The sequence below is a fragment of the Hemiscyllium ocellatum genome, chromosome 36, assembly GCF_020745735.1.
Source record: "Hemiscyllium ocellatum isolate sHemOce1 chromosome 36, sHemOce1.pat.X.cur, whole genome shotgun sequence".
In the NCBI taxonomy this organism is placed as follows: domain Eukaryota; kingdom Metazoa; phylum Chordata; class Chondrichthyes; order Orectolobiformes; family Hemiscylliidae; genus Hemiscyllium; species Hemiscyllium ocellatum.
In genome coordinates this window covers 20,088,671-20,160,759 of record NC_083436.1, presented here as the reverse complement: position 1 = coordinate 20,160,759, position 72,089 = coordinate 20,088,671, and the positions used below count along the sequence as shown (strand labels likewise).

Sequence of the window (72,089 nt, the reverse complement as noted above, 5' to 3'; positions counted from 1 at the left end):
TTGCATGTTATGTTACAACTGGGTGAGAAGGGGTGAACCTCTTCAATTAGTCACAACTCAGGTTTCAGTTCTTTGTGCATGAGACTACACCTCTTTCCAATTTAAACTGTAGTTAACTAGAGGAACCCCAAGGAAAATAAATTTAAAATGTAACATCAAGTCTACTCCCTGAGTTCACTCACTTGGGCACACACACAACCACACAAAAATTATAGAAAATTTATATAAAAAGAATGTGTACATTGGTTGTCCTTGATGTATAAGGTTTTCACCTGATGCTAATGTTGGTTCGCTTATTTCTTCTTATTTCTTATTTCTTGCCATTATTCATCGTAAAAGTTGCAGTTGTTGAAACTCTATTGTTCTTTCCTTGGGCACCAGGTGCCAACTTCATCAGAAAATGAGCACTTGACCTTCTCCTCAATTACTGTCAACAAGCTCTCAGAGCTTCCTGTGAAAGACCAGATCAAGTATGCATTTCCAAGAGGTTTTTTTCAATAGCAGGCACAGACATGGTCAAATGTCTAGTACTTAACAAGTATGAATGTCTTCTTGTGGATGTGATACGTTTTCATGGTGAAATTCTGGCTATAGGACTACAATGGGGACAATCAATTTCTACAAAGAGTTTGGATAGTCTAATTTGTCCAATTATCCTTTATCTTTCTCTTTCCACAGTGTGTTTTGTGTTTATGTTTTTCTCAACAAAAACTGTGTCTAGGAAATGTCATGCTCACACAGTTGAATGTCCCATTGTTGGCTATGCATGCTAGATGATGGATTTTAATGTCCTGGCAACTACGCCTTAGGTAGACTTTTCTGGTGTAGTGGTCAGTCCCAGCCAATAAACATTCTTTTGTATCTTCCAGTACGTTTGGCTACTTTCAGGTCAGGGAGAAAGTGAGGACTGCAGATAATGGAGAATCAGAGTCAAAAAGTATGGTGTTGAAAAAGCACAGCAGGGTCAGGCAGCATCCTGGAGAGCAGAAGAGTCAGCATTTCGGGCATTAGCCCTTCTTCAGGAATGTGGGGATGAAGGGGACTGAAAGATAAATAGGAGGATGGGTGTGGGGCTGGGAATGCAATAGGTGGATTCAAGTAGTGAGTGATGGTGATAGGTCAGAGGGGCAGATGGAGCGGGTAGATGGGAAGGAAGATGGACAGTGGGACAGATGGAATCTGGGATGGTGTAGGTGGAGGGGAGATTTGGAAATTAGTGAAGTCAATGTTGATGCTGTGTGGTTGAAGGGTGCCAAAGTGGAGTGCAAGTCCAGGGCTGCCTCCCACCACCAAATCCAAGCCACCTGACGACTGGAGGAAGAATGCCTCATCTTCCACCTTGGGACCCTTCAACCACAGAGCATCAACATCGACTTCATTAGTTTCCAAATCTCCCCTCCCTCCATCTCATCCCAGATTCAACTCTCCAACTTGGCACCACCCTCATGATCTGTCCATCTTCTTTCCCATCTATCTGCTCCACCATCCCCACCAAGCTATCACAATCACACCCCACCTGCATCCACCTATCGCCTTCCCAGCTACCTCACCCCCCACCCAGCCCCACGCCCACCTCCCTTTTTCTTTCCAGCCCCCTTCTCCTTCCACATTCTTGATCAAGGGCTTATGCCCAAAACATTGACTCTCCTGCTCCTTGAATGCTGCCTGATCTGCTGTGTTTTTCCAGTGCCACACTTTTTGACTTTACTTGTCTGTCAGGTGACTTTGGCTGACATTTTAAAGTCACACAATTATGTTTTAACTGTACTTCTCTCAACCACCAAGTCCAAAGTTGTTAAATTAGTGGGTGAGAATTTAAAGTTTGGTACTTCATGTGTCATCATTACAACAGCTAATTTTGACATGTAAGATTAAATCTTGTCGATTTCACTCTAAGAAATTGCTAATGGCATAATAAAGATCAGCAAGGCGGCCTTTGTGTGGAGCCGCAGAAAATGGGGGAGATACTAAATGCATATTTTGCATCAGTATTTACTGTGGAAAAGGATATGGAAGATATAGACTGTAGGGAAATAATTGGTGACATCTTGCAAAATGTCCAGATTACAGAGGAGGAAGTGCTGGATGTCTTGAAATGCATAAAAGTGGATAAATCCCCAGGACCTGATCAGGTGTACCTGAGAACTCTGTGGGAAGCAAGAGAAGTGATTGCTGGGTCTCTTGCTGAGATATTTGTATCATCGATGGTCACAGGTGAGGTGACGGAAGACTGGAGGTTGGCAAACGTGGTGCCACTGTTTATGAAGGGCGTTAAAGACAAGCCAGGGAACTATAGACCAGTGAGCCTGACCTCAGTGGTGGGCAAGTTGTTGGAGGGGATCCTGAGGGACAGGATGTACATGTATTTGGAAAGGCAAAGACTGATTTGGGATAGTCAACATGGCTTTGTGCGTGGGAAATCATGTCCCACAAACTTGATTGAGGTTTTTGAAGAAGTAACAAAGAGGATTGATGAGGGCAGAACAGTAGATGTGATCTATATGGACTTCAGTTAGGCGTTCGACAAGGTTCCCCATGGGAGACTGATTAGCAAGATTAGATCTCATGGAACACAGGGAGAACTAGCCATTTGGATACAGAACTGGCTCAAAGGTAGAAGACAGAGGGTGGTGGTGGAGGGTTGTTTTTCAGACTGGACGCCTGTGATCAGTGGAGTGCCACAAGGATCGGTGCTGGGCCCTCTACATTTTGTCATTTACATAAATGATTTGGATGCGAGTATAAGAGGTACAGTTAGTAAGTTTGCAGATGACACCAAAATTGGAGATGTAGTGGACAGCGAAGAGGATTACCTCAGATTACAACAGGATCTGGACCAGATGGGCCTATGGGCTGAGAAGTGGCAGATGGAGTTTAATTTAGATAAATGCGAGGCACTGCATTTTGGGAAAGCAAATCTTAGCAGGACTTATACACTTAATGGTAGGGAGTGTTGCTGAACAAAGAGACCTTGGAGTGCAGGTTCATAGCTCCTTGAAAGTGGAGTCGCAGATAGATAGGATAGTGAAGAAGGCATTTGGTATGCTTTCCTTTATCGATGAGAGTATTGAGTACGGGAGTTGGGAGGTCATGTTGCGGCTGTACGGGACATTGGTCAGGCCACTGTTGGAATATTGCATGCAATTCTGGTCACCTTCCTATCAGAAAGATGTTGTGAAACTTGAAAGGGTTCAGAAAAGATTTACAAGGATGTTGCCAGGGTTGGAGGATCTGAGCTACAGGGAGAGGCTGAACAGGCTGGGGCTGTTTTCCATGGAGCATCAGAGACTGAGGTGTGACCTTATAGAGGTTTACAAAATTATGAGGGGCATGGATAAGATGAATAGACAAAGTCTTTTCCCTGGGGTCGGGGAATCCAGAAGTAGAGGGCATAGGTTTAGGGTGAGAGGGGAAAGATATAAAAGAGACCTAAAGGACAACGTTTTCACACAGAGGGTGGTACGTATATGGAATGAGCTGCCAGAGGATGTGGTGGAGGCTGGTACAATTGCAACATTTAAGAGGCATTTGGATGGGTATATGAATAGGAAGGGCTTGGAGGGATATGGGCCAGGTGCTGGCAGGTGGGACTAGATTGGGTTGGGATATCTGGTCGGCATGGACGGGTTGGACTGAAGGGTCTGTTTCCATGCTGCACATCTCTATGACTCTATACTCTAAATGCCATTTACTGCCCATCAAGCTCTCTGGCACTGAACATTACCTGGTATTGATGTGCATGTCATCCATTCAGGTTTCAGTCATTGTTAGAGATTTTTAAAATGAAAAATCTAAAAAAAATTCCTTTGTTTTGTTTTGTCGACCACAATACAATCTTTTTCTCACCTTTTATATTTCTTTCTTTACTTCACATGACATCAGATTGACCAACTTTAATGTATTCTCACTTCTCAATCCAAGAATTGTTAATTTCACAATCCTATAACTTGATTTGTTATAGAGATTTTAAAAAGCTGCTTTACCTGTTAACTCTAGATGTGTCACCTACCCATTGCAATTTCATAAACCTGCCACACAATTGAAAAAGCTGAAATTTAACACAGTGACCATAATTATCAATGTTACATTTATGGCAAATGGTTTGTGTATGGGTTGGCTGAGAAAGGTTATCATCAAGAAAACAGGAAGAGGAGTTGATTCTTCTCTGAAGAGTATCACATGATCCTTTGCTGAAATAATTAGTTAAGGGTAGGGTCCTGAGGCGTGTTGTTGAACAGAGGGACTTAAGGGTGCAGGTTCACAGTTGAAAGTGGGGTGGCAGGTAGACAGGGTGGCAAAAGAGGTATTTGGGTTGCTTACCTTCATTGGTCAGAGCACTGAATATAGGAGTTGGGACCTAGTATTGTGTCTTTGCAAAACATTGGTGAGGCCACTTTTAGAATATTGCGTACAGTTTGGTCACCCTGCCACAGGAAGAATATTGTTAAACTAGAAAGCGTATAGAATTAAATTTACAAGGATGTTGCTGGGACTGGATGATTTCAGTTATAGGGAGATGCCAGATAGGCTGGGACTTCTTTTCTGAAGTTTTGGAGGCTGAGGGGTGACTTTATAGATGTTTTATAAAACAATAAGGGGCATGGACAGGGTGACTAGCCAAAGCTATGGGAGCCCAAAACTAGAGAGCATCATTTTAAGGTGAGGGAGAAAAGATTGAAAAGGCACTTGAGAGGAAGCTTTTACACACAGAGGGTGGTGTGTGTAAAGAATGAGTTGCCAGAGGAAGTGGTAAGGACGAGTACAATTACAACATTTAAAAGACATTTGGACAGGTACATGAATAGGAAAAGTTTGCAGGAATACAGGCCAAGCACATGCAAATTGGACTCGTTCAGTTTGGCCAGCATTGGTGAGTTAGACCGAAGGGTCTGTTTCCATGCTGCATGACTCTATGACTCTATCTGGTACTTTATGTTTACAATAGCATCCGAACACTGTATTTAGCCTTTCAAAACAGTGGCCCAAATTTTCTGACTCAATTTACATTGCTGATGCATTTTGCAACACTGAGGAAGTCCTGATTTACACATATTATATTCTCGCTCCCTCTGACACAAGCGTGCGACACACACACACACACACACACACACACACACACACGTTGGAGTTGAAATGTCAACTCTATTTCTCTTTCCCCAAATGCTGACAGACCCACAATTTCTGTTTTTATTTCTCCTCTATGGCTGCTGTCTTGCCAATTTCAGAGGGGTCTTCATTGTTGGGAGCAGAGTGGGGTTGGGGGCAGTTGAGCATTTCTGTGTTTTTGAAGGATGAGGAGTGTGAGACAAAGTGAATGTTGTCTTGGTGCGAGAGAGGGTGAACACTATTAGAGTGTACAGGAGAAATGAAAACACTCTGGAGGTGAGAGAAGGGGTAGAATTATCACGTGTAAGAGAGACGATGAACACTGTTTAGGTGAAGGAGGATATGAACACTATTAGAAATAATTCAGCGAGAAGATGACTGTTGGGAAATTCTTATGAGGCAAGGAAATGAATATTTTCATGGGTGGGTGAGGGAGGGAACAAACATTATCAGCTGGTGGGGTAACAATAGGTCAGAAAGGTGAAGGAGAGTCAGTGTTGCCAGGGAATGTAAATTAGCAGCTCCACTGAAATGATGCAAGTCAACGAACTGAAGACAAACATTAAGAGCGTCTTTTCTTCTCATGACTAGGAAAGGGGTTGAGGCTGCACTGGAAGTTACATACAACTATTTTCCTCCTGACTGTGTTTGTCCCTGAACTCCAGCAGGAGCTGACATCAGATGGCACAAAGTCTCCAGTGTAAAATGGTGAATGGGCAGATTCAATCACATTCCCTATCAGATGCGTCCTCTCCAGCATTAACTGGAAGATCCAAACCAATGTCAACAGCTTTTATTGTATTTGTGTCAAGTGTAAATTGTCTAGTTGAATTAGAAAACCAAGTTGAGAGTTCTAACTCCCTGTCAGGAAATTGCCTAAGCTGCCCAGGAGTGGCAATTTTAACGATTGGGACTTACTAATATTACAAAACAGGAAATCAACAACATAGATCAAGATATCAAGCAGCCTGAGAACCATGTATTGCTGCCAAGATACATGCAGTGCCAAGAATTTGCAGCAGTCATTGCTGCTTCTCTTTGTCCCACTAGAATTACACAAAGCTGGAAAGATATCTTTGGCTTTCAGACATGATTTACATGGCTGGGATTGATGCTGCAGTATGTGGCAAATTAGGATTGCATGGGGATCTTGTTAGACCCCACCTGACTTAGTTGTCCACTTTGCTTCCCTTCAAAATTAGGCATTAAGTCAGAATGCAACTCAGTATTGAGTATTTTATCCACACCGACCAATTTGTATGCAGTCAGATAAAATTCCCCACTGCCCCTCTGCCATACTCAGAAGCTGAGGCAACTGCATTTTAGCATTTGTATCTGTTAATGATGAAAGAGATAGTAGCCAACTCATCTGTTTTAAGAGACACCCTGAACTTAAATACATTGAAATTCCAGGCCATGGTACCAAACTGACAGCAGTCCCACTGGAATATTTATAATGCCAGATTGTATGATTCCACTCACTCCTGGAGAGAAGAGATTAAAATGTAATCACTTCCAGCACCTGTGTCCTGGATCTCAGGAGACAAACTGAAGAAAGATGTCCTATAATGCAGCTGTACATCTGTCTTTGTCCCATGGTGCTTATTGCTCACAACAGATCCCATCAAATTGCCATTAGAAATGTTAAAAAAAGGTTGTTGTTTCATCAGAGGTAAACATTCCTACAAAGCAGGGCGGCTCCTGACCTAGCTCCAGAAATCGAAGAAAGTGGGCTGATTGATTCACTATGTTTAAATCCAGTCCTGCAATATAAGCATTGTTGTCAATGCCCGCATTTATTACCCACCTCGAGGTGCTCTTGAGTACGGGTGGGTAATTGCATTGGCTGAAGTGGAACTGCATCATTTCAATTCGTTCTCACTGATTTGTGTTGGCTTTGCCCATCTCAGTTGGACAGCAATGAGGGGGCATTATTATTACCATTAACATCCCAAAGTAGAGAGATGCGTCCTCTCCAGCATTAACTGGAAGATCCAAACCAATGTCAACAGCTTGTATTATATTTGTGTCAAGTGTAAATTATCTAGTTGAATTAGAAAACCAAGTTGACAATTTTAATTCCCTGTCAGGAAATTGCCTGAGCTGCCCAGGAGTGGCAATTTTAACAATTAGAAATCAGCCAGGCTTTCTATTCTTGGAAGTTATCTACTGACCTTCTAGAAAAATACATACCCATGGATGGAAAAGGACAGCTGGCCTTAGTTATTATGGCAACAATGCTGTGTCTCCTCTGCCCACTTGGTCAAAGGTAACCAACACTTGCTGTGATAGATCTGAGTATCTCTGTCGTATTTTTGGTCATTTTTAATACATCCCCAGAAAAAAAACTTGGAAATAGTTACATTTAAATGCTAGATTTAAAAACACAATGTTAACCTGAAGAAATAAAGGAAGAAGGATGAAGGTGCTTGGAGTTATGAAACCAGCTAGAAAGCCTTCCCTGCTGATTCTTTGCAGAAAGATCTATTACACGTTATGCCACTCAGCACTTGTCAGGCCAGCAGCGAGTCTTTCCACAGACTCAAAGACCTCAAATTCCTGCCTGCTGAGAGATGCCAGCCAATCTGAGGAAGGCAGCTCTTTTGTATTCACTAGCACCACCTGGGAGATGGTGACTCCTGTCAGTACTACATTCAGTATGACTACTACCCTTCAACTAAGTGAATGAACTAGAGCCTGGCAGATGGAATATATTGTGAATAAGCATCAAATTCTTCACTTCAGGAGAGGAAAAAACAGAAAGGCATAATATTTCTTAAGTGGTAAGAGGTGGGACTTGTAAAGTTACCTAAATGTCTTCGCCCATAAATCACTAAAATTTAGCATTTTCGCAAGGAATTTCAGTAAACAATTAAGAAGACAAAATGGTCCATCGGCTTTCACCACAACACATTTGGAGAACAGGAATGAAGATACATCTTGCTGTAGTTTTAAGTAGAACCTTGGTGAGATTTCACCCTGGAGGATTGTTATTTTCATTTTGTTTTTAACTAAGGAATGATATACTTGCCATAATGGAAGTGCAGTGTAAATTCACCAGATTAATTCCTGGGATACTTTGATTGCCTTATTATGAGAGATTGAGGAGACTAGGACTATATTTTGTAGAGGTGTGAAGAAAGTAAGATAATCTTATCAGAGTATTGAGGAATTAAGCAGAAGGGAAGGCAGAAGGTAATCAGTGGATATAAATTATTCAGATTTGCAGAAGGTGTATGAGGGTGGCATGGTGGCTCAGTGGTTAGCACTGCTGCCTCTCAGTGCCAGAGACCTGGGTTTGATTCCAGCCTCAGATGACTGTCTGTGTGGAGTTTGCGCGTGTTTCCTTCAGTTTCCTCCCACTGTCCAAAGATGTGCAGGTTAGGTGAGTTAGCCATGCTAAATTGCCCATTGTGTTCAGGGATGTGTAGGTTAGGTGCATTAGTCAGGGAAGTGTAGAGTAATAGGGTGGGGGAATGGGTCTGGGTGGGTTACTTTTCTGAGAGTCGATATGGACTTGTTGGGCTGAACGGTCTGTTTCCACACTATAGGGATTTTATGACAAGGTACCACACATTAAGCTACTTAATAAAATAAGACTTCATGGTGTTGAGATTAATAAGGATGGAGGATTAGCTAACTAATAGGAGACAGCGAGATTTTCAGAATCATAACCTGTAACCAGTGGAGTGCCACAGGGGTCAGCGCTGTGACCATAATTACAATGTATATTAATTACTTAGGAAGGGAATGTACTAACATCAAGTTTGTAGTTAACACAAAAATAAGTGGAAAGACTGAGGATGACACAAAAATTCTGTCGAGGGATATAGACCAGTTAAATGTATAGGCAAAAACTTGGCAAATTTAACATAATGTGGGAAAATATGAAGTTATGTACTTTGTCGAGAAGAATAGAGGAGCTGAATATTATTTAAGTGAAGAAGACTGCAGAAAATTACAGTACAGAGGGATTGGAGGGTGAATAAATTACAGAAAACTAGCAAGTAATATTGAAAACAAATGGGCCATTGGCTTCTTTTCAAAGGGAATGGTGTATACATATCGGAAAGTCATGCTAAGCCAATCTAAGACACTAGTTAGATCAAATTCTACATCAAACAAAAGCTCTGGCTAGGTGGATTTGAGATCTGCCTCCTGCCCTCCCTGGAAGGTTGGGCATACCAGCTTGGATTTGTCTTTGGACAAAGTTAAAAATCACACAACACCAGGTTATAGTACAATAGGTTTAATTGGAAGCACACTAGCTTTCGGAGAGATGCTCCTACATCTGGCGATGGAGGAGGCCAAGGACCTGCATAACCTTGGCGGAGTGGGAGGGGGAGTTAAAGTGTTCAGCCACGGGGCGGTTGGGTTGGTTGGTGCGGGTGTCCCAGAGGTGTTCTCTGAAATGTTCCGCAAGTAGGCGGCCTGTCTCCCCAATGTACAGGAGGCCACATCAGGTGCAGCGGATGCAGTAAATAATGTGTGTGGAGGTGCAGGTGAATTTGTGGTGGATATGGAAGGATCCCTTGGGGCCTTGGAGGGAAGGGAGGGGGAGGTGTGGGCGCAAGTTTTGCATTTCATGCGGTTGCAGAGGAAGGTGCCGGGAGTGGAGGTTGGGTTGGTGGGGGGTGTCGACCTGACGAGGGAGTCGTGGAGGGAGTGGTCTTTCTGGAACACTGATTGGGGAGGGGAGGGAAATATATCCTTGGTGGTGGGGTCTGTTTGGAGGTGGCGGAAATGACGAAGGATGATACAATGTATCTAAAGGTTGGTGGGGTGAGGACCAGTGGGGTTTTGTCCTGCTTGCGATTGGAGGGACGGGATTCAAGGGCGGAGGAGCGGGAAGTGGAGGAGATGTGGTGGAGAGCATCGTCAACCACTTCTGAGGGGAAATTGTGGTCTTTGAAGAAGGAGGCATTCTGAGTTGTTTGGTATTGGAATTGGTCCTCCTGAGAGCAGATGCGGCGGAGGCGAAGGAATTGGGAATATGGGATGGCATTTTTACAGGGGGTAGGGTGGGAAGAGGTGTAATCTAGGTAGCTGTGGGAGTCAGTTGGTTTATTGTAAATATCCGTGTTGAGTCGGTCGCCTGAGATAGAAATGGAGAGTTCTAGGAAGGGGATGGAGGAGTCTGAGACAGTTCAGGTAAATTTGAGGTCGGGGTGGAAGGTGTTAGTAAAATGGATGAACTATTCAACCTCCTCGTGGGAGCACGAGGTAACGCCGATTCAGTCATCGATGTAGTGGAGGAAAAGGTGGGTGTGGTGCCAGTGTAACTGAGGAAGATGGACTGTTCCATATATCCGATGAAGAAGCAGGCATAGCTGGGACCCATGCGGGTGCCCATGGCTACTCATTTGGTTTGGAGGAGGTGGGAGGATTGGGAAGAGACATTGTTCAGGGTGAGGACTAGTTCAGTCAGTCGCAGGAGGGTGTCAGTGGAAGGATACTGGTTGGGTCGGTGGGAAAGGAAGAAGCGGAGGGCTTTGAGGCCTTCGTGATGGGGGATGGAGGTGTACAGGGACTGGATGTTGGGGGCCGGGGAAGCAAAATTCATGGAGGAAGTGGAGGGCGTGGGTGGTGTCCCGAACGTAGGTGGGGATTCTCAGACTAAGGGGGACAGGACCGTGTCGAGGTATGCAGAGATGAGTTCGGTGGGGCAGGAGCAGGCTGAGATGATGGGTCGGCCGGGGCAGTCGGGTTTGTGGATTTAGGAGGTAGAAACGGGCGGGTGCGGGGTTGTGGGTTGATGAGGTTGGAGCGATGGATGGGACATCCCCTGAGGTGATGAGGTTATGGATGGTCTGGGAGATATTCATATACCAATCCAATTGCCTCTTAAATGTTGCAATTGTACCAGTCTCCACCACCTCCACTGGCAGCTCATTCAATACACGTACCACCCTCTCCGTGAAAATGTTGCCCCTTAGGTCTCTTTTATATCTTTCCCCTCTCATCCTAAACCTATGCCCTCTAGTTCTGGACCCCCCGACCCCAGGGAAAAGACTTTGTCTACTTATCCTATCCATGCCCCTCATAATTGTATAAACCTCTATAAGCCACCCCTCAGCCTCTGACACTCCAGGGAAAACAGCCCCAGTCTGTTCAGCCTCTCCCGAAAGCTCAAATCCTTAAACCCTGGCAACATCCTTGTAAATCTTTTCTGAACCCTTTCAAGTTTCACAACATCTTTTTGATGGGAAGGAGACCAGAATTGCACGCAATATTCCAACAGTGGCCTGACCAATGTCCTGTACAGCAGTAACATGACCTCCCAACTCCTGTACTCAATACTCTGACCAATAAAGGAAAGCATACCAAACGCCTTCTTCACTATCCTATCTACCTGCGACTCCACTTTCAAGGAACTATGAACTTGCACTCCAAGGTCTCTTTGTTCAGCAACACTCCCTGGGACCTTACCGTTAAGTGTATAAGTTCTGCTAAGATTTGCTTTCCCAAAATGCAGCATCTCGCATTTATCTGAATTAAACTCCATCTGCCACTTCTCAGCACATTGGCCCATCTGGTCAAGGTCCTGTTGTAATCTGAGGTAACCCTCTTCGCTGTCCACTACACCTCCAATTTTGGTGTCATCTGCAAACTTACTAATTATACCTCTTACATTTACATCCAAATCATTTATATAAATGACAAAAAGTAGAGGACCCAGCACCAATCCTTGTGGCACTCCACTGGTCACAGGCCTCCAGTCTGAAAAACAACCCTCACCATCACCCTCTGTCTTCTACCTTTGAGCCAGTTCTGTATCCAAATGACTAGTTCTCCCTGTATTCCATGAGACCTAACCTTGCTAATCAGTCTCCCATGGGGAACCTTGTCGAACGCCTTACCGAAGTCCATATAGTTCACATCTCCCACTCTGCCCTCATCAATCCTCTTTGTTACTTCCTCAAAAAAACTCAATCAAGTTTGTGAGACATGATTTCCCACGCACAAAGCCATGTTGACTACTCCTAATCAGTCCTTGCCTTTCCAAATACATGCACATCCTGTCCCTCAGGGTTCCCTCCAACAACCTGCCCACCACTGACGTCAGGCTCACTGGACTATAGTTCCCTGGCTTGTCCTTACCACCCTTCTTAAACAGTGGCACCACGTTTACCAGCCTCCAGTCTTCCGGCACCTCACCTGTGACTATCGATGATACAAATATCTCAGCAAGAGGCCCAGCAATCACTTCTCTAGCTTCCCACAGCGTTCTCAGGTACACCTGATCAGGTTCTGGGGAGTTATCCACTTTTATGCATTTCAAGACATCCAGCACTTCATCCTCTGTAATATGGACATTTTGCAAGATGTCACCATCTATATCCCGACAGTCTATATCTTCCATATCCTTTTCCACAGTAAACACTGATGCAAAATATTCGTTTAATATCTCCCCCATTTTCTGCGGCTCCACATAAAGGCCACCTTGCTGATAATTGAGGGATCCTATTCTCTCCCTAATTACCCTTTTGTTCTTAATGTATTTGCAAAAACTCTTTGGATTCTCCTTAATTCTATTTGCCAAAGCTATCTCATGTCCCCATTTTACCCTCCTGATTTCCCTCTTTTCCTATTTTCTTTATACTCTTCGAAGGATTCACTCGATCTATCCTGTCGATATCTTACATATGCTTCCTTCTTTTTCTTAACCAAACCCTCAATATCTTTAGTCATCTAGCATTCCCTATACCTACCAGCCTTTCCTTTCACCCTGACAGGAATATACTTTCTCTGGATTCTCGTTATCTCATTTCTGAAGGCTTCCCATTTTCCAGCCCTCCCTTTACCTGCGAACAGCTGCCTCCAATCAGTTTTCGAAAGTTCTTGCCTAATACCGTCAAAATTGGCCTTTCTCCAATTTAGAACTTCAACTTTTAGATCTGGTCAATCCTTTTCCATCACTATTTTAAAACAAATAGAATTATGGTCGCTGGCCCCAAAGTGCTCCCCCACTGACACCTCACTCACCTGCCCTGCCTTATTTCCCAAGAGTAGGTCAAGTTTTGCACCTTCTCTAGTAGGTACATCCACATACTGAATCAGAAAATTGTCTTGTATACATTTAAGAAATTCCTCTCCATCTAAACCTTTAACACTATGGCAGTCCCAGTCGATGTTTGGAAAGTTAAAATCCCCTACCATAACCACCCTATTATTCTTACAGATAGTTGAGATCATCTGACAAGTTTGTTTCTCAATTTTCCTCTGAGTATTGGGGAGTCTATAATACAATCCCAATAAGGTGATCATTCCTTTCTTATTTCTCAGTTCCACCCAAATAACTTCCCTGGATGTATTTCCAGGAATATCCTCCCTCAGCACAGCTGTAATGCTATCCCTTATCAAAAATGCCACTCCCCCTCCTCTGTTGCCTCCTTTTCTATCCTTCCTGTAGCATTTGTATCCTGGAACATTAAGCTGCCAGTCCTGCCCATCCCTGAGCCATGTTTCCGTAATTGCTATGATATCCCAGTCCCATGTTCCTAACCATGCCCTGAGTTCATCTGCCTTCCCTGTTAAGCCTCTTGCATTGAAATAAATGCAGTTTAATTTATTAGTCCTACCTTGTCCCTGCTTGCCCTGACTGTTTGACTCGCTTCTGTTCTCAACTGTACCACTCTCAGATCGACCTATTTCCTCATTATCTCACTGGGTCTCACCCAGCCACCCCCCTCCCTCCCCACCGCCCCCCCCCCACCCCCACCTTACCTCCCGAGCAGTTCTAGCAAATCTCCATGCCAGTGTATTAGTTCCCTTCCAATTTAAGTGCAATCCGTCCTTGTTGTACAGGTCACTTCTACCTCAAAAGAGATTCCAATGATCCAAAAATATGAATCCTTCCCCCATACACCAGCTCCTCAGCCATGTATTCATCTGCTCTGTTCTCCTATTCCTGCTCTCACTAGTTCGTAGCACCAGGAATAATCCAGATATTACTACTCTCGAGGACCTCCTTCTACAAATTTCTACCTAACTCTCTGTAATCTCCCTTCAGAATCACAACCTTTTCCCTTCCTATGTCATTGGTTCCAATGCAGACAATGACCTCTTGCTGGCCCCTCTCCCCCGTGAGAACATTCTGCACCCACCCAGACCCATTTCCCTCTGACTAATGCACCTAACACTATGGGCAATTTAGCATGGCCAGTTCATCGCCTGCACATCTTTGGACTGTGGGAGGAAACTAGAAGCACCCAGAGAAAACCCACGCAGTCACAGGGAGAATGTGCAAACTCCACATAGACCATCATCCAATGCTGGAATCGAACCTGGGACCCTGGTGCTGTGAGGCAGCAGTGCTAACCACTGCCACCAACCCTCCAATGGAACCCACACACATTTACACATGTTTCACATGCCCACAGCCAAGCCTTGTAATTTACACACTTGAAAGTGGAGTCACAGATAGACAGGATAGTGAAGAAGGTATTTGGTATGCATGCCTTTATTGGTCAGTGAGTATAAGATGTGGGAGGTCATGTTGCAGGACATTGATTCAGCCACTTTTGGAGCACTGCATGGAATTCTGGTCCCCTGCTATGGGAAGGATGTTGTGAAATTTGAAAAGGTTCAGAAAAGATTGACAAGGATTGTAGGAGAAAATCCACTTCCCTGTCCATCCACAGCATGGCCACAAAAAACATAAGGAACCATGTCTGCCTAAGTCACAACAGAATCTACCCAGAGTGCCTCAGCCTTGACTAAACAGGCTAACTAAGACACTAGGGAGTAAACAGGAGATGACTCAAACTACTTCCAGACCAGGGAAAACACTTCCCGAGACAGCCTGACAATAGACTTCCTAGCACTCACTAAGCACAACTGCTCCCGAAGCCCTAAGGACAGCCTCGCTCCTCACACATACTGGAACTCCACAAAGGATGCTCAGACTAAAAGGCACCAAGGTACTTCGCTTGTGGACTAACCACAATGGAAACCCATTGATGCCAAGATGAGAGACATTAGCACTTACTCTCACGAAGGATCAGAATGTCCTAACTCAATCACGGACTGATTGCTGCTACCGGATGGCCAATTGTCCTCCCATTGATTGTGTTTTACTCTTGATTGTACTGTAACCATACCACATTGCTGTTCGCCTATAAAACTGCCTGTACTTACTACTCGAGGAAGAGAACCCTTGATCCGTGTCAGTATGGTCAATTTCTCTTCCAGCAATATCATTTGTAATACAGCTTGTCAATTTCACCCGACCTGCCCTTGTGTGGTCTCTATTTAATTGGGTAATTGCTCCGACAAGGATGTTGCCAGGGTTGGAGGTTTGAGCTCTAGGGAGAGGCTGAATAGGCTGGGGCTGTTTTCCCTGGAGTGTTGGAGGCTGAGGGGTGACCTTATATAGGTTTACAAAATCATGAGGGGCATGGATAGGGTAAATAGGCAAAGTCTTTTCCCTGGGGTCGGGGAGTCCAGAATAGGTTTAGGGTTAGAGGGGAAAGATATAAAAAAGACCTAAGGGGTAACTTTTTCAAGCAGAGGGTGGTACATGTATGGAATGAGCTGCCAGAGGAAGTGGCAGAGGCTGTATAATTGCAACATTTAAAAGGCATTTGGATGGGTATATGAATAGGAAGGATTTGGAAGGATATGGGCTGAGCGCTGGCAGGTAGGAGTAGATTATGTTGGGATATCTGGTCGGCATGGACGGGTTTGGACCAGAGGGTCAGTTTCCATGCTGTACATCTCTATGACTATGACTCTAATTACTTTCATACTAATTATAACCCCAAACAACTTATAGGAGATTAGAATGAAGTAAGTGCAAAAAGTAAGTGATTAAAATGAGGATCTATTTACTTAAATATTTTCTTGCGCTAACAGCGTTAGCTGACTGATGTGAGCAGCTACCCAAATGCGCTTGCAAAAAAAAATCAAATATAGTGTTCATACCAACATTTATTAAGTTATTTATTTGGGAAATATTTGAAATATATAAAAATGCTCTATGAGGTAATGGTTCTTCATGCTACATTAGTTAATGTTTCATTGCCAATGGCACCCATTTTGTATGACAGGTTTTTTTTAAACACTAGGCTTATTCTAGTTTCCCATTGAGAAGATGTATTGGAAAGGAAACACCAGAGACAATTAGACAATGACAGCTGTACTGACAAGGCTCAATTCTGGCCAGAGACTTCAAATGAATTGAAGATTTCACGACTTGTGTGAACTCTGAAATTGTACAGTATTGTCAAGGCTGACCTTACATTACATCATTCCAAACAATCCCACAGAAAAGAAAAATAGACAAGATGTCTACCTGAGCCAGTTTGGGAACAATGGAAACTGCCGGGTGCTGGCAGGTGGGACTAGATTGGGTTGGGATATCTGGTGGGCGTGGACGAGTTGGACCAAAGGGTCTGTTTCCAAGCTGTACACCTCTATGACTCTATGTATGAAAATGATCTTAATTATCTCCCAAAACAAGTAATAAATTTCAACCAGATACAACCAGACTAATGCCACCTTATTAACTGAAATGAGCTTCCCCTGAATCCTGGTGAAATGACTGAAACTGCTTGTGATTGAATAATTTTAATGACATAGCTTTGACTTTGTTGCAGAGTTTGAGTTTTGCACCAGAAGAGAAATAGCGAAAAGCAGCTTAAGGTTCAACTAATGCCTCCCTCCCTCTAGCCTAAGCCTCTCTCAAGATCTGATTTTCAGAAAATAATCCAGTACTTTGCTTGAGGATTTAACTAATTTTCTAGCACACAGGAGTTATATGGTTGTATCTTCAACTGCAATCCACTTGCATGTTGCTACAAAAAGGCCAGACTAGCCAATTGCGCACCTTCACCTGATATTGATATACTGGAATCCAGTTCATATGAATTAATTAATTCACATGAATTAATGTCAATGTCTTTGATTTTTAAGTAATTTGCCATTGTAACTTCTGTCTGTTCCATTTTTCTTTCTTTGTATGCTGTGTGCACAAACGTGCGAACCATTCTTTCAGGTTTTTAATGCATTTAATAAACACTACTTAGTTTTAAGACTAAAGAATTTGCCGTGAGTCATTTTTAAATTGGACTTAAGAAACAGGATTTGAGGAAAACACAACCACCTAATCTGTGAAAGGGAGAAGAAATAAGAAACAATTTAAAAATCACATTTGTCACAGACAGAGAAAAAGAAGTGTAAAATATCTAAAAATGTATGAAAAGAATAATACAAACAATTCTTCCTGCTGTCTGTGACAAGAAAGTGTTGAGTGAACAGCATTCATTCAGGAATATGACTGAAAGATTGAAAATGTTTTTTTCACCAGTCAAATAACCACAATGAACAACTGAGGATGTCCAGTCTGATCAATAGCCCCAGGGATATAAGCTGCATGCAATTCCATGGGAGACAGGAAAACATCCATAGATCCAAGGACATAATGAGGAAGATAAAAATTTCCTGGTTTAAGCATCTAAGGCGCTGAAAAAAAAAGACTTTCTCTCCCAATAATAAAGCGATTGCACATGGAAGGAAGCATTTGTTTCAGAAGAGCAGCTTTCTTCCAGCAAGAAGATGCAGTCTTTTTAGATTTTTTTTAGATTACTTACAGTGTGGAAACAGGCCATTCAGCCTAACAAGTCCACACCGACCCGCCCAAGCACATTCACCCAGACCCATTCCCCTTTGTTTACCCCTGCACCTAACACTACGGGCAATTTAGCATGGCCAATTCACCTGACCTGCACATTTTGGACTGTGGGAGGAAACCGGAGCACCCGGAGGAAACCCACGCAGACAGTCGCCTGAGGCGGGAATTGAACCCGGGTCTCTGGCGCTGTGAGGTTATATTGGGCTACCAATAGAGAAGACAAGGTATTGCATGAATGTCTCTGACTCCACTGACTTTTGGAATATTTTCTAATTAACTTGTGCAGAGATATTATTACATGTCTTTGGAGCAGGTGAGACTTGAACCCAGGCCTCCAGCTCTGTGCGGACCCCCTGGCTCTCATAGTCCTGAGACATCACAAGGTGCCAATCAGGCCATATACTTGAGTACCATGTACTGTCATGAGGTCAGATGGACAGCATGGATCATGTGGTCATGCTGCTCAATGGGGATGGAAGGCAGATGAATCGTGGACTCCTGATTAATAGACTAGCTTTTCAGTTTGCCGCATGTTCGAACCATCAACCCTTTCCACTTGGATGGAGATATTTTTAATCAACCTGTTCCAGGCACATTGTAAGATGCCTTGTGGGCCTTCTGGCTCAGAGTTTAGGACATTGCGCAGTTCGACAACAGTCTCTGTGTTGCTCTCTCCTTTATACTGAAAGGACGCCCGAATGACCACATCACTGGACATCGAGTGAATCCTTAGAAGAGTATAAAGAAAGTAGGAGTATACTTAAGAGGGAAATCAGGAGGACAAAACGGGGACATGAGATAACTTTGGCAAGTAGAATTAAGAAGAATCCAAAAGGTTTTTACAAATATGTTAAGGACAAAAGGGTAACAAGGGAGAGAATAGCGCCCCTTCAAAGATCAGCAAGGCAGCCTTTGTGTGAAGCCACAGAAAATGGGGGAGATACTAAATGAATATTTTGCATCAGTATTTACTGTGGAAAAGGATGTGGAAGATATAGACTGTAGGGAAATAGATGGTGACATCTTGCAAAATGTCCAGATTACAGAGGAGGAAGTGCTGGATGTCTTGAAATGGTAAAGGTGGATAAATCCCCAGGACCTGATCAGCTGTACACGAGAACTCTGTGGGAAGCAAGAGAAGTGATTGCTGGGCCTCTTGCTGAGATATTTGTATCATCGATAGTCACAGGTGAAGTGACGGAAGACTGGAGGTTGGCAAATGTGGTGCAACTGTTTAAGAAGGGAGTTAAAGACAAGCCAGGGAACTATATACCAGTGAGCCTAACCTTGGTGGTGGGCAAGTTGTTGGAGGGAATCCTGAGGGACAGGATGTACAAGTCTTTGGAAAGGCAAGGACGGATTAGGGATAGTCAACGTGCGTGGGAGATTGTGTCTCTTAAACTTAATTGAGTTTTTTGAAGAAGTAACAAAGAAGATTGATGAGGGCAGAGAAGTAGATGTGATCTATATGGACTTCAGTAAGGCGTTCGACAAGGTTCCCCATGAATGACTGATTAGCAAGATTAGATCTCATGGAACACGGGGAGAATTAGCCATTTGGATACAGAACTGGCTCAATGGTAGAAGACAGAGGGTGGTGGTGGAGGGTTGTTTTTCAGGAGGCCTGTGACCAGTGGAGTGCCATAAGACTCGGTGCTGGGCCCTCTACTTTTTGTTATTAACATAAATGATTTGGTTGCGAGCATAAGAGGTACAGTTAGTAAGTTTGCAGATGACACCAAAATTGGAGGTGTAGTGGACAGCGAAGAGGGTTACCTCAGATTACAACAGGATCTGGACCAGATGGGCCAATGGACTGAGAAGTGGCAGATAGAGTTTAATTCAGATGAATGCGAGGCGCTGCATTTTAGGAAAGCAAATCTTAGCAGGACTTATACACTTAATGGTAAGGTTGTAGGGAGTGTTGCTGAACAAAGAGACCTTGGAGTGCAGGTTCATAGCTCCTTGAAAGTGGAGTCGCAGGTAGATAGGATAGTGAAGAAGGCATTTGGTATGCTTTCCTTTATTGGTCAGAGTATTGAGTACAGGAGTTGGGAGGTCATGTTGCGGCTGTACAGAGCATTGGCTAGGCCACTGTTGGAATATTGCATCCAATTTTGGTCTCCTTCCTATCGGAAAGATGTTGTGAAACTTGAAAGGGTTCAGAAAAGATTCACAAGGATGTTGCCAGGGTTGGAGGATCTGAGCTACAGGGAGAGGCTGAACAGGCTGGGGCTGTTTTCCCTGGAGCGTCAGAGGCTGAGGTGTGACCTTATAGAGGTTTACAAAATTATGATGGGCATGGATAGGATAAATAGACAAAGTCTTTTCCCTGGAGTCAGGGAATCCAGATCTAGTGGGCATAGATTTGGGGTGAGAGGGGAAAGATATAAAAGAGACCTAAGGGGCAACATTTTCATGCAGAGGTTGTTACGTGTATGGAATGAGCTGCCAGAGGATGTGGTGAAGGCTGGTACAATTGCAGCATTTAAGAGGCATTTGGATGGGTATATGAATAGGAAGGGTTTGGAGGTACATGGGCCGGGTGCTGGCAGGTGGGACTAGATTGGGTTGGGATGTCTGGTTGGCATGGACGGGTTGGACCGAAGGGTCTGTTTCCATGCTGTACATCTCTATGACTTTATGACTCTATGAAATGACCATTGTACCACAGAAGCCCCTCCACATTTGGTGTAGTCTTCTCAAAAATGAATGCACATTGTGCAGTTGATGTTCAGAGCTGAAAATGTGTTGCTGGTTAAAGCACAGCAGGTTAGGCAGCATCCAAGGAACAGGAAATTCGACGTTTCGGGCCAGAAATGTCGAATTTCCTGCTCCTTGGATGCTGCCTAACCTGCTGTGCTTTAACCAGCAACACATTTTCAGCTCTGATCTTCAGCATTTGCAGACCTCACTTTTTACTACTAGTTGATGTTCAGATCAAGATTATGAGCTGCCGAATTTGTGTTCACTGCTCTAAATTCCAGCCTTCACCTGTGACTCACAATAATATACCCATTTGGAACAATTCTTGTCTCCCTGATGATCATCACTCACCCATCATTTCAGTCACATATCTCCCAGCAACAGTACTGTCCCCTATGCTATAAGAGTCCACCCTTTTACTTTTAATTGTCTTGTATAACTATGATTACTCCATCAGCTAGCCAATGCAACCAGACCAAACCGTAGACTTGACAGCCTCAGCGACATCATTGAAAGATCCTACAAACACCCCCACCCTGGTTAATCTACAACCCATTCCCCCCAGTTGACCATGGCCAATTTTCCTACTCTGAATTTGCAAGATGTCCCCAATAGACTGCCCAGTAAGGCCCATTACAATTTGCCTGCCTTAATTAGACCATCCACTTGACTGACTGTGACTGACACCACCTCCCCAAATTAGAAAAGACGCAGCCCCTGTACGGACTGTGACAGTCCCTCCGACCATCAGGAGCCCACCTTGTCCTGCTGACCACACCTTTCCTTTTACGTTCACACATTGCCATGCTTTCCATTCACATGCACTGTGTTTCCACTACACTGCAATACATGCTTCTCTGACAGTAACACAGCACCGTACCCTTCACTCACACCCTTCCATGTTACTGCTTACATTTGCCCTACAGCCATGAGTTGCTGACTCAACATTCATTGTCTTTTCATTATTAGCTTTACAACTACAATAGGTACTTCCATGTGGATAAAGGCTGGAAATACCCCTCGGCCGTCACAGAAACCAATGCGAGAATGGCAATGCAGTTCTTCACAGATGGCAAATTAGTGCAGGCAAACAGGCAAAATAAGTACCCCGACTGGAAGCTGAAAGCCAAGTTTCCAGGTAAGCACTTGTTATGTCCAGCCAAGCATCTGAAGTATCGAGTATCTCGATTGGGCAGAAGTTCATTGGGAAAACAAAGCTAATTTCAGCCAGTTGTGTTAATTGATGAATTCCAATGTATGCACATGAGGCTTTTGACACTTGATGGTAAGAAGTTTGACTTATGTCTGAGGAAGGAGAACCTAGTTGCTAAAGCTTATCTCGATGGCAAAAAGTTGACTTTTGGAGTCTCATCAGTTAATTTCTCACACCTCCATTCTTCTCTCCTCTCTGGGAGCAGAAATCCACGTCCAGATTACTTTGGATACAATGACTCCAAATAGCAAGTCTCCTACTTAATGTGGGCAACGTATTCATTGGATACACTAAGACCGGCCATGATACTCAATGATCATTAATATGCAAATGAAGCATGTTCTTCCAAATTTTATTTACAGCTTGTCAAGCAATTCAAATATGCACTATTAATTACACATGATCCTCGAGATACATTTTAAAAACAATCTATTACTCCCCGAGTCTCAGAGAGAGCAACCCTTTGGTCCTATGGGAATGAGCACCTTTGTTTTACTTAGAAGTTTACTATAAGTGATGAAAATCCACAGATTCAATCAGCAAACTTGAAGGGGAAGTCTTTGATGAGAAATCTATAACCTGGATTTCCTCTGATGATTAAATCTAATTCAAGCCTTTTCCATTCAGCAGTGTAATATTAATTTTAATAAACTACCCATATTTCACAGTGATAGCATTAACATTTAATTATCATTGTTTGACATATCTACACTCTAAAGGGTTACACTACTTTTCTGAATGATTTCAGTTTGTATTCACAGCAATACATTACCGGTTCCAATCATTATGGGATTGATCCTGGCTGTAAGATCTGAACAATCTATATTGTTGCGATTAAGATGAGAGTTTGGTTGTGTTTGTGCAATGTCATCAAACTACATTATGACATTTTAAATTGTAGCATTGACAATTGCATCAATAGAAATTAAGTACATCTCTACACATAGAAGTGGGTGCAGAGAAAAACAAATCGCAACTCATGATTCATCTTTCAAAGTCCACAAGCATGAGTTCTACTCCTTTATTCTAAAATGCAATGTCAATTTATGCATATTATTGGAGCAAAAATGTGACATGTAGGGCATGTTTTCAGTTTAAGTAGGTAGTTAAAGAAGCCATCAACATATATTTTATGTTATACTCACAGACAGCTCATGCTGGTCAGAAAATAGATTTTCGCTGATTTTTCAAAGTGTGTTTCCTTTTCTAAAAATATTGATGGAATAACTTGACTGATTCAGTCCTGAAAATGCAAAGAGAAGATATATTCTGGGCCTTTTTCAGGTCCACAAAAAGAAGATAAAATAGAGCAAAGGCCACCTGAAAGGGAGAAGTTAAAAGGATCATGAGTAAAGGAGGAGCAGACGACCACATAGAGAGATGAACAAAGAAATATAAAGACTGTGACCATAACAACACAGCCACAGAAACAGCACCAAGATGGTGACAAAGGCTGGCAGCTTCTGGGGGTTACCATATACAGCAACCTGGAATTAAAAATGGATAAATGAAAGAGAGTGGGAATGAGAGAGAAAAGTGATTAAATTCCCTACAGTATGGAAACAGGCCATTTGGCCCGACAAGTTCACGCCGACCCTCTGAAGAGTAACACACCAGACCCATTCCCCTTACCGTATCTTTACCCCTAACTAATGCACTTAACACTTTGGGCAATTTAGCATGACCAATTCACCTGACCTACACATCTTCAGATTTTGGGAGGAAACCCATGCAGACGCAGGGAGAATATGCCAACTCCATAATTGCCCAAGGTGGGAATCATACCCAGGTCCCTGGCGCTGTGAGGCAGCAGTGCTAATCACTGAGCCACCATGTTGCCAAGTGAGCAAATAATGCCTGTATTTTTTTTCCTCTGGCTGATTTTCCTTTCAAATCTTGTTATTTTCTAAATACCTAATTTAAATTGTATCGCTTGATCATAGCACAACTTGAAAACATTCTGCATATGTTGAATTGAATAAGTGACCCAATGACATGAAAATATAATTGCAATTGTGTGAAGGTGAAACATTAATGTATCTATAGAACTCTATCAGAAAACATGAATTATGCAGGAATACGCGAGATATCATCTACAATTAGTACTTTTATGAAAGAAAATTCTGTTTCCCCAACCTCAAAGATCAATCAAACAAATTGTAAAAATGTTGCAATACAACTTCGCTATTGAATAAAAACAGAACTCTATTTTGGTTGCAGTAGAACAAAGAAATAAACTCTACCGTTCATCATCTCAGGCTATCCCAAATCAACAGCTGCTGCTCTTTTGTGGAAAATGAGGCAGCCAATCTGCACACAGCTAGTCTCCACAAACAGCAATGTGATAGTAAACAGATCATCTGTTTTTTGAAGTTGATTGAGGGTTAAATATTGACCAGGACACCAGGGTTACTCATCTGCTCTTCTTCAGAATAATGCCATTGCATCTCTTATATCTAAATAAGTTACATGTGGTCCCGACTTAACATTGCATCCTAAGAACACATTCAATAATACTGGAACCCCTCAGTACTGCACTGGAGTATCAGCTTAAGTATTTTCCTGCACAAGTCTCTGGACAGCAAATTAAGCCACAATCTTCTGACTTAGATGAGAGTACTACAAATTTAGCTACAGCTAATAGTCAACAGGCATGCTACTCAAAGGAATACTTGATCAATTTGGTCCACTCTTACCCTTACAAACTTTGATCTTCTTTCTAACGGTATAAATTCTGTTTTCCTGAGGAAGTTAATCAATAGAAAATTATCAGGTTCTGCTTTTCTACATTTCCTTTATTCCATGGAGAGGGAGAGAATGGAAAGTTTCTTATTTTCCGTAGCCTCGCTTTGTACAGTATTTTTTATTTGTTTTTGCATTCTAATTCCATCTTCATATTCCCATTTAGATATATACACTTGGAAGTTAAACCCAGCAACAGGCCATTCATCGAAGAGGTCTCCATCATCATCTCCTCCCACCATGGGCATCGCTCCCACCAACAAACAATCCAAATTAGACTTACCCATTCTGCCTTCTGTTTTTTTTTTAGCATTTACCTACATTCACAATAATGAATGCTATTCACCTTGCCTGTTACTTTCTCAAAGAAGGTGGCACAGTGGTTAGTACCGCTGCCTTACTGTACCAGGGACCCAGGTTCTATCCCAGCCTTGGGCAACTCTCTGTGTGGAGTTTGCCCATTTGCCCCCATGCCTGTGAGTGTTTTCGCTGGATGCTCCAGTTCCCTCCCAAAATCCAAAGATGTGCAGGTTAGGTGAATTGGCCATGCTCAATTACCAACAGTATTCAGAGATGTGTAGATTAGGTGCATTAGTCAAGGGTAAATATAGAATAATGGGTCTGGGTGGGTTACTCTTTGGAGGGTTGGTGTGAACATATTGGACGAAATAGTTTGTTTCCACACTGTAGGGATTCTATGAAATCAAAGTTTGTCAAGCATGTTTTTTTTAAAAAAACATTGTTTTGTGGGGTGTGTGGCTGGCCAGTATTTATTGCCCTTCCCGAGTTGTCCTTGAGAAGGTGGTGGTGAGCTGCCTTCTTGAACCACTTCAGTTTACCTGCTGTGGGTTGACCCACAGTGTCATTAGAGAGGGAATTCCAGCCTTTTGACTCAGTGACAGTGAAGGAGTAGTGATATATTTCTACGTCAGGATGGTGGGTGGCTTGATGTAGAACTTAAAGATGGTGGTGTTCCAAATATTTGCTGCTCCTGTGCTTCTAGATGAAAGTGGTCATGGGTTTGGAAGGTGCTGTTTGAAGATGTTTGGTGAATTTTGTAGATAATACATACTGCTGCAAGTGGGGAGTATCTCATCACACTCCTGACTGCACCTTGTAAATGGTGGACAGGCTTTGGGAAGTCAGGAGGGGAGTTACTCATTGCAGTATTCCCAGCCTCTGACCATCTCTTGTAGTAACTCCATATATGCGGTAAGCCCAGTTGAGGTTTTAGAGTCATAGAGTCATGGAGATGTACAGTACGGAAGAGACTCTTCGGTCCAAAGTATCCATGCCGACCAGACATCCCAGTCTAATCTAGTCCCACCTGCCTGCACCCAGCCCATATCCCTCCAAACCCTTCCCATTCATATATCCATCCAGATGCCTTTCAAATGTTGCAATTGCATGAGACTCCACCACTTCCTCTGGCAGCTCATTCCATACACGTACCACTCTCTGCATGAAAATGTTGTCCCTTAGGTCTCTTTTATATCTTTCCCCTCTCACCCTAAACCTATGCCCTCTACTGCTGGACTCCCTAACCCCAGGGAAAAGACCTTCTCTATCTATCCTATCCATGCCCCTCATGATTTTGTAAACCTCTATAAGGTCACCCCTCAGCCTCTGACACTCCAGGGAAAACAGCCCTAGCCTATTCAACCTCTCCCTATAGCTCAAATCCTCCAACCTTGGCATCATCCTTGTAAATCTTTTCTGAACCCTTTCAAGTTTCACAACATCTTTCTGATAGGAACGAGACCAGAATTGCACACAATATTCCAACAATGGCCTAACCAATGTCCTGTACAGCCGCAACATGACCTCCCAACTCTTGCATTCAATACTCTGACCAATAAAGGAAAGCATACCAAACGCCTTCTTCACTATTCTATCCACCTGAGATTCCACTTTCAAGGAGCTATGAACCTGCACTCCAAGGTGTCTTTGTTCAGCAACACTCCCTAGGATCTTACCATTAAACGTATAAGTCCTACTACAATTTACAGCACCTCACATTTATCTAAATTAAACTCCATCTGCATTTCTCAGTCCGTTGGCCAATCTGATCAAGATTCCGTTGTAATCTGAGGTAACCTTCTTCGCTGTCCACTACACCTCCAATCTTGGTGTCATCTGCAAACTTTCTAACTATACCTCATATGCTCACATCCAAATCATTTATATAAATGATGAAAAGTAACAAATCCAGCACCGATCCGTGTGGCACTTCACTGGTCACGGGCCTCCAGTCTGATAACAACCCTCCACCACCACCCTTTGTCTTCTACCTTTGAGCCAGTTCTGGATCCAAATGGCAAGTTCTCCCTGTATTCCATGAGATCTAACCTTGCTAACCAGTGTCCCATGGGGAACCTTGTCGAACACCTTACTGAAGTCCATATAGATAATATCTACCACTCTTCCCTCATCAATCCTCTTTGTTACTTCTTCAAAAAACTCAATCATGTTTGTGAAACATGACATCCCACATAAAAAGCCATGTTGACTATCCCTAGTTAGTCCTTGCCTTTCCAAATACAAGTACATCCTAACCCTCAGGATTCCCTCCAACAACATGCCCACCACCAACTTCATGCTCACTGGTCTATAGTTCCCTGGCTTGTCCTTACCACCCTTCTTAAACAGTGGAACCATCTTAGCGAACCTCCACTCTTCCAGCACCTCACCTGTGACTATTGATGATAAAAATATCACAGTAAGAGGCCTAGCTTCTCACAGAGTTCTAGCTTACAACTGATCAGGTCCTGGGAATTTATCCACTTTTATGCATTTCAAGACATCCAGCACTTCCTCCTCTATAATATGGATATTTTTCAAGATGCCACCATCGATTTCCCTGCATTCTATATCTTCCATGTCCTTTTCCACAGTAAACACTGATGCAAAATGCTTGTTTACTATCTGCCCCATCTCCTGCCTCTCCACACAAAGGCTGCCTTGCTGATATTTGAAGGGCCCTATTCTCTCCCTAGTTACCCTTTCGTCCTGAATGTATTTGTAAAAACCCTTTGGATTCTCCTTAACTTTATCTGCCAAAGCTAGCTCATGTCCCCTTTTTCCCTTCCTGGTTTCTCTCTTAAGTATGCTCCTACTGCCTTTATACTCTTCTAAGGATTCACTCGATCTATCCTGTCTATACCTGACATATACTTCCTTCTTTTTCTTAACTAAACTCTCAATTTCTTTAGCCATCCAGCATTCCCTATAGCTACCAGCCTTTCCTTTCACCCTCCCAGGTATATACTTTTTCTGGATTCTCGTTATTTCATTCCTGAAGGCTTCCTATTTTCCAGCCATCCCTTTACCTGCGTGCATCTGTCTTCAATCAGCTTTCGAAAGTTCTTACCTAATACTGTCAAAATTAGTCTTTCTCCAATTTAGAACTTCAACATGTAGATCTGGTCTATCCTTTTCCATCACTAAATCTAATGGAATTATGGTCACTGGCCCCAAAGTGCTCCCCCACTGACATCTCAGTCACCTGCCCTGCCTTATTTCCTGAGAGTAGGTCAAGTTTTGCACCTTCTCTAGTAGGTGGTCACAGGTCACAGGCCTCCAGTCTGAAAAACAACCCTCCACATACTGAATCAAAAGAGTTTCTTGGACACACTTAACAAATTCCTCTCCATCTAAACCTTTAACACTATGGCAGTCCCAGTCTATGTTTGGAATGTTAAAATCTTCTACTATAACCACCCTATTATTCTTACAGATAACTGAGAATCTCCTTACAAATTTGTTTTTTCAATTTCCCTCTGACTATGAGGGGGTCTATAATACAATCCCAATAAGGTTATCATCACTTTCCTACTTCTCAGTTCCACCCAAATAATTTCCCTGGATGTATTTTGGGAAATACCCTCCCTTAAATACAGCTGTAATGCTACCCCTTATCAAAAATGCCACTCCTCTTCCTCTCTTGCCTCCCTTTCTGTCCTTCCTGTAGCATTTGTATCCGGGAACATTAAGCTGCCAGTCCTGTCCATCCCTGAGCCACGTTTCTGTAATTTCTATGATATTCCAGTCCCATGTTCCTAACCATGCCCTGAGTTCATCTGCCTTCCCTGTTAGGCCTCTTGCACTGAAATAAAAGCAGTTTAATTTATCAGTCCTACCTTGTCCCTGCCTGCCTTGACTGTTTGAACCACCTTTGTTCAAAACTATACCAGTCTCAAATTGAAATCTTTCCTCACTATCTCCATGGGTCCTACCCCCCTCACCTTACTAGTTTAAATCCTCCTGAGTAGCTCTAGCAAATCTCCCTGCCAATATAATAGTCCCCTTCCAATTTAGGTGCAATCCGTCCTTATAGTACAGGTCACTTCCAGCCCAAAACAGCTTCCAATGATCCAAAAATGTGAACCCTTCTCCCATACACCAGCTCCTTGGCCATGTGTGTTTTGATCAATGATAACTCCCAGGATGTTGATACTGGGAGAATTCAGTGATGGTAACAGTATTGAATGTCATGGGGCAGTGGTTAAATGATCTCTTATTGGTGATGGTGTGGCGCGAATGTTACTTGCCACTTGTCAGCTTAAGCCTGGATATTGTCCAGATCTTGTTGCATTTGTGTATGGACTGCTTCAATATCTGAGGAGTCACAAATGATGCTGAACATTATGCAATCATCAATGAACATCCCCACTTCTGTCCTCATAATGAACCATTTGATATGTGTTGTCATTTCTAACTATTTTCTCTTTATTTATAAACATGATAATATTATTTATAATTAGATACTCCAAAGCTTTATATATCAATGCAAACTATCTAATGGGCCTGTAATCATCAGGACTTGCACTACTGAATGATGGGCATTACATCAGCCAGTGTAAATCACAGAAAGATATTAATCACAAGTCAGGTGGGCGAAACAGTGTCAAATGGAAGTCAGTCCAGAAAAGTGTGAGTTCATACACCTGGGAAAGCTAACAAGACAAAACAGAATAAATGGTAAGGATACTGAGATGTGTGGAACATCTTGGAGTGCAAATCAAAAGTTTTTGAAGGTGGCTGACAGGTAGATAAAGTAGTCAAGGTGGTATACAGGATGCTTGTCTTTATTAAATAAAATATTGAATGAAAGAGTGGGGAGATTAGACTGGGACTGTACTAAATATAAATGAGGTCTAGCTGAAGTGATGCATGTGGTTCTGGTCCCTAGACTTAAGGTAAGGTATGATCACTCAAGCAACTTTACAGAGCAGTTATAACATGCTGTTGCCCTCAGTGAAGAATTTTAGTTATGATAGGATATATTAGACTTGCTTTCTTTGGAGGAGAAAGTGAGGACTGCAGATGCTGGAGATGAGAGCTGAAAATGTGTTGCTGGAAAAGCGCAGCAGGTCAGGCAGCATCCAAGGAGCAGGAGAGTCAACATTTCGGGCATGAGACCTTCTTCAGGAATCCTGAAGAAGAGCTCATGCCCGAAACGTCGACTCTCCTGCTCCTTGGATGCTGCCTGACCTGCTGCGCTTTTCCAGCAACACATTTTCAGCATTGCTTTCTTTGGAGTAGAGGTACCCAAAGTGAGACTCCGTAAAATTAGGAGGGGTAAATATATCATACGGTCATTTCTGGTCCCAACAGACCAAATAATTAAAGAAATAGTGAGGCTACACTCAAATGCTTCAGTTAACCACCAAAAATCCTTGCATATAAACACATCTGAACAATATTACTACTAGTCTGCACTAAAATAAACAGAAATATTAAGAGACAGGAGATTTACCCTCCAAACCACTCATGGATTGTCAGAGCAATACTAATTCTATACTTCAGTATCCAACCAGACTGCAGTAAGGAAATTCAAAAATCATTGTCTTTTATGCAATTAAAATGAATATGTGTTAAGTTGGGGATGAACCCTCGTTTTCAAATGATCTTTGACAAGTTTCAATATAGATCAACAGTGGACAATTGTTCAGAGTGTTTGGCTGTTAGCTAGTAATTAAGTCTCTGGGACATTGACAGTCATGCACACATCCTCTTTTTCAGACTTCCAAGGTTATTTCAAAGCCCTTTTAATAAGCCTCCTTTGGGTAGCATGGTGTTTCAGTGGTTAGCATTGCTGTCTCATTGCACTAAAGTCCCGGTTTGATTCCACCTTTAGATGACTGTCCATGTGGAGTTTGCACAGTCTCCCTGTGTCTGCTTGGGTTTCTTCCAGGTGCTTTGGTTTCCTCCCACAATCCAAAGATGTGCAAGTTAGGTGGAATAACCATTAAAATGCATGGTGATGGGCGAGGGGAGTGGATCTGGGTGGGGTGATCTTCAGCGGGTTGGTGTGGACTCAATAGGCTGAATGGCATCCAGCCACACTGTATGGATTCTATTCTATTCCTTGTAAGATTGTCAATATGTTTATGGAAACAATACAATCCTCACAGTTTAATTTTAAGAAAAATAAGCTGTTTTCCATCAGCCTTGATGCTGCTCTCAGTGTCTCAAATTATGCTTGACTAAATTATTCAAGCATAAATAACTTATGTGAATATAGCCTCTGTGTCAACCTAAGTTCAAGTTCCCTCCACAGTTTTCACGTCCTTTTGGATAGAACGTATATTTTCCATAGTTGAGTGGTCCATAAGCAAGGCCATAGATTTAGAGGTAGACGGATTTGGAGGTTTTTTGAGGATTGGAGAGAAAATTGTTTTCATGCAATGAGTGGTAGGGATCTGGCTGGTAGGGATGTAGGGATAAATGGTGGTAGATGCTGAAACCCTTATAATATCTAACGAGTTTTTGGAGGTACTTAAAGAGCTGTACTCTACAAGACTATGGACCAAGAAATAGAAAGTGGAATTAGATTGAATGGCTATTTGTCAGCAGACAACAGCATGATGGACTGGACTGCTTCCTTTCATGTTGATTGTAGCCTTTCCTTCAACACAAATCAATGAGCAATGTAATTGTAAGATTGTTACAATTACATTGCTCATTGATTTGTACCATCATTTCCATTACGTTGCTCATTGATTGTAGAATTGTCTCCAATACAACTCTGCAAAATCACACAGTGGCCATGACATTTTATTAATATTCCACAGTTTGCTCAGACGCTATCGGTAACATAGGCCTGGATTTTAAAACCACAAATCAAGGCACCCAATATTTGGTAAAATACGGCACAATGCCACAAAGACTGCCATCAGACATCATCCTACTGGTCTCCAATACTACAGGAGATCAGTGGCTGTCAAATCCAGAAGGCTACCTGCTCTGTTGTTAAAAACAATTCAGGAGACATTAGGCTTATTTTAAAAATAATACGATCAATTGCAATTTTAAATTGTCCACTCTACTTTTCGGTAGTCACAAGAGGAAATTGTTGCGAGTGATTCACAGCAGGTACAGGGAGGCAACACATGGGTGGACATAAGAGTCTAGAAATGGGACTGTGGTTGCACATAGCAGCTGTCGATCAATAACCATGGCAATGCTTGCTTGTTAGTAGAATATCTGTGCAAATTTTATAGAATAATAGAAATAGTATAAAGAGAGTGAGAGGGAAGGAAGCCTTTAAATTGGTGGCTGGGACTGATTGCCAGTTCACATGATACCCCATCAGGGTGCCCGATGCCCTCCTGGGTACAGAGCCAACCTCCTCAATTCAAATTGGTCACATTGCCCATTGCTGGTCATTAATTGGCTTGTTGACTCTTGATCGGCCATGCTGAAAAACAGAACATTTACCACTAACTTCCTGCCCAAGGCATGCCTTTACTGCCATTTTCAAGAAGGCCTCAGTATAGATGGACTTCCTTCATGAAGAAAACAAGTGGGATTGTAAGAACTCAATAACATTTTGATGTGCCCAGCAAAGAATAGCTAGATAGGGATCGCTGGAAACAATGTTTGAAATGTGTGCTTGATTGCTTGATCCACAACTTGTCCAATGCATACTGCACCTCCAAACCATGCCCCTCTTCAACTCGACTTCACCCGCACCCCACCCCATCCATGGAATACATAGGACCACACAAAATATATAGAATCAGTTGCCGTGCATTCCAAGAGTCTTGTCACAAAATGGGTAATAACCAAATAAGAAACGTAGTGTTAGGTAAGGGGTAAATGTAGGGGTATGGGTGGGTTGCACTTCGGCAGGTCGGTGTGGACTTGTTGGGCCGAAGGGCCTGTTTCCACACTGTAAGTAATCTAATCTAATCGAATCTAATCGAAACAGAAGTCATAAGAGTTATAACATCAGCTGTAACTTTATCCCTGAACAATAGGAGGCGCATTTGTTCATGCATGCCTCAAATTAATGTACTCCTGTGCATTCAACTGACAGAAATTGATAAGACTGAAAGAAATTTATTTTCAATTCTATAAGTTACAAATGTTAACATCCCAATGGTGAGGTTATGCTTATTCAATGCAAAAACATGCTTAAAACATTTGCAGAAATATGAAGATATTAAAAATATAAAATTCCTCAAAATGGGTCACACCATAATAAAGCTTCTGCCTGTTCCTGAATAAATTCAAGAATTTAAAAATATGTTTTTAAAGATTTTAAAGGCATTTGGGTATGGGGAGAAAGCCAGAATATGGTATTGTAATAGAGGATCAGCCGTGATCATATTGACTAACAGAGCAGGCTCGATGGACTGTTTACCTTACTCCTGATTCTAGTCTCGATGTTTCTAAAATGTTTAAACAGTGCAACTGTCTGGAATCTTATGTGCAATCTCAAAAAAGATAAGTTATCCTGCATTCTTCAAGAGGAAATTGGAAAGATTCAAATAAAAATGCTGAGCTATTGTACTCCACTTTCAGTTATCACTGCATGCCTTTGCAATAGTTATAATATTAGCCACTGCAGCACCACGTCTGCCCAGAAGAAAGCACAGCTGAGCACCAGGAACACCCAATTTCATTGATGGTGAAGAAAGACAAACAGAGAAACCTTTCATATTTTAGAAGTTCTAATTAACTTCAAACAGTGTGATCTGCATTTACTCAATGGAAAACAAGACTAGAAGGATTGTACCATTGTACCCACACAGAAGTCATCAATGTCACCCAGAATTGTCATTTACATCATCTAGAGGAGATGACTTAAATGCCAACTCTCAAATGCCAGAACTGCATGCCATTGCTTCAAAAGTGTTGTTGCCTAAAATCCTTAGCCTGGTCAGGTAAGGTAATACATTGTACATCTTTCCTTTTTGAATTGTCTACATTGGATAATGGAACTGCGCTGGATGCTGAAGTAGGACCTAAAGGCTACAAAGGTGAGACACCACCCTCTCCCAGGCACTGAACGTTTGTGGTTCATTTCAGGGACCAATGTGACCTATGTGGGATCTCTCAGTCAGGATGCATCAGGACAGTGACCAATGGCCATCTCTGCAAGGTAACAGCAGTTCATTTACTTCCCCCATGATGAGGTCAGTGCTGCAGTCTTGACAGTGAGATTCAGGAACAAAAGTATGTTCCCCCAGGTGCAGGGAGCAATTGACTGTGTACATGTGTAAAAGAGAGGGTTGTATCAGTTTTGACAAAGGGTCAGTTAGACTCGAAACGTCAGCTCTTTTCTCTCCTTACAGATGCTGCCAGACCTGCTGAGATTTTCCAGCATTTTCTCTTTGGGATGTGTCACAACTCTGAATTCATCAATGTGAAGCAGTTTAATTCAGTCAATGTTTAGGTAATCTGTAATCACCCTTACCTCTGCCTAGAGGTGTATTCCTACTATCATGGCAGCTCCAATGACTCACATTCTGAAGCACTGTCATGTATCGGTGCTTTTGAGGGTTCAGAGGTCTTACAAGGCTCTTTACTGGGGGGGGGCGCAAGAACTAGCCACTATCGCCTTGACCCATGACACAACCTATCAATCCCCTAACTGATGCAGCGTGCAGTTATAATGCTGCCCATGCCTTACCAAGGGATGTGGTGAAGAGGTCAGTAAGACTGCTGAGGAAGTGATTCCACAATAGTTAGAATGAGTTAGCTCTTCAGGATAAAATGATTAAATGGTATGGGGACAAAGCAAGAATAAGGTACTAGGTTGGATGGTCAGTCGTAATCATATTGAATGGTGAAGCAGATTTGAAGAGCCAAATAGCCTACCCTGCTTCTATTTTCTATGTTCTAGTTCAGTCTGGTGGGGGCAGGGTGGGGGTAGGGGGGCGGGGGGGTGTGGGGTGTGGGATGGGAGAAGGAAGGCTCAAGCATAGTCTAGATGGAGGGTGTTGCATCATCCTTGAGCTCTACACAATTGCATTAGATAATGAGGTGATAGCTCAGATGCAGAAAACCTGAAGGACTGGTGGCTTCCCAGGAGAACAACAAGGACGGAGGCGTTGGGGAGGAGGAAACTAATGTTACCCAATGACAGAGTTCAGCTGCGACAGGTGCTGCAAGTCAGACAGAATCTCATGGACACCCACTTCCCTTTGAAGAGAAATGGGTGCAGCATGCAATCATTGACTGTTACTGTTTTTGGTCATGATGCCTAAATTTGGTTGGTATTTCAGGGGTAAAGTTCAGTCTCTATTGATTTTGTTTTTGTTCCATTTTGCATTTTGTAAACAAAGGCTCCTGTTTGTGTGGGATTGCGTGCATGTGATATGTCCCTGACTGAACAATGACAAGATGTGGCCCACGTTGGGCATTGGGGACAGGGTTGCACTGATTTAGAGGATGTTTAGACAGAATGTAGCTAGGGAGAGGTCAAGTGTGTGGATTAAACAATGACTAAAGGGACAGAATAGGAATCGGATTTGCGAAGGAGTGTCAGCCACACCGGCTATGTTCTGTGGGCAACATGCTTTGTGTTTGCTGTGCTATGATGTTGCAGATAGACTCATAGAGTCATAGAGATGTACAGCATGGAAACAGACCCTTCAGTCTAACCCGTCCATGCCGACCAGATATCCCAACTTTGTCTATTTATCCTATCCATGCCCCTCATGATTTCTTCAGCCTCCAACGCTCCAGGGAAAACAGCCCGAGTCTGTTCAGCCTCTCCCTGTATCTCAAATCCTCCAACCCTGGCAACATCCTTGTAAATCTTTTCTGAACTCTTTCAATTTTCACAACATCTTTCCGATAGGAAGGCGACCAGAATTGCACGCAATATTCCAACGGTGGCCTAACCAATGTCCTGTACAACCGCAACATGACCTCCCAACTCCTGTACCCAGTACTCTGACCAATAAAAGAAAGCCTTCTTCACTATCCTATCTACCTGTGACTCCACTTTCAAGGAACTATGAACCTGAACTCCAAGGTCTCTTTGTTCAGCAACACTCCCTACAACCTTACCATTAACTGTATAAGTCCGGCTAAGATTTGCTTTCTCAAAATGCAACACCTCACATTTATCTGAATTAAACTCCATCTGCCACTTCTCAGCCCACTGGCCCATCTGGTCCAGATCCTGTTGTAATCTGAGGTAACCTTCTTCGCAGTCCACTACACCTCCAATTTTTGTGTCACCTGCAAACTTACTAACTGTACCTCTTATGCTTGCATCCAAATCATTTATGTGAATGACAAAAGGTAGAGCACCGATCCTTGTGGCACTCCACTGGTCACAGGCCTCCAGTCTGAAGAACAACCATCCACCACTACCCTCTGTCTTCTACCTTTGAGCCAGTTCTGGATCCAAATGGCTAGTTTTCCCTGTATTCCGTGAGATCGAACCTTGCTAATCAATCTCCCATGGGGAACATGTCAAATGCCTTACTGAAGTCCATATAGATCACATCTACTGCTCTTCCCTCATCAATCTTCTTTGTTACTTCTTCAAAAAACTCAGTCAAATATGTGAGACATGAGTTCCCACGCACAAAGCCATGTTGACTATCCCTAATCAGCCTTTGCCTTTGCAAATACATGTACATCCTGTCCCTCAGGATTCCCTCAACAACTTGCCCACCACTGAGGTCAGGCTCACTGGTCTATAGTTTCCTTGCTTGTCCTTACCACTCTTCTTAAACAGTGGCACCACATTAACCAACCTCCAGTCTTCCTGCACCTCACCTGTGACTATTGATGATACAAATATCTCAGCAATAGACCCAGCAATCACTTCTCTAGCTTCCCACAAAGTTCTCGGCTACATCTGCTCAGGTCCTGGGGATTTATCCAACATTATGCGTTCCAAAACATCCAGCACTTCCTCCTCTGTAATATTGACATTTTGCAAGGTGTCACCATCTATTTCACTACTTTTTATATCTTCCATATCCTTTTCCACAGTACATACTGATGCAAAATACTCATTTAGTATCTCCCCCATTTTCTGCGGCTCCACACAAAGGCCGCCTTGCTGATATTTGAGGAGCCCTGTTCTCTCCCTAGTTATCCTTTTCTCCTTAATGTATTTGTAAAAACCCTTTGGATTCTCCTCAATTCTATTTGCCAAAGCTATCTCATGTCCCCTTTTTGCCCACCTGATTTCCCTCTTGAGTATACTCTTACTGCCTTTATACTCTTCTAAGGATTCACTCAATCTAACCTGTTGATACCTTACATATGCTTCCTTCTTTTTCTTAACCAAACCCTCAATTTCTTTAGTCATCCAGCATTCCCTATTCCTACCAGCCTTTCCTTTCACTCTAACAGGAACATACTTTCTCTGGATTCTCATTATCTCATTCCTGAAGGCTTCCCATTTTCCAGCCATCCCTTTACCTGCAAACAATGGCCCCTAATCAGCTTTTGAAAGCTCTTGCCTAATACTGTCAAAATTAGCCTTTCTCCAAATAGAACTTCAACTTTTAGATCTGGTCTATCCTTTTCCATCACTATTTTAAATCAAAGTTTGTGAGAAGATTTGTAGCTCAGGTGCTCATTGTTTGGTTCTGTTCGCCGAGCTGGGAATTTGTGTTGCAGACGTTTCGTCCCTTGTCTAGGTGACATCCTCAGTGCTTGGGAGCCTCCTGTGAAGCGCTTCTGTGATCTTTCCTCTGGCATTTATAGTGGTTTGTCTCTGCCGCTTCCGGTTGTCAGTTCCAGCTGTCCGCTGCAGTGGCCGGTATATTGGGTCCAGGTCGATGTGCTTATTGATTGAATCTGTGGATGAGTGCCATGCCTCTAGGAATTCCCTGGCTGTTCTCTGTGTGGCTTGTCCTGTAATAGTAGTGTTGTCCCAGTCAAACTCATGTTGCTTGTCATCTGAGTGTCTGGCTACTAACGATAGCTGGTCGTGTCGTTTCGTGGCTAGTTGGTGTTCATCAATGCGGATCGTTAGCTGTCTTCCTGTTTGTCTTATGTAGTGTTTTGTGCAGTCCTTGCATGGATTTTGTACACTACATTGGTTTTGCTCATGCTGGGTATCGGGTCCTTCATCCTGTTGAGTTGTTGTCTGAGAGTCAAGAGCATTTCCGAACTACTGCGAACACAAGAACTCATAATAGCACACAAACCACTGTAAGTAATCTCATAGATCCAGTTTGATAATCTTTCACCCCATAACTTATCAAGAACCTATCTGCCTCTGTTTTAAAGATGTTCAAAGACTCTGCTTCCACCATATTTTGAGGAAGACAGTTCCAAGGACTCGCAACCTTCCATAAATAAATATAATTCTCCTCCCCTCCCCTTCAATGAGCAACACTGTATTTTAAACAATTACTCATTATTTTAGCTTCTCCCACAAGAGGAAGCATTTCAGAATCATGTCAGATTCTATAAATTATCATATCAGACTTCAAACGTTAATTGATTTTGACTCCACAGAAGCTGCTAAACGTGCTGAATTTCACCAGCACTTTCTGTTTTTATTTCAGACCTTTACTTTTACCCCAGTACAATCAAGTTGCTTTTTAACAGGGTAAAAGAGTCACTCTGCACTTATTGCTATGATAACTATTAAAGCTCCTGAGAAACTTCATCAGTATTCCCTGCCCTCAGGGACATTAACCCATTTAGAGTATGTGCACTGGTTGACACTGCAGCCAGCATGCTCTGTATGTCAGACTGAGGAACTGCTACACTTCAACGTTGCCACTCGGCAGGTCACGTGATGCGGAGGGTGCCAAGACCTTCCACGAGACTAGTCCACACGATCCTCCGCATGAAAGGGGGGGAATTATGATATTGTCTTCATCAATCTGAAGGAGCAAACGTATATTTCCATATTGTAAATCCCGCTGTCATTTTAAATTAAAGAAGAATCTTTTCATTTGATAATATATTCCCACGAATGTGAGTATGAATTGATATGTTAATGATGACTAGTGCAGCTCTCCCCCTCCTCCCGGGATTGACTTGTATCCGGCGGGCGGAGCCTGCGCCTGCGCGTCACCATGGCGGTGTCGGTTGGGAGCGGCGGTGGTTGGAGGGGGAGGGGCTTGTCTCTCTCCAGTCAGGCCCTGGGCAGGGCCGAGCCGAGCCGGGCCGGTAAGGGGCTGAGCCGAGCACCCGATGCGGGCGGGAATGTTTCAGGCACCGGCTCGGCTGTGCGCGACGTTACGCCAGCGAGATCTGCTGCAGCTCATGTCCGGCTCTTCGCCCGTGTTCAGGCGCCGGGCCCCGCTCCGCAAAACTGACTCGGCGACCGGGTCGTCGACGCCGCCGGCGGCAGCGGCGGGAGGACCGACCCCGGGGGCGACGGGCGCCGCGGCCACTGGTGAGTTACTGGGGGCGGGGGGAGGAGAGAGAGAGAGAGAGAGCCTCCCACAGGGATGTGAGAGGGAGAGCCGGGCCTGGTTCATTCCTACATCAGCTGTAACTATTCCCAACACCCCCCGCCCCATCACTCTTCCCCCCCCCCCGCCCCATCACTCTTCCCCCCCCCCCGCCCCATCACTCTTCCCCCCCCCCCCGCCCCATCACTCTTCCCCCCCCCCCCGCCCCATCACTCTTCCCCCCCCCCCGCCCCATCACTCTTCCCCCCCCCCGCCCCATCACTCTTCCCCCCCCCCCGCCCCATCACTCTTCCCCCCCCCCCGCCCCATCACTCTTTCCCCCCCCCCCGCCCCATCACTCTTTCCCCCCCCCCCCGCCCCATCACTCTTCCCCCCCCCCCGCCCCATCACTCTTCCCCCCCCGCCCCATCACTCTTCCCCCCCCCCCGCCCCATCACTCTTCCCCCCCCCCCCGCCCCATCACTCTTCCCCCCCCCGCCCCATCACTCTTCCCCCCCCCCGCCCCATCACTCTTCCCCCCCCCGCCCCATCACTCTTCCCCCCCCCCGCCCCATCACTCTTCCCCCCCCCGCCCCATCACTCTTCCCCCCCCCGCCCCATCACTCTTCCCCCCCCCGCCCCATCACTCTTCCCCCCCCCGCCCCGCCCCATCACTCTTCCCCCCCCCGCCCCATCACTCTTCCCCCCCCGCCCCATCACTCTTCCCCCCCCGCCCCATCACTCTTCCCCCCCCGCCCCATCACTCTTCCCCCCCCCGCCCCATCACTCTTCCCCCCCCGCCCCATCACTCTTCCCCCCCCCGCCCCATCACTCTTCCCCCCCCCGCCCCATCACTCTTCCCCCCCCCGCCCCATCACTCTTCCCCCCCCGCCCCATCACTCTTCCCCCCCCCGCCCCATCACTCTTCCCCCCCCCGCCCCATCACTCTTCCCCCCCCCGCCCCATCACTCTTCCCCCCCCCGCCCCATCACTCTTCCCCCCCCCGCCCCATCACTCTTCCCCCCCCCGCCCCATCACTCTTCCCCCCCCCCGCCCCATCACTCTTCCCCCCCCCGCCCCATCACTCTTCCCCCCCCCGCCCCATCACTCTTCCCCCCCCCTGCCCCATCACTCCTTCCTCCCCTCTTCTTCCCCCCCCCCCCCCCGTAATCTACTGTTAGAGCCCACGTTTTCAAACATGTGTGTGACCTCCCCCAGAGAGTTCCAGGGGCTTTCCCAGGTCATACGTCTGTGTCTGTCTGGTTCTGGTATTGGGCTGATTGATGCTCTTTTTAACTGTATGTCTTAATAGCATTTCCTTCCAACACATTTCCATCATCAAACCTGAGCTATTATAAACTATCACTGTCCAGTGGAAGGACATGATGTAGAGGCAAGAAGGAGGGCTGCTGGGGAACCCATCTGTATGTGCTGGTTATTCGTAAGAACATGCTGTCGTGGCCATAGACTAGTATAAGTTCCTTTAATACCTACCATTTGCTGCCAAGTCTTTCATTTATAGCATGCTTTGCTGACTTTATCAATTAGATGTAATGCAAGAACCATGCAAAATGCCTGAATGATGATTAAAATGCAAACTGCTTTCGTCTGGCTGCTCAGCTCTGCTGTGAGAAATGCCTGCATAAAGAGGATACTGTATGATTTTATAAAGTGTTCCAGTGCAAATAATCGCCAAGCTGCTATCTTGGAGGGAGTAGTGAGAACAGAGGTTACAATCTGAAACTTGAATTCTGAGTCCAGTCCAAAAAGCAGTAAAGTGCAGCATGATGTGCTGTTCTATGCGTCACTTGATCTCTAAACTATTCCAGTACCACAACATTCACTTGCAGGAAGCTGAAATGTACATCAGTAATAGCAAATGATTAAGAACCTAAGTGTGTGCAGGGATCTAGTTCAGAGAACACTGCTTGGATTTGTGGGCCATTGTGTTGTCATCACTAGGTTAGCAATGGGGACCTCCTTGTTAATGCACTCCACCTGAACTGCAACATTTAAAAGGCGATCTGGATGGGTCTATGATTAGGAAAGGTTTAGAGGGGCATGGGCCAAGCACTGGTAAATGGGACTAGATTAGGTTAGGATATCTGGTGAGTATGGATGGGTTGGTCCAAGGGGTCTCAGTCCAAGCTATACATTTCTATGACTATGATGACATAGGAGACCAACCATTCTCCAAGCTATCATTCTCCCAATTCGGAGGTATGGAGCTTTGAAAACAACTTGAATGTCTGCAAAACAATCTGGGTTTTTGGTTGTCACAACCAACCTCTGAGTGAAACCCCCAGTCTAGTTTAGTCAAGAGGAAGTGAGGACTGCAGATGTTGGAGATCAGAGTTGAGAGTGTGGTGCTGGAAAAACACAGGTCAGGCATCATCTGAGCAGCAGGAGAATCAACATTTCGGACATAAGCCCTTCATCAGGAAGCCATTCCTGATGGGCTAACACCTGAAACGCCTCTGAAGTGCTAGTTTAGTCCCATGGTCTGTTTCCTTACCATTTGTTGTAAGACCTGCATTTGTATGGTGCCTGTCACAATTTGAGGCTATCCTAAAGCACATTATGACTAATAAAAAGTTTTTTTTGTGTAATCACTGTTGTAGTGTAAGGAATGTAGATTAGAGTGGTGCTGGAAAAGCACAGCAGGTCAGGCAGCCTCCGAGGAGCAGGAAAATTGACATTTCAGGCAAAAGCCCTTCATCAGGAATGAGACTGGAAGCCTTGAGGATCGAGAGATAAATGGAAGGGGTTTGGGGCTGGGGAGACTGTAGTTGAGTGCAATAGGTGGATGGAGGTGGGGGTGAAAGGTGATAAGTCAGAAGGGAGGGTGGAGGGGATAGGTGGGAAGGAAGATGGATAGGTGGGACAGGTCATGAGGATGGTACTAAGCTGGCAGGTTGGAAATGGAGTATGGTAAGGGGAGGAGAAATGAGGAAACTGGTGCATTCCACATAAATGCCATGGGGTTGAAAGGTGCTGGGGTGGAAGATGAGGTGTTTTTCCTCCAGGTGTCAGGTGGTAAGAGAGTGGCGATGTAGGAGGCCTAGGGCCTGCATGTTCTTGGCAGAGTGGGAGGGGAAATTGAAATGTTCAGCCACGGGGACGAAGGGTTGATTGGTGCGGGTGTCCCAGAGATGTTCTGTAAAGTGCTCTCCAAGTAGGCGTCCAGTCTCCCCAATGTAGAGGAGACCACATTGGGAGCAATGGATACGACTTGTGGAAGTGCAGGTAAAACTTTGGATATGGAAGGCTCCTTTGGGGCCTTGGGATGAGGTGAGGGGGAGGTGTGGGCACAGGTTTTGCATTTTATGCAGTGTCAGGCGAAGGTGCCAGGAGGGGAGGATGAGTTGTTACTGGGCGTGGACCTGACCAGTAGTCGCGGAGGGAATGGTCTTTACGGAAAGTGGATGGGGTGAAGAGGGAAATCTATCTCTGGTGGAGGGTTCCGTTTGTAGGTGGCAGAAATGGCTGAGGATGATGTGATGTATACAGAGTTTGGTGGGGTGGAAGGTGAGGACTTGGGGCGGTGGTGCGAGTTTTGACCTTATTACGGTTGGAGGAGTGGGGTTGAAGGGCGGAGGTGCTGGATGTGGATGAGATGCGCTGGTGGGAAGTAGAACAGAGTGGGTGCTTGATTTGAAGTGTCTCCAATTTACCAACTGAAAAGTCACAGCTTACAGCAACTGCATACTACAGGAAAGGTAACATTTTCTTCAAGTTTAGAGTTTTGAGGCAGAGAACAGGCAACTTCTGAACTGGGAGAAGACTGGCACACTCTTCCTCTGTCACTGTAACCTGCTTCCTGCTTCAAAGTCATATCGCAACACATCCTGTGTCAAAATTGAAGATAACCTTAAGTAAAGGAAGAATACATTATGCCAAAAAGGGTATAAAAATATTTACACTGTGAACTCCATATCTCAAATATCTATATTTTAGTCACTTTTTGAACTGCCATGTATTGGTAAGAAATTGCATGTGTGTCATGGTTACATATAACTGAAATCATTCAATTTAACTTGCCTTAACAAAACCTCAATATTCTTAACTTTTGCTCTTATAGATTTCCAGCAATAAGAGGAAATGTCTCCATATCATTAAAGTTAATTGATCCTTTGTAAACATGTTAGTTAAGTTATGTAAGATCAAGCTCCATCTATGAAAGGATATATGTGTAAGATAAAGGCCGCTTGCTCAAAGCATCGTCGTCTCAAAATCTCTGTACTTAACCATGTACAGATGACCGGAGAAATGAAAGTGTTATGATCAAAGCACACTTTCAATAGATGGTGAATCAGCTCCCATTAATTATATACATAGATGATTGAATGGGAAAGTCAGTTGCCTGCTCAGATAGATGCTGTTCTATACCAGCCCCTCATGCGAAACAGGCTCCTGAAGTATTGAAATTCTGGATGAAGCTTCATTCAGAGGCTCACTGAAGATGTTACCTAGTATGGTGACAAAACATTTGAAAACAAACCTTCCAGCTCAGCGAGCAAACCTACATCCAGAACCTGATTCTGAGCTAGAAATCTTCTCAAAATTCGTATTGAAATTTCTTAACCAGTGGTTGAGGCCTGCCCATTCAAGAGGAACTGAATTTTACAGCACAGTGAATCTCAATAGTCAAATCTCAATTAACAAATAGTCAAATGCACACAAGACATTTCAATACTAAACAAAATTCTTATGTCTTTTGATGTGAATGAAATGAGGTTGGGGGAATGGGGGAGAGGGTAAGTAAACTTGTGGTGGCCTTAAAATGCCTAAAAGCTATTAAATGATATATCAAAACTGCTCAGAAGATCTAGTAGCATTTGTGAAAATAGAAAGAGTTAAAATTTCAAGTCTGCCCTCCATCAGTTCTGATCAGATGATGCCAAAGTTGCTAGGTATTTCTCTTTTCTTTTCCATTCAGATTTCCAGCAACACCAGTATTTTGCTGTTGCATCTCCCTCCCACCTCCAAAAGAACTCCTAACCTCCTTGTGTTTCATAGCTCACGCTCATTGTGTCAATTTAGTTATCTTTTCTCAAGTAAGCCATGCATCTTCATTTTATCAAGTTTCCAAGGCAGTTCTTCATAAAGACTAGTTTAAGCTGATAAACAGTGACTGTATTAAAGAAAATAAAATCAAAGATATAATAAAACAGTTTTTAAAAAAATGAAAAAGGTAGCACATGGATATGAAATTGTCTGTATGAGAGGAGACAGTAGAGGTAAGCAATTGTTTTTCAGACTGGCGAAGAGTTCGCTCACAGGTCGGTACAAAGACCCACTACTTTTATTCACGTTAATGACTTGTCCTTTGTAATTGTGTCCTGAACAGCAAACTTTGCAGTTGGCTTGCACCCTGGAAGTATTATAAACTGAGAAGGCTGTGATAAATTTCAAGAGACCCAGAGTGGGCAAGTAGCATATTAAATTGAATGCAGAAAACATGAAGTGATTTGTTTTCAAAGTAAAATCAAGAAAGGGTCTAAAAGAATTGGTATAATTCTAAAGGAATGGAGATGGTTGGCCTCACTTTTGTGTGCACCAAATTGTTCGTCCAACTGAGCAGTTTGAGGTGTGTTTGTGAATTTGCTAGCAATACCAGCAAGGAGCAACACCAACACTGGTTACCACTATGACCACCTGAGAGCTTTGAGTCACTAAGTGGCTATGAAATGGGAAAGGTGATCTGGCTGTTGCTATCATTTTGTTCAAACACATGATAAACCAGTACAGAATAATTTGAGAATGGGTCACATAATATGGGTCATTGGTTGTATGGGCAGGTCGGCAAAGCTGCGAGTGCTCTCCATAAAGAAAAGTTTGGGATAAGTTTTGAAAGAATTGCTTAAAATTAAGATGTCTTGAAAGAACAGACAGAAAATGTTCCCATTTGGGTGCGGGCCAAGAGTCAGTTTTTCATGTGACAATCATCTTCTTGGAAAACTGTTATGCAGCAAGTGGCTAGGAGTGAACTACCCAACAGTTTGGTACAATTCAGAGCTAGTTAAAGATTTACGGCTCTCTGTAAATGGACAACATCAAACGCTCCAGAGCAGCTAAGCATTATGCTAGATCCAGAGGAATGGTCACTCTATACTGACTCCCGGAAAGATTTAAAGGGCAGGTGCAGCATAAGTTTGGTTACAGAGGCAAGTACACTCAGTTAACATCTCATTAACCCACTGTCAAAGTATATACACATACTGCCTCATGTAATCCCACAAGGGTGGCAGACTACCTGAGTTGTTTTTGCAGCGAGCCAGCACAAAAACAATATGTAACTTGGCCTCCTTTCTATTGTACCCATTGATTGACAATTCTTTTGGTGTCACTACTATAGTCTTTTTTATTACTTACTTGATCTACTGATTACCTTAATTAACAAGTCTTTCTCTGCATATTAATCTCATCTGACAACACACTCGCTACTTGTGTTAAAGTAACTGTTATATTCTTTAGTCTCTTTGACAATGCATGTTTTATATTGGCAATATGTAAATCTCATTTATGTAATTTTCAGCACAACTTTGAAAGTTTTGGTTAAACATCTAATCCCTCTTCACATTCTAAGAAGTGTGCAGTGATCAGAAGCTTTGAATTGCTATAGCTTTATTTATGTGAAGCCGCCTTACCTAATTATTCAACTCTTTCCTCTGTACCTTTTTTGTTCCTGTTGTCAGATTCTTATTAACAAGTTTGTAATAATGATGTAGCAGTTAATATAGGTTGAATTTGGGGCCAGACTTTAACCTCCAGTGGATCCCAGTTCTCTTGAACTTTGGCTTGAGAGAGGGGCAACATGCAGAGAGGAATTCCCTTCTTCCAACAATTCTTTCCCATGTGCATTGCTGTTCTCATTTTTAATAAAAGTTCTGCTTGTGGCAAGACCCTGAGAAAATTGGTATGGATGTCTCAGACCCTCCCATTGGCTCTTATTGAAGCTCAGTCTCCTGAATCCCAAGATTCTACTGCTGTTTCTGTATTTGTCTGCCTGAAACAGTTTTGCATTGAGCAGCAAGTGACAATAATTAAAAGGTTACCCTGGGTGATGTTGACCAGGTCGTATATATGACGAACTGCCTCGCAGGTAGTAGATACCGTATGCTGGTAATATTTCTGTCATTGAGAAAATAATGGTCAGGAGCTAGAGTTTGAAGTACATGCTGATGCTATCAGGGTGTAGCATCCTACATAAATCTGAATGATTCCTACAAGCTGCACTCGGGTCCCATGTCTCTGTCTTCAGATTAAATTCCAAGGAGAGGGCATTGAGTTCACCGACTCCAGTGCAGATCATGTAACTAATTCATTCAGAACACAACAGAAATAGAACTAGGCAAATTGACCCATTGAGTTTGCTACTCCATTCAATAAAGGCATGCCTGATTGATTTGTGCACTTAACTCCACTTTCCTGTCTAATCACTCACTCTGGAAGAAAATTCGAAGGGGTAACAGCCTTCTGAGGAAAAGTCATCCTCATTTGTCATAAATATAATACTCCTTATTTTTAAACTCTGTTCCCTAGTTGTAAACTTTTCCACCAGGGAGAACATCCCTCTCAACATCTACCCTGTTACACACTCCGTCTCCGTATACTCCAATGAGTGTACAGTTGAGTGTATGATGCTGGAAAAGCACAACCTATTGCACTTTCAGCTACCTTCTCTTCAGCTCCACCCCCTCCCATTTATCTCTTCACCCCCGAGGCTCTTGGCCTCATTTCTGATGAAAGGGCTCCTGCCCAAAACGTTGATTTTCCTGCTCCTTGGATGTTGCCTGACCTTTGATTTTCCAGCAACGCACTCTTGACTCTAATCTCCAGCATCTGCAGTCCTCACTTTCTCCAATGAGTATACACTCATCTAGTTAATCTGTCATTATAAAATCATAATCCTGATGAAGGGCTTATGCCCGAAACATCGAATTTCCTGTTCCTTGGATGCTGCCTGACCTGCTGCGCTTTTCCAGCAACACATTTTCAGCTCTGATCTCCAGCATCTGCAGACCTCACTTTTTCCTCCATTATAAAATCATGCCTTCATCCATAAACTCCTCTTCTATAATGTTCCACATATTAAGCATAGAGGGTTTTGACCCAGCAGTTATATAGTTTTCCTTGAGACAAAATATAAGTATACTGCATTATGTTTGGCTGCCACCAATGAGGACACTTTCTTCATTAAAAGACACTTCACAAGGAGACTTAGTGGTAATGTCAGTTATGTCAAGCCAACACATTTTGTGTTAACAGTACTATGGAAAACTCAACCAAGTTAAAACTAACTTTTGTGATTTATACATAGCATCATAGCTAAAAAGCAAAGAGTAAACCACTCAGCTCCTCTAACCTGTTCTGTTTAGATTCAATCATGGTAGATGCAGATCTTATTCAATCTACTTAGTATCTGCTATGTTCTGTAGATGAATGTAAAATATTGAAATTTAATAAAATAAACAGATATTGGTATAGTTTAATTATACATAGTTTGAGATGCCCAGGCTTCTGTGATTCAGCAGTAATGTCCCAACACCTGAGTGAAAGTCCTATCTGTTCCAGAGATGTACAATAATAACTGAATCGATTGATTAGAAAGTATCTACTGTATGTCTGTCGCGAAGAACAAGCCAGTATTGAACTTGTTTAGAATGGAATTGTAAGCTCAGGCAAGCGATGAACAGTCTGGGTGTATTCTTCACATAACATTGGAAGTCCTCCTTAATTTTATTCGTTTTGATTCTGTATATTTTAATTCTCTTCCCAAACAGTCTCAATCTCAATTTTTAATTGGTAGTCTGAACAGATTTCCGCTGTCCCTTGTTTGATGTTTCATTTTTAAATCATCCGAGGGATATGGGACTCACTGGGCCAGCACTTGTTACCTATCCCTAGTTGTCTTTGTAAGTGGTACTGAGCTGCTGCCTTCAACCACTGCATTATATGTGCTAAAGGTATACCCTCAATGACTTTAGGGAGGGGATTCCATGTTATTGCTTCAGGTGACCAGTGAAGGAACAGCAAACTATTTTGAAGTCAGGATGGTGAGTGGCTTGGAGGAAAACTTGGGGTGGAGAGTATGGTGCTGGAAAAGTACAGCAAGTCAGGCAGTATCTGAGGAGCAGAAGAATCGATGTTTCGGGCGTAAGCCCTTCATCAGGAAATCTGATGGAGGAGAACTTGAAGACAGTGGTGTTTCCAAGTATTGTCTGCTGTTGGCCTGCAGGTTGGTCATAGGTCTGGAAGATGCTGTCAAAGATCTTTGAATTTCTGCAATGCATCTTGTAGATAGTACTCTGCTGATATTGAGAATGAGTAGTGAAGTGACTGAATGTTGTAGGTGCTGAGCTAATAAAGCAGGCTGCTTTGTCCTGGATGATGTCCAGTTTCTCGAGTATTGGAGCTGCTCATCCAGGCAAGTGGAGAGTATTTTATCACAGTCCTGACTCCAGCCTTGCAGATTTTGGACAGACTTGAGGGAGTCGGTATGTTATGGCATCATCCATGTAGTAATTGTTCCTTGTTCTGCATTCCACCAGAGCAAGTAATTTCCCCCTCTCGATCTCAGCAAATCCTCACTCCTTCTAAAACTACCTTAAATAGATTACCTCCTTTTTTGTCCACAAGAGAATTCGAGCTTTGTCTGTGTAACCAGTCCTTATAATCTTAACCCTGGTATAAGAGAATAACATTGAGATGTATCTAATTCTGAAAAGTACCTTTTTATTAAAAAAAAGTACAGAATTCTTATGGAATTGATGAGCATGGAATAAGACCACCTTGATGGAGAAACTGGCTGCTTTTTCTCTGGTAAAACGCTTAAACAGTCCTTAGAAAATTCCAGTTTCTATTTTGACACTAAGTTGATGGTGCCTTCTGTACCCTTTTGTCCATGCTTGTGCGTAGTAGTGGCTCATAAATTACCCTTCGCAGTGACTTTTGAGCTAATGTGATGGATAGTGCATAAGGCAGGCACCCAAGATGACAGGGAGATTACCTATCATCAACCATGTGATTGGCATAGGGTAGACTCAGGCCCTAGAAATAGTGTATGAATGAGAGGTCAGAGAAGGGGTGCATCCGTCATCAGGAAGCCATTCCCTTTAGGTGGAAGATGGACAAACTGTGTCAATTCTTCATTTCAACACTTGCGGTCATCTGTTGGGTGTTACACTTCCTGTTTGTTTTAGCCAATGCATCATATTTGAACTGTTGCTTAATAAACGACCTTAAAATTACATAAGAATACTTAACTACCTATCTTGGGGACTGCATCCCAAACCAAAATCTTAAAATGGTTTTTAATTTTTAAAAAAAGTGACTTGGACAATTAGTTTTGCTCAATCTATTATTGTATGCACTTGTGATTGTACACTGATTAAAATATTTCCTGCCATTGCATTTTTTATGTCATTAACAGAAAATGAACCAATGCCCATTTCTTCCACAGGGATCTTGTACAATGTCTTTGACAGAGTCCAATCAGGAGATATTTGACCAGATATTGATCTTATTTTGGTGTACTATATTTACATAGGCGTTCACAACTTTAATTCAAACAATGGTAACAATGAACTCAAGAATATGAAATATGTTGTTACTCATTTGCATGTGGACTTTGAGATTTCTGCTGTTCATTATAGTTTATACTCTTAGTATAGGTGATTGTTGGACATTGTTAGCTGTATTAATTCTCGGGAGAATCGGTGATAGCACTGCATGTGTAATCTCAAAAATAATGCCTTTTTAACATCAACTGTGTAATTTTAGACCATCACTTTATCTAAACCAAATTGGCATAGTTAAATTACTTTACTGAATGTGGCCTATTGATTCTCTTGGTTGAAGATGTAAAAGATTCTCTTTGCCTGCTTCCCAAAAATAGTACTGAGTGGTTTAAATATAGAGTGTCATAGGTGATGAGTGCTGAAACCTGATGCTGAAGAGGTCAATGCTGTTGCCTGAGTATGTGCGCAGTACTAACAAGGAACAGAAGAGTGGCTACACAATGATTACGAAGATACGCACAAACATGGAAAGTCAAATTATGCAATCAGCTGACTTTCCCTCCCGACTATGTATAAATTCCTTCTAAACAAAAAGTTGGAAGTCATGGTTTTAGGTCAGGAGGGCAACATGCTGATAATACAAGTCAAGATCTTGACCTTTTGCATTTTAAACAGAACTTTCTTAAACCAATCAGCATAGCTGGAGTATATTTAGAAGGCATGGGTTTTGAATCAGTGCAAGTGTGATAAGGTTTTGAACTAGCACATTACCTTTCTAACAGTCACCTATCTACCTAACTGATCTTGCTGTGTAATAACTTTTCTAAATCCACTAGCCGTTTCCCTCTGTACCTCATTTATGGTCTTAACAACATTTAAGCCTTGAATGTTTCAGTAATACCTTTTTACACCTTTCATTACCTCCAGAAAGTAATGTTAAAATGGAGAAAATTAAATATACATCTCAAACATATAAAACTTAAATCAACCACTTAGCTGATTAACTGAAAAAAATCCTCTTCAATAAATTTCTCTAAGAAAAATCTTTTCCAGAGCTGACCATCTATAGGACTCTGGAATGAAAGCGCAATTCCTTTTTTTCAAAAAAAAACCTGTGCCATGTATTAAAAAAAACCTTCTAAAACAGACATTTTAACTTCTGAATTAAGAATTAAAAAAAAACCTCAGCCATTTGCTGACCCTGAAAAACTTGTTCTTATAAAAAACCCATTTGGAAAAAACATCACTTTTGTTGGGTTTTTGATTTTTTTTGTGATGAAAATGAAACAAAATGGAGGAAAATCTTTTTAGTAAAATATAACTGTTTTTTGAAAAAAAACAAAGCCTGCAGTCCCAGGACCAGCTGCAAGATCCATGCTGCTTTTCAAAGTATGTCTGAATGTATTTTTATTTTGGTATTAATGGTAGGGCTTATTAATGGTTGGGTCTTTGGTTGTGTTGTAGAACAGAGGAACCTAGGGCTGGAGGTACAGAATTCTTTAAAGTTTGTGTCACATGCAAACAGGATGGTTAAAACAGCATTTTTTTTTAGATTCCCTACAGTGTGGAAGCATGCCCTTCACCCTATTCCATATCGACCCTCCATGCTTGTCTTCATTGCTTGTTCTTTGTGTATACGAATTGGAATGTTATGTTGAGATTGTATGGTACATTGGTGAGGTCTCTTCTGGAATACTGTGTCCAGTTCTGGTCACCCAGTTATAGGAAGCTTGAGAGGGTTCAGAAGAGGTTTACCATGATGTTGCCTGGTATGGAAGATTTGAAGATGGGATGGTATGGAAGATGGGACTTTTTTACTGGAATGTAGGAGATTGAGACATGACCTGATAGTTTATAAAATGAGAGGTATAGGTAGAGTTAATGGTAGTTGTCTTTTCCCTAAGATGGGAGATTTCAAGACTTGCAGGTACATTAAGGTGAGAGGAGAGAAATCTAAAATAGATATGCCCAGTTTTTTACTTGCACAGCAGGTGGTTTGTGTGTGGAGTGAATGTCCTGAGAAAGTGTGGAGGTGGATACAATTGCAATGTTTAAAAGACATTTCGATGCATGCATAAGAAAGCTTTAGAGGGATATGGGCCAGGAACAGGCAGATCAAACTAGTTTAGTTTGGGATTATGTTCAGCATGGATTGGTTGGATTGAAGTATCTGTTTCCATGTTTTGACTCTTAACTTTAAGGGTTTTACAATTAAACCTGGAACCTAGTGAAGAGTTCACAGTTGAGAGAGTTCATCTTGGAAGAATACTCAGAATTGACACTTCCAGTACAATAACATTTCTCTACAAATACTGCCAGATCCAGAGGGTTTTCCTGCACTTCTTTAAAAAAAAATTTAGACTCTACCTGTCAAGCTGAATTATGAATGTACATTCTTGACAATCAAATCCTGTTTGTGATTTTGCAGCTGTTGGCTCAAAAGCTGAGATGCTACTGACGGCTTCCAAATTCACGCTGTTACCTTTTTGACAATATTTTCACAACCTGTCTGCTCAAGCAGCAAAAAGCTGTTCTACTCTGCAACAGAGTAGCTTGCCTGTAGCTTGCTGGCTAATAGATTTGTAATGGAAATAGATTTAAAATATTCTTGGATAGAATCAGTGCAGAGAGGCCAATAGGCCCATCAAATCTGCACTGACCCTCAGAGCATTACCACCCAGACCCGGTCCCCTACTGTCGCCCTGTAACCCTACACTTGCCATGGTTAATCCATCTAACCTGCCCATTTTTGGATATGGGAGGAAATGGGAACATCTGACGGAAAGCCACACTGACATTGGGAGAACATTCAAACTCTGGACAGACAGTCATCTGAGGCTGGAATCTAATCCAGGTCCCTGGTGCTGAGAGACTCGAATTGAGGATTAGTTAATATGTAGGAGATGGTCTTTTTCAGGGTGGAAAGATGTAACTGCAAGAACTGGTCCTGGGGCCTCAACTATTTACAATCTGTAATAAGGATTTGGTTGGGGGGAGGGTGCATGCAAAGTGTGCTGTATTTAAATTTACTGATGTATACAAAAATAAGTGGGAGGGTGTATAATGAGGAATTACAAGGGGCTATAGGTTGTGTGTGGACCCAAACCTGGCAAATGGAGTTTGTTGTCAGAGATTGAAGGGTCTGGCACTTTCATAGGAATAATCAAAAGGCAGACTATTATTTGGAGAGAAATTCCATGAAAGTGCTACATAGGGGGATCTGGGTGCTCTTGTGCATAAAGCACAATGTTTTCATGCAGGTATAGCAAGTATTTAAGATGGTAAATGGAATTTCACCTTTTGCTGGAATTTTGAATTGAAAAGTAACAGTACGGGGTGTTGGAGAGGCTGCACCTGGAGTGCAGTGTACAGCTTTGGTCCCTGTACTTAAAGGATGTACTGGCATTAGAGAGAGTTCACAGTTCTCACTAGCTTGATTGGTGGGATGGAAGAGTTGACTTGCCATGGGTAGCTAAACAAGTTAGGCCTTTGGTCTAAACTGTAATGAATAATGAAGGGTGAACTTATTGAAACAGACAAAATTCGGAGGGGCTTGACATGTTAGATGTGTCACTAGTGGGAGCATCATCTCAGCAATCAAACTAGGGATGAAGTTACAGAATAGAGGGGTCCCATATATCCGTATCAGGTGTGATCTTGGTGATTGGCAGGGCATGCTTGAAGGGCAGAATCATCTACTTTATTATTCTTAGTATCTTAATATAATATTTATCTTGTGTATATTTAATAAGTCTGACACTTTTGAAGATGTTGTGAAGTTTGTCCCATATTGTGCCCATCTACCAGCATCAATGCAACACGTTAACTCTTTGTGGGAATTTCCCATCCGTAAATTGAAGTACCTAGGTTTTCTACTTGAAGTTTTTAATGTACCAGTAACTTTCACTTGGACCAACTCAATTGTGCAAGTCAGTATTTTGTTTCCCCAAGGTTCTTTGCAACTTGCAAAATATTTTTACGAGCTCAAACAATTCTACACATTCATGTTAGATTACAGGTAGCATGTATTTGCCATGTGTTGGAATATCTGGCATTGTAGTTAGGTGTATGCTAGTTGCATTTAGGAAGCTAGTTTACGCTTTTCTTTTTAAATGCATTTTAAAAAGATTCAAGTATAAATCTCCCACATTGCAGAGTTCTTATTCTTTGTTAAAAGTATTTGGAAAAATGAAGAATATTGTTTTGTTTTTAATAAAAGGATTGCCTGTGTGATAGTGCTATTTGAACCAGAATTAAACTAGTGTTGCTGAATCTGGTTAGGAAGACTTGAGTTCGGGTTAGACCAAAAAGCCGAACAAAGCAGGCTGGTTAGTAATGGCGGTTTTTTTTTAAATGCTGGTATGCCACATCTCCATAGAGCTCTGATATCAAAGCCAGCTCAAAGATTCAGAAAAAGCCATTTGTGATCTCCCTGATTTTTATACTCTGCAATGACTGCCGCAGCAAAATTCTTTCTTGGGATATGGTGTCACTAACTGGACCAGAATTTATTGTCCATCCCTAGTTTTCATGAAGATGAGCTGTTTTCTTGAACTACTGCAGTTCATTAGATATAGGTGTACAGCCATTGGGCTGTTCTGGAAGTAGTTACACACTTTTTTGATCCAAACGGACCCCACCACCAAGGATATATTTCCCTCCCCTCCCCTATCAGCGTTCCGCAAGGACCACTCCCTTCGTGACTCCCTCGTCAGATCCACACCCCCCACCAACCCAACCTCCACCCCCGGCACCTTCCCCTGCAACCGCAGGAAATGTAAAACTTGCGCCCACACCTCCACACTCACTTCCCTCCAAGGCCCCAAGGGATCCTTCCATATCCGCCACAAGTTCACCTGTACCTCCACACACATCATCTATTGCATCCGCTGCACCCGATGTGGCCTCCTCTATATTGGTGAAACAGGCCGCTTACTTGCGGAACGCTTCAGAGAACACCTCCGGGCCGCCCGAACCAACCAACCCAATCACCCCGTGGCTCAACACTTTAACTCTCCCTCCCACTCCACCAAGGACATGCAGGTCCTTGGACTCCTCCACCGGCAGAACACAACAACACGACGGTTGGAGGAGGAGCGCCTCATCTTCCGCCTGGGAACCCTCCAACCACAAGGTATGAATTCAGATTTCTCCAGTTTCCTCATTTCCCCTCCCCCCACCTTGTCTCAGTCGGTTCCCTCAACTCAGCACCGCCCTCCTAACCTGCAATCCTCTTCCTGACCTCTCCGCCCCCACCCCACTCCGGCCTATCACCCTCACCTTGACCTCCTTCCACCTATCCCACCTCCATCGCCCCTCCCCCTAGTCCCTCCTCCCTACCCTTTATCTTAGCCTGCTTGGCTCTCTCTCTCTCTTATTCCTGATGAAGGGCTTATGCTCGAAACGTCGAATTCTCTATTCCTGAGATGCTGCCTGGCCTGCTGTGCTTTGACCAGCAACACATTTGCAGCTGTGATCTCCAGCATCTGCAGACCTCATTTTTTACTGAAAGAACGGTAATTAATTTCAAGTCAGGATGGTGAGTGACATGGAGGAGAACTTGCTGGTGGGAGTGTTACCCAATGTTATTGTTATTGTTCTTGTCCTTCCAGATGGATTTGGAAAGTGTAGTTTAAGTGAATTTTTACTGTGCATTGTACAGAGTACTCATCACTGCTGTGTGGGGTGTTGATAGAAGGAGTGAATGCTTGAGGATATTGTCAGGCTGCTTTGACCTGGATGTGTCATGTTCCTTGAGCATTGTTTGAGCTGCACCATTCTAGGCAGGTGGAGACTATTCCATGACACTCTTGACCCGTGCCTTGGAAATGCTGGACAGAATTTGAGGAGTCGGGAGGTGAGTTGCTCCCTTCAGGATTCCTATCCTGTCAGGTTTTTTTGTAGCTGGTTTATTTATGTAGCCAGTCTAGATCAATTTCTGAACAGTAGTAACCTCTAGATTGAGAGTGGGGCATTTAACAATGGCATTCCCAATGAATCTCAAGGGTGATTGTTAGATTTTCTTTTGGTAGTTATAAATATTACTTCCATTTGTCAGCCCAAGCTTGGGACTCATTCAGATCTTGCTGGATTTGACCTTGGACTGTATCAGGATTTGGTTGTGGACTACTGTAGTATAAGGCTTTTGCCTTGACCTATCTGACTCTTGAGTGTTTTTACATGAAAATCAAACATCTGAACTCTGACATGGTGTATAGGTTCGTGAAGGCTTTAATCCTGTTTGGATTTAACCAGTAACTTCAAAGATTTATTGCCCAAAATGAAGAAGAATGCACGTTTGATTGAATGTTATCACTTTAAAATCTAAACCTGTTCATTGTGCCTTAACCGTTTCATCCAGCTGATCAGCCTAATTTGAAAAATTAGCAGGGTATGTCTTCATTTCAGCACAGCCCTAGAGAAGTGTCTGCCTATATATCTGTCAAAGTCACTTTGTATTTCTATCTCCTAGTCTCCATGCACGGCACACTGTTCATGTTATTTTTGGGTCTTGTCTTAATCCATGTTTGACACACACGTTTTGCATTCCATGAGTACGATCCGATTGTGAGCATGCACTATATAAGCTCGAATGTGATGTTTAGGACTACCAGGGCCAAAAGTTGTTCTTGGGTGACTGTGCAATTTGCTTGTATGAAAACAGCAAGGAATGGATATGAGAGGTATGTGGATGTAATCAATTACCTTGGACATATTTTGAAATTGTATTCTTGATTTTTATTATAGTTATATGTCCACCCACTTCGATTTCCAGGGTGGTATGCTGGCTCAATGGTTAGCATTGCTGCTTCACAGTGCCAGGGTTAAAGGGATAGAGGAGGAGCAGGGTCTGGGTAGAATGCTATTCAGAGGGTTGATGCTGACTCACTGGGCCCAATGGCTCTCCGGGTTCTCGGGTGCTGAACAAATCAGGGAGAGTAAAACTGTCTTGATCCCATCTTGACCGTTATCTTGGTGTATTTCCTCAAGCTGTCTCTTTTATTGGATGGGAGCAGGTGTTTCAACTGAAAACTGTGTCAATGATGAAGCTCCTAATTTCTTCGGTAATAGCAAACCAAGAATTTCAGACCATTTCTCTCTCGCATTCAACTCTAGTAATTTATCCTGGGTCAGTCTGTATGGTTCACTGCCGTATCATATGGTAGGTTCATCACATGACCCATTGAAGGAAGTCTGACATTGCTGTATTCTGGGGTGTACAGAAGCACAGCTTAAACATAGCTGCTGATAAATTTTTATTGCCTGTCATTGCTTGGGGCATCATGCCCAAGGGCCAATGTGAGAAAAGCACAATGTAAAGCTATTCTTTATATATAGTTATATCATTTTCCTTTTGAGCGTTAGGCTAAAGGCGGCTGAAAATGCGAAAATAACTGCATCAATGTGGTCTCTAAAATTGTAATGTTAAAAACCCTGCTCAAACATGTCCAATTTTAATGGCATTTTTGTTTTAATTGAATTTTACTCTCATGTATTACTTACCTAAAACTGGATGCTTAAGAAATTTAACCTCCATCTTTCCTTTTTATTTAGTGTGTTCCATGGGAACTAATACCAACAGGTTGTACAGTGCCCTGGCTCCAACTATAACAGATAATGGAATACCACAACCAAAGGAATATGATGTAGAGACCAACTTTGAACCAGTTGATCCAACAGACCCCAGTGATCTCCTCAAAGAATGTCAGAAGGTGCTTGAAAAACGTCCACCCAGACTCCAACGGGATTTTTTGCTTTTAAAGAAAAGTAATCTTTCTAGTGTGTCACGTCCAATCAAGGTCCTGCAATGGAACATACTAGCACAAGGTCTGTCCTTTCAGTATGAAATGTGTTGCACTTGTGATGAAGTTAACATCAACATGGTGATGTTTAAATGATGACTGTTTAAACTCTAACCCCTCTTCTCTCCTGAAAAGAGCCTCTTCAAGGAATACCATTCCATAGACAGTGGCACCCTTCCAATTATTTGTCTCAATGATTAATGTTCATTGTCAAATCCATATAGTATTAGGAAGTATTTTACTATTGCTGGATATCATAGCCACGGTTGTACAGCATGAAAACAGGCCCTACAGTCCAGCTAGTCCATGCCAACTATGTTCCTAAACTAAACTAGTCACACTTGCCTTGATTTGGTCCATATTAGTGGGCGGCATGGTGGCACAGTGGTTAGCACTGCTGCCTCACAGCGCCGGAGACCCGGGTTCAATTCCCGACTCAGGCGACTGACTGTGTGGAGTTTGCACTTTCTCCCCGTGTCTGCGTGGGTTTCCTCCGGGTGCTCCGGTTTCCTCCCACAGTCCAAAGATGTGCGGGTCAGGTGAATTGGCCATGCTAAATTGCCCATAGTGTTAGGTAAGGGGTAAATGTAGGGGTATGGGTGGGTTGCGCTTCGGCGGGTCGGTGTGGACTTGTTGGGCCGAAGGGCCTGTTTCCACACTAAGTAATCTAATCAAATCTAATCAAATCTTTGCTATTCATGAACTTATCCAAATTTCTTTTAAATGTTGTAACTGTACCTGCATCCACCACTTTCTCTGGCAGTTCATTCCAGAAATTAAATCACTATTTAAAAAAATATAAATCTTTTTCCTCTCACCCTATAAATAAGCCCCCTACTTTTGAATTCCTTCCCACACATACCTTGGGGAAAAGATCCATGCTATTCACCTTATCTATGCCCCTAATGATTGTAAAACCTTATAGAGATTTATAAAATCTTCTACACACCAGTGAAAAACATTCAAGCCTGTCTTTATGACTTGCTTCCAGACAATGTCCTGGTAAATCTTTTCTGAACCCACTCCAATTTAATAATATCCTTCCTACAGCAGGACAACCAGAACTGCACACAGTTTTCTAGAAGAGGGCTGACCAACCTCCTGTGCAACCTCAGCATGATATCTCAACTCCTATTCTCAAAGGACTGACACGTGATCTATCCCAGTTGATTTTATTTCATATTTAATTTTCCTCCTCCTGTGCTGGGATTCAATAACAGCCAAACTCTGTCCTGGTAAATTATCACAAGCAGAAATCCACTCAGTCATTCTCCTTTCCCTGCTTCTAGACCTCTGGAAAGATGATTCTGTAAACATTGCTTAACCTGTCTTTTACCAGTGATTATTCTTCATGCCCAAGTCCAGAAAGTGGGTATTAGCAAGTTATCTGCATGTGAAAGTAAGTGCTGTGTTGAAATTGGTTTACTGCAAGCCATCGTGTCCTCCTTTTGTCTTTCCTTACCCCCCCCCCCCCCCCCCCCCCACTAATTAGCACCCTACGAATAATGGAGTTTTGCAGTATACTGTTTTTTTTGTTTAAGAAAGTGATTGTTGACTTTGCTTTGGTTAACAATTTCTGATTTGTTTGCATTATTTTGTGCCTTGGAAAAGTTTTAATCAGGCCTTTTGCAGCAAAACGTAAAATTTTCTTGGGGGGGAAGCCTGAAACAAACTGTGCTGAAGAAACTCTACTCGATTGGTGTAACAGCATCTGTGGAAAAACAAGTTAATGTTTCAAGTCTGATACGGCTCTTCAACAGAAGTCTTACCAGACTTGAAACATTAATCCTTTTCTCTTTTAAGAAAGGCTGCTGCTACCTTTTGAATGTTGTCTTTGTAAAAGCTCTTGCATTTAAGAACTAGTGGTAGCAGGACTATTCCAGCCAATATTTATACCCAGCAGTACAAAAGAGACAAGACCAGTTGATTCCAATGTCCCAGTGCATAAGAATAAGTGAGAAAAACACTTTCATTTTGTATCCATCATCAAAGACTAAATTTCAATAGGGGAGCAGTGCTGTCTTAAATCTTTCATAATGTAAAGGTGTTCTTAGAGTCTGGTATGACTTGTCTCATTCGCATAGATAATAGATCCCAAGATGAGGCATGTAATCTTTCCACTGCGTTCATGTCTTAAGCAAGTGATCTGTGCACCCTCTTTAAAAAAAAGTATGGAATAAAAGGTTCAGTTTGTTCAAATACTAAGTTTTTGAACCAGAACATAGATGAAGTCCTTTGCAGAACAAGCAGTATCCTTGTTTAATCAATGTAGAGTCATGGAGATGTACAGCAAGGAACAGACCTTTTGGTCCAACTTGTCCATGCCAATCAGATATCTTAACCGAATCTCGTCCCACTTGCTAGCACTTGGCCCATATCCCTCTTAACCCTTGCTTTATAAATGCCTTTTTTAAATGCTGTAATTGTACCAGTCTCCAACACTCCCTCTGGCAGCTCATTCCATACATGTAACACCCTCTGTGTGAAAAAGTTGTCCCTGAAGTTCCTTTTGAATCTTTCTCCTCACCCTGAATCTATGTCCTCTAGTTCTGGATTCACCCACCCCAGGGAAAAGACCTTGCCTATTTATCCTATCCATGCCCCTCATGATTTTGTAAACCTCAATAAGGTCACCCCTCAGTCTCCGCTCCAGGGAAAACAGCCCTAGCCTATTCAGCCTCTTCCTCTATCTCTCATCCTCCAACCATGGCAACATCCTTGTAAATCTTTTCTGAACCCTTTCAAGTTTCACAGCATCCTTTCAATAGGAAGGAGACCAGAATTGCACACAGTACTCCAAAAGTGGCCTAATCAATGGCCTATACAGCTGCAATATGATCTCCAAACTCCTATCCACAATGCTCTGACTAATACAAGAAAGCATAACAAGCGTTGTCTTCACTACCTGTGACTCTACCTTTCAAGGAGCTGTGAACCTGCACTTCAAGGTCTCTTTGTTCAGCAACACTCCTGAGGACCTTACCATTTAAGTGTGCAAGTCCTGACCTGATTTACTTTTCCAAAGTGCAGCACCTCACATTTATCTAAATTAATCTCTATCTGCCCATCTGATCAAGATCCTGTTGTACTGAGGTAACCACCTTCACTATCCACTATACCATCTCCAATTTTGGTATCATCTACAAACAGGTTGGTTGAATATCTTCTCTTTGCTGTTCCCTTGATTGATTATATAGGACATTGAGGCTACAACAGGACATCTGTTTTTTTTAACGATACTTGAACTATGCTTTGTCCCTAATGCATGCATGTATTACTAACTTCTCTTGTATTCATGTGATTTGGCTTTTATATTTTACCAACATGATAGTACATTTTTGATTTCAACTTTTCACTCTCACTTTAACACAGCTCTTGGAGAATGGAAGGATAATTTTATTAAATGTCCAAAGGAAGCTTTGAACTGGTCAGAGCGTAAATACCTTATCTTGGAGGAGATTCTAACCTACCACCCAGATATCTTGTGTCTGCAAGAAGTGGATCATTACTTTGATACCTTCCAGCCGGTTCTCAGTGGGTTAGGCTATCATTCAACATTCTTCCCTAAACCATCGTCTCCTTGCTTGGATGTAGAACATAACAATGGGCCAGATGGATGTGCGCTGTTTTTTCTGCGGGAACGATTTGAATTGATTGACACTGCCACAATTAGACTAGCAGCAAAGATGTTGCAGACCAATCAAGTGGCTATTGTCCAAACCCTCCGCTGCATTGAAACTAGCAAAGTGTTCTGTGTTGCTGTGACTCACCTGAAAGCCTGCAGTGGTTGGGAGCGATTCCGTTCCTCTCAAGGCTGTGATTTGCTTCAGAATCTAGAAACCATTACTAATGGAGCCGGTATTCCTATTATTGTGTGTGGAGACTTTAATGCAGAGCCCACTGAGGATGTTTACAAACAGTTTACTAAGTCTAGTCTAAATCTGAGCAGTGCATACAAGCTATTGAGTGAAGATGGGCAATCAGAACCCCCCTTCACAACGTGGAAGATACGACCGTCAGGCGAGAGCTGCCATACGCTGGATTACATTTGGTATTCCCGGAATGCGTTTTGTGTGAATAGATTGCTGAATTTGCCTACAGAGGAACAAATTGGCCCTAACCGCTTGCCGTCGTTCCACTATCCTTCAGATCATTTGTCACTTATTTGTGAATTTAGCTTTCTGGATCAATTTGATGAATGTTGACTCATTTCAATGTTATAAAAAGGTCAAAATTAATCAGTATGTTGAATTGAACCTCTCCGCCCACCCTCCATTGAACCACTGCCATCATTTTGAGACTAGTCTGTCTTCAGACCAGGATTGTTGGTGAAATGCTATACAGTGCTTCTGTCTCAACAGCAGCGAACCTTCTTTCTAAAGCTTGATTCAAATGCCACTGAATGTGAGGACCATTTCTTTTAAAATATTTGTATATGTTTTCTTGGATGGAGCTTGGGTAGTTTGTCTCAAATTGTGTGGTTTTATATGCACATCAACCAATATGTAGTTTGCCTTGTGTTTTATTCAGAAATAAACAGATGGCCAGTCATTTCTGATTTTGCACACCGTTATTACGTTTGACTTTCATTTAATCCCCTCTCAAACAGACCAAAGAAAAATCTGGGCTCAGTGTAAATGTGTGCACAATTCCAAAACCACTAAATTATTCAACTATAAACAACAAACTGTGGTTAAGTGGCTGGAAGTGAATGTGAAATTCATTGTAAACTTAACTTTCTTAATTCTAATGTTTTTGCAATTTAGAGGAGCCATGTGATGCAAGAGGCTTTTTACTCTTTCTTAGGATGTGGATATTAAGGTCAGTATTATTGTCCAGCCCCGATTGCCCTTGCGGAGGTCTAATGGCCCCTTTCCTAAGTTGCTGTAATCCAGCTGGTGTTGGTATATATCCAGTGATGTTAGGGAGGACGTTCTTCAACATTCAGATCTAGTACTTATTTCCAGTATAGCACAGTAAAGCCCTTTATTCTGCTTAGGGGTGTTCCCACTGAACCCAATTATTTGTAGTTTTTTTTAAATCAAGCTGTTCAAACTTATTTTACAATGAACCTATATCAGCACCAGGAAATGCCTTTCCTTGAATAGGGAGATCAGTTCCAGCGTTAAAATCCTGCTATCAAATTTGCCACACCATTCCCCATTTTTTAAATGCTAATTTGCAACATGTCTTTTTAAATGCGACAGTAATCCTGTTGTAGTAATCGGAGGCAAACTTTCCAATCTTACACACTTAAGGAAGAATTTGATCCTGACTGTAACATGAGCAATTTATATAACTTTTCAAATAACTCCTAAAATTTTAAAGAAACCACAAATTGGGGGTTCTAGTTAACAATAACTAGTGATGGTACGACATTTGAACCGGATGCAAGCAATTGCTACTTTATTATAGTTTTAATCTAGAAAATACTGTGAACTGATAACCAATGTTATTGCAGCTGAAGGTTTTTCTATGAATATTCACTGAGGTGCAATCTAATGCAAAGCTTGTAACGCAAAGGTTTTTCTTAAAAATCCTACAATTAGTTTTTTTTCAAAAAAAAAACTCCTGGGTGCCATTCTTCCAAACACTTTTCAGAAGTCTATTGTAGTTATGAAAGAGAAGGTCTATTGTATTAAGTGTGGTTCCAAACAATTTTATTCTTCTCGTCCTGTCTCTAAATGGGATCCATAAATACTGCACCATTTTGAACTGTAAAGTCCTACACATTAAATGAATTATAACGGATTTGAAATGGACACTTGTAACTAAAAGTTCAAAAAGCAGTTTTCCTAACTTATTTCTGCAACTCAACATGCATATTTATTGTTTATGATGTACCAAATGTTTGTGCAGAGGAATGTAACTATGAACGTATGAAATTAAAAATCCAAATTTGGAATTTCTAGTGTCAGTTTCCTAGTAAGTTTTTATATAAAGCACATTTAAAGCAGCTGCTTTATTTCTGTGTACTGTGCACTATTGTTCTATGTTCATTCAATGATAGGAAATGTTAAGAGCTGGTAGTTTTGATCAAAGGCTTTTATAATTACAAATTGTTTTAAAATAAATGTCAACTCCACTATTATTAATGTTTGTTATTTCTTCAGTTTCTAAAAGCTTAAAGATTACTATTCAGTGTTTCAATAACATTGTTAATGTATTTACCATAACAAAGGCCATCAGTATTTACTGCAACAAATTCATGCAGGGAGTTCATTTGGCAGGGTGGAAGTATTTTCTTTCAGGTACTAGAAGGGTAATAACTTATTACAGCTGAGAGAAGGTCAAAGGCATGAATGGTAAGGTTAAAGAGTTATTTTTTTTAATCTTGTCCAATAGTGTAAAGGAAATACATTGTCCTTTGTTATTGGAGGTGTCTTTTCGGTTCATATTTGTGATGTGGCATTTCAATGGGAGTAATTTAACATCATGCAAATGTCATCATTGAAGACTAAACACTACTGTAGTAGTTTACATGTTCTTAATTCTGAAATCTTATTGACATGAAATTTCTATAGGAGTTTAGCAAATTGAGTTATTATATATACCATTAATTTCATTCAATTGCCAACCAGTAGAATATTTCACATGATCTGTAGGGAGGGCATCTGATAAGATCTTGTTTACATTTTGCAAATGCTTAGGATTTATTTCCTCATCTTCTGTTAATTAGAACGGTGTTCAAAGTGTGATTCAGCTTCCAATGATGATTTTTCTCTCCTCCACTCCCACTCTAATCTTGGCATCCTACACTGTTCCAGGGAAGATTTTAGACATTTGACAACCCAATTTCAAATTTAACACAATTGGGTTTGGACAATGAATACTGGTTTAGCCAGCAACTTTCCCATCCCATCAGCAATCAATTTTCATGTTTTTTTTTAAAAACGTGGTGATACCCTACCTGACTATGCAAATGACTATGGACATGGTCTCAAGGTATTTCTTCCATTTTTGGTCAATGAACTAACAAAAAACTGAAAGCTGCTGAAAATGTTGCAAGTGCTTGAAAGGCCAGGCAACTAAAAAGAATGAATGAGTTAGTGTATTCCATCTCCAGTTTTGATACAGGGTCCTCCATCTTTGGTTGCTCCAGTTCATGCCTGATCTGTTTTCAGCTGATGATAGTTGAGCAGGAAGTTTAATATTAAACTCTACACGTCTATCTATCTATCCCTAAATCAGAGGACAGTCCTAAGCTCCAAACATAAGCAGAAATAGCTCATTTTGCTCCTTGTCTGTCTCATTACTTCAAAGAGATGATAGCTGATCTACTCCAACTTCATTATTTACAAATCCCTTGTTTCCATTGGAATTTAGAATCTCACCTAATGTCTTATTTTCCTTTATACTCAAAACCTTCAGCACTGTCAGAGCAGCCTGAAGATTTATAACTCAACACAAAACACTGGAAATTGCAGCAGGTAACTCTGAAGAGCTATCTAGACTGTTCGGTTTCTCTGCCCTTGGATGCTTTAAGTACAGATTCCAGTATTTGCAGTAATTTGCTCCTACTGAAGATTTATAGTCATTTGTCTCGGAGAGCAGATACTATGACAATTTGCCCTGTCAAACCTCTGTTTCCAGTTTGTTTACTTACGATCTTTCTAAATTCTAGGGAATATTGACTTTTTTTTACTTTCACAAAACAATGCCTTCAGACCTGTTATCTGTACAGTGAACCTTTTTTCTCAATCTCCTTGAAGGATGTATGTACACTCCAGATGTAGTTACTAAAGGTGTACAGGATTTTGGTGAAAGGCTTCCCTTGCACTGGTCCCTATGTAATAAAAGTTAATATAGTGCATGCAGCAATAGGAAGTAAACAATTGGCCAGTATATCTGCTCTTTCCACTTTTTAATCTTGCTTCCATAAGAATAGTGCCACATACTGGAGAATTGCTGGGTTTACCTGGAAAATATTAGCACCTACAGACCAGTCAGTTTTTAAAAATACTTCACATCTGTGATGAGAAAACCAATGCAGATTTACTTAAGGCAAATTATGTTGAATTAGATTATAATAAATGGTTTAATGGGCTAACCAAGTAGACAAGGACTTTGAAAAGTCTTGAAGTGCCATACAGTAAATATGCCAATAAAACTGGAATCCATGAAACAAAAACCAGCATGAATGACAGGAAAAGTAATGCTGAATTTTCCTCAGCCGTCACTGCTTTTCCTGATTTTTATATGAAAGACCTATACTTTGCATTTTCTGTGCTCTGCACACAGTTTGTTAATATTCCTGAAAATGTGAAGAGGACATTGGTGGAATGGGTCAGTAGTGGCTCAGTGGGTAACAATGCTGCCTCACCGCACCAGGGACCTAGGTTTGATTCCACTCTCTAGCAATTGAGAAGTTTGCACATTTCCCTTGCACTTGTGTGGGTTTGCTCTGGTTTCCACCTAACCTGTATCTTTGGAATGTGGGAGGATTAACTGTGGGAAGCTTCGAGTCAGTGCAATTTCAATGGTCCAAACAACCTGCTTCTATGTTTTAGGGATTCTATAATTAGATGAAACTGAAGCAGGGAAATCTGAAGTGATATGGTTTGACAGGGGAAAAGAGTAACCATCTAGTTCTAAAGGGCTCCAGGAATGAGGCAGAATTGTTGAAGGGGGCTGGAAAGGTTGATTAACCAGCTCAAAAGGCATAGGGGACCCAAGGACTTTTAATAGATGTACAGAAGTTATCATAAATTGTTTTAGCCTCAACTGGAGTATTGCATCTAGGTTTGGGTTTCTTAGTGAAGGTTTATGGAGGTGTAGAAAAGGATCAAGTACGTTCTTGGAACTTAGTTAACATGAATAACTAGAAGAAACTGACTTCCGATCGGTGATCAAGACAACCTAGAGAGAGGAACTTCAGTCAATGGAATGGTCAAAAACCAACAGGCACATAAAGCAACATTGTAGCAAGTGATTAGGATCTGGAATATAATACCAGAGTGTAGTGTGGTGAAGGCTTCCTGTTAACTATCCCACCTAGTGTTGTAGCAGCAGCAAACCAGGGGAAAAAAAATCAAGTAGAAATAAATAATTGAGCCTTGCAATTCCTATTAACAGCCTACAGAATTATACTCAACTATTAATTTCCTCTTCCATATTGATATTTGAAAACTAATGCCTAACCATGTGTTTTATGAAAATCCAAATATGCTGCTTTGGGTATTTCAAGGTTTGACATGATTTCCCTTTCAAAACCTAAGTCTTTCTATCCAGCTCTGGAGATAATTTGGCTGAAGTTTTATTGGGCAACTGGTCAATTGGATGTGATGGGTTTGGTAGCAGAGGTAGATACTTACTTCAAGTACTGATATTGTGCAAAGTGAACAGCCCCCAACAAAGCCAACAGTCTGACTCCCTGAAGGGCAGGTGACAATAACTGCTCTTCTGCCTCCCATGTTACGAGCTGGCTGACAATGCTTGCAAAACCAATTTTATTACAGCTCTCTCTCTCTACAACAAGGACAGCTGTTGTGGAATCAATCGCTCTTCCTACCATTTTGATCTGTGATTGAAGACTTGTTTTCAGCAGTTTTCCCTTGTACAAAAATGTACAATAGAAGCAAAAGCAGGACAATGAATCAAATTCCACATTCTCATTCACCAGAGAACCTTTTGGCTTTCCTCTAATAACACGCTGAAGCAGAGAGGTCCAACAACACAAAACTTATTTTCATGTCACAAAACAGCTACTTTTAAAACATCGCATCCTACATCTGTTCTATCTACTAGAGAAAACATCAAAAGTGATATTGGGCAAGGCAGTGGCCTTGTATAATTACCACAGGACTGTTAATCCAGTGATCCCTGGAACATTGTCTGGGTTAGAGTTCAAATCCCACCACAACAGATATTGAATTCAGATTCCATATCTTAATTAAATCAAATTAAGAGTAATGATCATGAATCCATTGTCAGGAAAATCCATCTGGTTCACTAACATCCTTTAAGCTTACATACTACAGGAAATAAGTGTTTTTGCGAATGTGAACAGTTGTTTATAAAAAGGCAGCCATCTGTATTTGGTAAATGTACTACACTAAAAAACACTCCTGGCAGCAAAGCTATAAATTGTCACTAACTGCAGAACTTTCAGTGCAGTTTCCATGGGAACTCCTTCAGAACAATGTCTCCAAATTTAAATATTTCAATTATATTTCAGTGTTTTATGTCCAATGTGACAGTTTAAACCACCATGAACCACACCACTGTACCTTTGGGAAAAACATCAAACTTCTTCCACTCAATTTCTGTGGCAAACTCAATTTTTTTCAAATCCAAGTTTATTTCAATTTTGCATTTCTAGGAAATGTGTGAAAGTGAGGAAGGTGCAATTGTAGCTTGCTATGTTGGGGATATCCAAGTTACAAAACCCTTTTCATCTTTTAAAATTAGCTTTAAAGAAGCTACGTAGACATTAGATTTACTTTTGTATTTCTTTACCAAAGCACAATCAAAACAGGATTCACTTATATTTTGGTAAAATCTACTTGAATACACTTTGAAACAAGAGTACAACAAAATAGAATATACTTCAAATGTTGAAACTGTACAAACATTTTCAGTCAGAACACTGGTAATCTTCCCCTCATTAAGGAGGGAGGTTCAATACCAGAATCCAGTTTTAAAAAGCAGGTGGGTGTGGAGGGTTCAACATCTAGTTTTGGTCCATTAGTTTCAGATTTGAATTCTATTGAACAGTGAGTACTAATGAAATCCAGGATCCAAGGGAGTTAGTTACCATGTCAGAGCTGAATAGCAGTGACAATGTTAATCCAAAAATGCTCCAGCCCTTAATGGTACCTCTGTCTTCATGGGCAGGTTCAATACCTGATTTAACCAGTATCATAAATCCCCTACTAAACAAAAAAGTTGTTCTTCATTGTGTAAACAAAAAAATGATTATAAAAGTTGATGGAACAAAAGGATGTGAATTATGATTCCTTGTAACAACTACTTAAAAATAAAATGTTGGGTCCTGATGGCAAGACTTCCTCTTTAACTGAAGTCAGCAGGTTTAGAACTACCTGAAAAAAAATTGCTCATTGCACAAAGCTAGACTGAACATGACCTTGTGGTGTTGAAAGAAAGTGAAATGTTTATACGTACACCAAGGCAAAGTGACACAGGCATTATTTTTTTTTTAAAAAAAGGTTATAACCAAAAGGTCTGTCACTTGACCACAAACCATGTATCTGGCTGGCTCTAACTACCATAAAATAACATGTTACTCCATAACAATACTGTGTTTTTTGTAAGATTAAAAAGAGCTTTAAACAAAAAAAGCTAGTTCTTACACATAGCTTATTTTTTTAAATGGAAAAACTCAAGCTGTCGTTTAACATTGCTCACTAACTGTAATTATACAAATCCTAAAAATACATCATACCCCTCTCTCTCTCTCAAAATAAAAGCAGTAACTTCTATTTCAACTTAATCCTTCACATTCTATACAGATTTTTTTAATAAGAGAATTCACTTAGCACCAGTAGAAATAAAAGTACTGTGCACAGTGTTATTTAAGCAAAGGTTGATATGCATCCGAAATATGATATGCAGCATCTAATTCAAAAGAGCGAGCAACTCGCTTGCAAGGAACCAATTTAACAAACTTCAGAATTGCAAGGTTCTGGCAAGCCACGTGCTGACTGTCTGTCAGCAGTTCCAATTACATCATGATTCTGCAACAGAAACATGAACCATTTTGCAAGTGAAAGTTTAATGTCAGCATTTTTCAAAATTAAATTTCTTAAAATTAATTTTAATTTTAAGGAAAGAGCTGTACAGCCAACTCCTGGATATGGAAAAATCCCTACCCAAAGGGGATTGAAGAAATGGGGTACTACATAAAACGTCAAGGGAAAAAGAAGTTAGAGAGCTTTAAATTAAAGAATGATAAATAGTGCTCTTAAAATGGATGAATGAATTACTACTCAAAAGTCAGGTTTATTAGTTTTATGTTTATAATACAAAACTGGATGAAATTGGAAGGTTATGTTTAGAAAGACTCATGGTCTTCTGCCCAAAACATCAGTGACTGTAATTTTTTGAACAGTCTCAATAGAATCACATTTCAGCTCAAGACCTCCAGTACAATGCATAGCCAGGACCTTACAATGAAGTTGTCTGTTAGGAGCAGGTCACAAATTCTTGACAGCACTGGTGCTTTAAAGCTTATGCAATTTTCAGAGAAACATTCCAAACCAGTCATCAAGATATTAGTGTTTCCAGAATTCTGTAGTGTAGGTAGAAAACGTAGTGAAACATGTGGTCCCTTTTAGATCATTATGCATTTAATTGCAAATGAATTCACTGAAATTTCATTTGTTCCTATTCAGTTTCTTCGTCAGCATTTGATGATGTGGCTCAAATCCCACAATGAAGAATGGGATGGGAGAAAAAAGTTTGACACCTACTGGAAACAAACATTCCTCTTAAAGTCTCGAGACAATCTTTCATCTCCCAACGGCTGTACCATTATTTCTCCCCAGTCACTGTGGCTTCTGCCTCTGTTTTCATTGTTAATGGGAGGGCAATAGCTGAGGGTGCACTGACAACCACCCAGCGAGTCACAGTCTTGCTCCCCTCCACTGAACGCTCTTCCTTTATCACAGGCAGATTATGAAGATCTGCTCCCACCTTTGTAGCTGTGCTTTCTGGCTTGACCTCTGCCCCTTTTAAGACAGCAGTAATAACTCGAGCAGGGTTCTGGCCTGTAGACTGCTGGGCAGGCACCGCTAGTCTCATTACAGGTGTCCCTCCTGCTATTGACATAGGAGAAAGAGCCCGAATAGCTGCCTGTGCTCCAACGATGTTAATACTCCCAGTCGTAGCCAAGCCCGACTTTGTCTGTAAGTGACACTGGGTGATCTGAGTGGCGGGGATGGTGATGATTTTTGCTGGCTGGATAGTGATTTTGTCTCCATTCTCTACTGTAGTAGCAGGCACCATTGTAGGGATAGTTTGGATAAGAACCTTTGGAGTAGAGACGGTTGTGTTTGTGCTGGTTATTACAGTTGAAACTGGGTTCATTGACTGAACAGCCACCGTTGAAAACTTCTGGCCGGAAGAGGTCATGACAACAGGCACCTGCATTGCAACACGAACAGCTCTGCTGCTGCCAAAGAAATGGAAACAAAACATTTAAAAAGGTATTTTTAGCATTTGCCAACACCAACAACGCATGATTTTTCCATTTTTTAAGAAATCACTGCCAATATTTTGATAACGGAAGCATACACAGCCTTCAGTGTCATGGAGCACAAATGATAATCTAAACTCTCTCCCCCCAAACAAGTCGATAGAAATGGGATTATGAAATCATTTGATAACCTCATTTACAGCTCTCTCAAAACCTTTCAGCGCCAATGTTTACAGAATGCTTTCTGTAACACCATTTAAGTAAACTAGGCGCAGAGCATTTCTAATACTACTACTTCCAGCAATAATTGGAAACATGTTTCTGTAAATCCAGGTTTGATTCAAAGCCTGAGTGAAATAGAAAATGCTGTTTAGAGTCGGAATTTAAACAGTATAATCTGCAAAATAACTGTGGACACAACAAAATGCTATTTTTACTGAATTACATAACCAGCCACCCCCCCCAAAAGCAGCTGTTGCTGATAATTAACTCTCTGCTCAATCTGCTGGCAGCAATCATGCATTCCACGTGTGCATCACCAAAGGAGTCAAAGTAAGAAGGATTTCCCCGGGATAGCATGCAATACACAAAAACCGGTGTATTTTGGTATGATCACAGTCTGAGTTTTATTGACCGTAGCTTCAACAAGGACTAGGTTTTACAGATTTCACCATAAAACCCAATATTTACATAGTTTTCCTTTCTTTCCCTGTTTCGTTCCAGGTTTCTATTTCACCTTGACCTTCTAGAATCATACTCAGATATTGCTAGAACAAGTGATCCACCAACGGCCAGGTCATTACTGACTCCTTTATCTGTCCAGCTGTTCTTCTCCCTCTTTGGGCTCAATCCCAACGTATCGTTTCTCCTTACCCCTTCCCTCTGCATATAAACCACCACTTTCCGAGCTACCATCAGTTGTCAGGAAGGGTCACCAGACCCAAAGCGTTAACTTTGATTTCTCTTCACAGATGCTGCCAAACCTGCTGAGCTTTTCCAGCAACTTCTGTTTTTGCTTCTGATTTACAGTGTCCACAATTCTTTCGGTTTCTACAACCCTTCTAGGTCTGGCAGGATTTCTCCAGGCATGATGTTGCGAGTGTATTTGAATAAACATTTTGATCTTCAGCTATGGTTATGGAAAGTGAAATTTGTGCTTAAAAGGTCAGCTAGCTGCAAGGAAAAAGAAACTGTGATTCATGTTAGGCCTTCCTACTGGTCTCAGGTGGATATGCAAAGTTGAATATGTTTCTCCAGGCTCTTTAAAACCAGAAGGCAGTACTAATTAAAAAGCAGTTACGGTTCTTGTAGACAGTTGCAAAATTGAATAAGTCAATTTTCTTTTATCTTGTCTCAAACATTTCCTTATGAAAAGGAAGGTTGTGTCATGGTAGTTTAATCTATTTGGATTGTTGGTACAGTTAGTGTTTAAATTAGAAGTAACTGATGATTCCCAAAATACCTCACACAGGGTAGAATTGACGTACACACTGCTAATTCATGATGGTCAAGGGATTTTGAGGGACCTGTTCTCTTTAAGAGTATACCCACAGGGCACCTGATTCCACTCAGCACTTGTGAATACCATC

The 72,089-nt window shown here is 42.1% G+C and overlaps 2 protein-coding genes across 8 annotated transcripts in view; one reads left to right on the top strand and one right to left on the bottom strand.

Moving 5' to 3' along the window:
* The first annotated feature begins 38,721 nt into the window (after positions 1-38,721).
* LOC132833315 (nocturnin-like) lies at positions 38,722-63,215 on the top strand. Its single transcript, XM_060851485.1, has 3 exons — positions 38,722-39,021; positions 57,097-57,369; positions 60,717-63,215. Exons 1-3 carry the CDS (start codon positions 38,817-38,819, stop codon positions 61,547-61,549), a joined length of 1,311 nt encoding a protein of 436 aa, XP_060707468.1. The 5' UTR covers positions 38,722-38,816; the 3' UTR covers positions 61,550-63,215.
* Positions 63,216-67,693: 4,478 nt separating this feature from the next.
* The window catches only part of LOC132833264 (ETS-related transcription factor Elf-2-like), a 145,920-nt gene continuing 141,524 nt past the window's right edge, over positions 67,694-72,089 (bottom strand). For 6 of the 7 annotated variants that reach the window (XM_060851409.1, XM_060851414.1, XM_060851411.1 and 3 more), the window contains one exon: positions 67,694-70,476. In XM_060851409.1, coding sequence (XP_060707392.1) covers positions 69,837-70,476 — 640 coding nt within the window. In that variant the 3' untranslated portion in view covers positions 67,694-69,836. The remainder of the gene's footprint in view (positions 70,477-72,089) is intronic. The other variant, XM_060851412.1, reaches the window with a different exon arrangement.

Excerpts from the sequence above, each read along its gene's own strand:
- LOC132833315 (XM_060851485.1), top strand. The coding sequence starts at position 38,817 with ATGCGGGCGGGAATGTTTCAGGCACCGGCTCGGCTGTGCGCGACGTTA. Across the intron at positions 39,022-57,096 it reads GACGGGCGCCGCGGCCACTG|TGTGTTCCATGGGAACTAAT; the intron begins GTGAGTTACTGG and ends CTTTTTATTTAG. Across the intron at positions 57,370-60,716 it reads ATGGAACATACTAGCACAAG|CTCTTGGAGAATGGAAGGAT; the intron begins GTCTGTCCTTTC and ends ACTTTAACACAG.